Source organism: Chanodichthys erythropterus, chromosome 10, assembly GCF_024489055.1.
Source record: "Chanodichthys erythropterus isolate Z2021 chromosome 10, ASM2448905v1, whole genome shotgun sequence".
Lineage (NCBI taxonomy): Eukaryota > Metazoa > Chordata > Actinopteri > Cypriniformes > Xenocyprididae > Chanodichthys > Chanodichthys erythropterus.
Window position 1 is genome coordinate 41,641,519 of NC_090230.1, and position 71,936 is coordinate 41,713,454.

At 37.2% G+C, this 71,936-nt stretch overlaps 6 protein-coding genes across 7 annotated transcripts in view; 3 read left to right on the forward strand and 3 right to left on the reverse strand.

Moving 5' to 3' along the window:
* Positions 1 to 2,452: 2,452 nt before the first annotated feature.
* On the reverse strand, positions 2,453 to 7,034 carry rad51c (RAD51 paralog C). Its single transcript, XM_067399235.1, has 9 exons — positions 6,598 to 7,034; positions 6,243 to 6,486; positions 5,941 to 6,098; positions 5,630 to 5,763; positions 5,399 to 5,530; positions 4,829 to 4,895; positions 4,686 to 4,746; positions 4,078 to 4,138; positions 2,453 to 2,563 (listed from the first exon to the last, which is right to left on the reverse strand). The coding sequence occupies exons 1-9, from the start codon at positions 6,713 to 6,715 to the stop codon at positions 2,453 to 2,455; spliced, it is 1,086 nt and encodes a 361-aa protein (XP_067255336.1). The 5' UTR covers positions 6,716 to 7,034.
* Positions 7,035 to 7,542: 508 nt separating this feature from the next.
* atg101 (autophagy related 101) lies at positions 7,543 to 9,406 on the forward strand. Of its 2 annotated transcripts, XM_067399236.1 has the most exons (3): positions 7,543 to 8,121; positions 8,404 to 8,442; positions 8,731 to 9,406. In XM_067399236.1, the coding sequence occupies exons 1-3, from the start codon at positions 7,870 to 7,872 to the stop codon at positions 9,133 to 9,135; spliced, it is 696 nt and encodes a 231-aa protein (XP_067255337.1). In that variant the 5' UTR covers positions 7,543 to 7,869; the 3' UTR covers positions 9,136 to 9,406. The 2 variants fall into 2 exon arrangements, with proteins under 2 accessions (XP_067255337.1, XP_067255338.1); XM_067399237.1 differs by lacking the exon at positions 8,404 to 8,442 and having other exon boundaries at positions 8,731 to 9,389.
* Positions 9,407 to 9,895: 489 nt separating this feature from the next.
* Positions 9,896 to 17,761, reverse strand: zbtb21 (zinc finger and BTB domain containing 21). Its single transcript, XM_067397798.1, has 2 exons — positions 17,658 to 17,761; positions 9,896 to 15,149 (listed from the first exon to the last, which is right to left on the reverse strand). Exon 2 carries the CDS (start codon positions 15,142 to 15,144, stop codon positions 12,043 to 12,045), a length of 3,102 nt encoding a protein of 1,033 aa, XP_067253899.1. The 5' UTR covers positions 15,145 to 15,149; positions 17,658 to 17,761; the 3' UTR covers positions 9,896 to 12,042.
* A 2,824-nt stretch (positions 17,762 to 20,585) lies between these two features.
* On the forward strand, positions 20,586 to 39,979 carry umodl1 (uromodulin-like 1). The gene is made up of 16 exons (XM_067399238.1): positions 20,586 to 20,661; positions 21,266 to 21,508; positions 23,626 to 23,814; positions 23,908 to 24,011; positions 24,208 to 24,394; positions 26,246 to 26,371; positions 27,070 to 27,333; positions 27,527 to 27,639; positions 29,492 to 29,705; positions 29,859 to 29,996; positions 31,908 to 32,377; positions 33,980 to 34,122; positions 35,083 to 35,322; positions 37,439 to 37,598; positions 39,599 to 39,683; positions 39,792 to 39,979. Exons 1-16 carry the CDS (start codon positions 20,586 to 20,588, stop codon positions 39,977 to 39,979), a joined length of 2,940 nt encoding a protein of 979 aa, XP_067255339.1.
* A 10,147-nt stretch (positions 39,980 to 50,126) lies between these two features.
* Positions 50,127 to 65,763, reverse strand: map6a (microtubule-associated protein 6a). Its single transcript, XM_067399240.1, has 4 exons — positions 64,735 to 65,763; positions 56,770 to 56,983; positions 54,025 to 54,239; positions 50,127 to 50,868 (listed from the first exon to the last, which is right to left on the reverse strand). Exons 1-4 carry the CDS (start codon positions 65,442 to 65,444, stop codon positions 50,781 to 50,783), a joined length of 1,227 nt encoding a protein of 408 aa, XP_067255341.1. The 5' UTR covers positions 65,445 to 65,763; the 3' UTR covers positions 50,127 to 50,780.
* A 1,716-nt stretch (positions 65,764 to 67,479) lies between these two features.
* mogat2 (monoacylglycerol O-acyltransferase 2) overlaps positions 67,480 to 71,936 on the forward strand; it is a 7,460-nt gene continuing 3,003 nt past the window's right edge. The window contains exons 1-3 of the mRNA XM_067399241.1: positions 67,480 to 67,637; positions 68,205 to 68,383; positions 71,380 to 71,584. Coding sequence (XP_067255342.1) covers positions 67,544 to 67,637; positions 68,205 to 68,383; positions 71,380 to 71,584 — 478 coding nt within the window. The 5' untranslated portion in view covers positions 67,480 to 67,543. The remainder of the gene's footprint in view (positions 67,638 to 68,204; positions 68,384 to 71,379; positions 71,585 to 71,936) is intronic.

Below are 71,936 nucleotides of genomic sequence, written 5' to 3' on the forward strand. Positions count from 1 at the left end.
TGACCTGTGGAGGGCAGTAATACACTTAGCAGCGTCCGTGGCTAACGGCTAATGCTACACTGTTGGAGAGATTTATAGAAAATGAAGTTGTGTTTATGAATTATACAGACTTCAAGTGTTTAAAAATGAAAATAACGACAGTCTTGTCTCCGTGAATACAGTAAGAAACGATGGTAACTTTAACCAAATTTAACAGTACATTAGCAACATGCTAACAAAACATTTAGAAAGACAATTTACAAATATCACTAAAAATATCATGATATCATGGATCATGTCAGTTATTATTGCTCCATCTGCCATTTTTCGCTGTTGTCCTTGCTTGCTTACCTAGTCGGATGATTCAGCTGTGCACAGATCCAGACGTTAATATTGGCTGCCCTTGTCTAATGCCTTTCATAATGTTGGGAACATGGGCTGGCATATGCAAATATTGGGGCGTACACCCCGACTGTTACATAACTAGATAAAACCCTTATTCCTCGTCTGGGATCATGTAGAATACTTTGAAGCTGCAATGAAACTGTAATTTTCTTCAACCGTTTGGGCTCCACTGAAGTACACTATATGGAGAAAAATCCTGGAATATTTTCATCATGGGGGTGGGTAAATTATCAGGAAATTTTAAAAAGTGAACTAATCCTTTAAACGCAAAATTAACCCTTTCCAGAATGTACTAGTGTAAATATTTTCACACAGAATATTATTGACAACTGAAGCTATTAAGAAACTAAATGACAGAAAAACCTTAAAGCATCTTGAACTACTGGAAGAGCCCATATAATTGCGGGTTGCCAGATACTATCATTAACATCTAATCATTAATATGACAGTAATCTAAAAGTCTCTTACCAGTTTAAAGGATATTCCATTTACAACTTGTATTGTTATTGTGTGTGTATATATATATATATTCACACATATTATATTATATTATATTATATTATATTATATTATATTATATTAGACAACAACAGCCATCAATCTCACATTTATAGTTCTAGGGGTTGCCAGATAACATCAAACTCAGTATTAACCTTTTCAAAAAAATGTAGGGTAATCATAATTTCTGGGAAAATATCACAGTTGGCACAGCTATTGCTAGGTAATGAAAATGACAGAACATTTTGATATATTTTATAGCGAGTAATGACTGCAAAGGGCTATTTTGAAATTGGTTACCATGGTGCGTATTTGTAAAGGATGACAAAGTGTAGCCTTGCCTGTATACAGCAATCTGAAATTGTATTCATAATCACCTAGTAACCTGTCATATTCAACTTCAAAATTATAAGTCTTGAGGTAAAGGGATGTCTGATGCAGTGACCCAGGATGACAGTTACACAGCAGTGTAGGAATATTACCCAGCGTGCCTTCCTCACCTGAGAAAGCCTGATAGGACACAACTGAACCGTCACTCGTCTTAAACCAGCCCTGACAAATGATGTAATCCTATTAGTCCAGCACTCTGTCTCAGGCAGTTCTTCATTCATGATCAATCCATGTGTCTAACATGGAGGTTAAAAACATCAAGAACACAATGTTATCTTCCGTCCACATAAGCATAAAGCGTTTAGGTCAGTTCTTCTGCAGGATGTCTAAACTATCCATTGCCAGCCAAGGAAATATGAGGTGAAGTGGTCATAATTTACCTTTGTGCTGATGTAATGCTGGCTTCCCAGTGTACAATTCAATTAAAGTGATGAACCTCACACATACACACTGGGAGTGAGCTGAACGTGGATGATATACTGATATTGAACAGGAACATTCTGCAGCTAAATTATTACTGTTACTTGGAGGTGAATGTGAACAGTAAACTCTTTATCTTCATACGGTCACTCATGCAACAAGCAAGACAGAATGTCATCATGATGTGACCTGTACAACACAATATACACAACAACACCTTCTCACTGGGTTCATTAGAGCCAAATTATTCAATACACTGTTCCAAATTTAGTTAATTGCATATTAAGGCACAAAGTTTTGGCTCATGCAATGTACGTGACATGATTAACGACTAGTGTTTGTCAATTAGTTTGACTAATCGCTAGCACTTGAGGCTGCAGAAAAACAATTTTGCATAAATATTATTAAAAATATTGCATAAAAATGGACAGGAGATTAACTGGGAAAAGTGGTGGGGAACAATAAATGGCAAGAATAGCTTTTAATATATTGATCAATATATGGCCTATAACCTGGTCTGTCATCCAATTTAAGTTGGAAAACTTTGGAATAGCTTTACATTTTCATTATTTCCTCCTGAATTGTAACACTGTCTGATTGGGAAATTTATCTTGGTGAGCCACTAATACCACAATAACACAAATAACTAAAGGCCAACAATCAATATACTATATTTTATTATATTAATAACCCAACAACTAATTGTTATTATTTACATTTTATATACATATATAAATATCTGTACATTCCTGACAGATCCTCAAGACAGATTCTCCAATCGAGGGCGTTTGCTGTAGTTTCCTGAAGGAGATGAGACTGCAGATGAATCTGTGTGTCTGGGTTCATCTGGGGCATCCCTGAAACCCTGGACCTGGGTGAGATCATATACAGTAAGGGAAAAACTATGATATATATTTTCAATATAATAGAGTATCGAACTATATATATAAAGTATAAAGGGGTGTAACGGTACACAAACATGACGGTTCAGTACACACTTCAGTATTGAAGTCACAGTTCCATACAGGTTTGGGATGGGGGGGGGGCTAAACAAAATTGTTTCCTTATACAGTGGTGTATAAAAAGTCTATCTCTGCTAATGCTGTAAACTATATACAGGGAGTCCTTTCTTGCACATTACTATAATATTAAAGGTTACAATTAACAACAGAGCCCAAACTATTAAATTCAGTTGCTATTCATTTTTAGACATGATAATCAACACTCAAATAAAAAACAAGTAAATTGCACATAAGGCAGGTTTTGCATTAACTTCTAAAACTAATTATAAAATGATTACTGAAATTCATTTTTTGTATATGATCATTTACACAGTTACTGTCATAACTTTTTCATGACAAGTTTATTTAAATATTAAATAATTAAGGCATTACTAACAGGTAAAGTAAATATAATGAATATATAAGCTAATATAGTGCATATATTTAGTGAAATGTTCCCCTCTAGAGTTCATTTCTCTAGTGAACCAACCTGCCGTGACACTGAAATGTAATGCTACGTGAGAGATTATTCTCAAGCTGTTTAAGTGAGGTCTTTCCGCAGCTGAAACACTGTTTGAGAGATTACACACATATCTAGGGCTGCGTTGCACTTCGCTTTTAGACACATACTCGCAAACTTCCCTAAGCACTTCCCCTCGGGGTAATCCCTGCTGCCATTTTGAAGTGCGTTCTACTTCGTGAAGTGGACGAGTAAAGTTTACATGGACAGACCCTTGACCCCTTGATTTTGACCGAGGGAGCGAGTCTACTTCATGCAGCTCCATATATCAGTGAAACAAGATTGTGAAGTCACCGCAGAACACGGTTAATTTACCCCACCACAAACAACTCTATGATATATTAATTATCTTTTTTAAATATTTAAAAAAAACAACAACAAAAAAACACACCTACATATATATATTCTTGCATTAAACAATTTTGTAAGGTAAGAAAAAAGGTGTAAATAATAAATCAACTCCATAGCAGATTCCAATTCAGCCCACTGCAAAGGTTCCACCAGTAGTGGGCACTTGTGCAGCATAAGCAATAACGTACATCCGAATCAACGAGACTGAGGGAATTTAGCGAGGAAAGGGCATTAAAAAACTGGAACGCAGCCTTCATCGTCTGTTCTTCTGCGCTTTTTCCTTTTGTGGTGGTTAGCAAATGGCGTTGCATTACTGCGCACGCCCAATTCTGGACTGGAGTGTGGATCACCTGTGACGGACTGTATTCGTTGTCTAACTGCATGAACTAAACTATGACGTCGGTACCGTACAGTTTGGGATGAATACATGTACCGTTACACCTCTAATATGTACATATAAGTATATAATATATTCCCCATTCTTATTAATGTTACTGTTACTATTAAACTTACTGTAATCTGATATTGAATTGTGGCTTCCATTTGACTTGGGGACTTGTACAGGGAGGCAAGCCTAAGCACAAAGTGGACAGGTGAGAAAAACAAATTACTTGTTATATCATTGCACAATGCACATTCTCTTCCACTCTGAGCTTGTCTGTTGGGTTTAAAAAGCAAGAGGGTCTGCGGCTATTCAAATGCATAGAGGCTGAAATGTATAGTCAGAGGGAAGACCTTCAACTTTATAGAAAGAGAGAGCAAGATTGAGATGCTCTCTGTGGCTCTCGGCTGCCTGCTGCTACAAAGTAATAGACTGGCAGGTATGCAGGATGCATTATGAATAAGGTCTGGCTACAAAAGGCAAAGCAAGCTACTTGTTCAAAGTGATTCATTCCATCACCCACGGAGGTGAAGGGTAAAGAGTTTATGCAACATACTCTCGTTCTCTCTCTCGCTCTCTCTCTAGAAGACATATTTGGCTAAGAACACCACAGATGTTGGCTGCTTTTTTTATTTTCTATAGCAGCATTTTGCTGTGTCAGGCTAAATGGACTAAAAGACTAAAAAAGCCACAATAAACACCTTCCCACACAATTAGCAAATTAAAAGTGTATGTTTACCTTCTCAGTCCCTCCCAATGCAGGATGAGCCTCTGCGTCGCGGCATGACCCCAACTCTCACCTAAAGTGTGAATTTTAATTGTTGATGGTGACTATGCAAAGCAAAACAATGCATGAATGCACTCATATCTGTTATGTCTTACCTAATGCAGGAACCAGCTTGGACTGGCCATTTGAAATTCTTGTGGTCATCTGATTGGTCAAAACAACCTAAGAACACATAGTAACTGAATTAAATTAGTTTAATTAAATTTTATATATATTTTAACATTATATATTAATATAGATTATTATAAATGCAAATACATATAATTATATATATATATATATATTATTATATAATTATATATAAATTGGCACAAAATGTGGCACATATTTTGATGATAATATAGCTTTATTTTAATATAACTTTTGATGATAATATAGCAAAGTTTGTGTTTACATAATATATGTGTTTGCTGTGTATATTTATTATGCATCTATAAATACACATGCATGTATATATTTAAAAAAAATAATATTATATTTGCATATACAATATTTATATATATTATACATTTTCTTAAATATACACATGCATGCAATTTATTACATTCAATTTTTATTACATTCAATTTTAACAAGTATGAGTATTCTGCAAAAAATAATTAATTAAATCCTAGATTTGTCTGCTATTCACTATTGTTTGTTTCTTGATATGAGGTGCTGAGTACCGCTACACTGTGTTGTGTTGCTAGTTGGATGAGCTGCTGGGCAAGGCCGTTCAGGAGGCGCGTCCTCTGAGAAAGATCCTCAAAGTCATGGCGAAATGGGAAGGCAATGCTGTCAATCACTATTAACCGCACCTATGATTGGACATGTAATTTATGAGCATCTAAATAGCAGTAATATCACTGTGCTGAGATATGTCCTTAGCAGTGGTCCTGATTTCCATTTTTTTTTACCTCAGAATGCTCAGACAGGAAGTCAGGTAGGAGGTAAACCTCAGCTAACAGCTCTACATAGTCATGGCAACGGACCAAGAAGAGGTTGGACAGGATCTTCTCGATAGTAAGTTCCTCTAAAGCTTGTTTCTGTTCTAAGAGGAAAAGAAAAGACTGATTATTCGACAATTACACGTTTTGTGTCTCATAAATGAATGAAAATTCTCAGGTAAAGCTGATTGGTATTGGGCCTGTAGAGTTCATAAAGGTTTTTCTCTGCGTATACATACACATTTAGACATCCCAACTTAGCTCAGCTACTCAAATCAGACCTGTATCCTCTGCTAAAAGGGTGCAGTGCTGCACAGCTGCCTCCGCCATATCAGCAACCCGCTGCACCAAGAAACTGCCTTCTGTGTCCACATACAGTGCCTTTCCTCCCAGACCTCCGAAACACACAGGAATCTGCACATCAACAGCCAGCTGCATGCTTTAAAACAGGAAAAACCGTCTTTTATGAAAATTACAAATACACTTTTGAAACTATAGTAAGCTACTTTATCAACACAAAAGTGCCACATATTACCAATTTTAAGAGGCACTGATACATTTTGTAATTCGTTTCCTCCCATACCATAGCTGAGTCTTTCCAACACCAGGGGCCCCACAGATCTCTGTGGTCTTTCCCACAGGCACACCACCTCCAAGGGCATCATCCAGGCCTGAGCAGAATGTCACAATGCTCCCCAGAGTCTGCTCCTGGTGCAGAAGATCCAAGGCTGTTAAGCTCTCTGTTGCCGCCCTCTGCTGGTGTGGCTGGGCATCATCCCTCAACATCTGCAACACCTCCACTGCCTCTTCTTGTGATATACCTGCCTCTGCGAACGAAACAAGCATGGATTAAATCAAAAGTTATGAAATTTACTTTTCAAGTGCTATTTTCAAATTCAAAGAAAAAAACAGAGTTGGGTTTTTAGTGATATAAATACCTTTGCAGAGCTGAAGAGGACGCATGTCAATCAAGTCTGACGCCACTTGGAAACCCGCATTGATGAGTTTTACCTTCACTGAGGGCGCCAGGGGGAGGCTTGGCACAGTCCTGTGCATTTTCAATATTAGCGTTGACAATGATTTTTTTTTAAAAAGGGCCGTTTTAGGCTCTTAAGTCGATACTATGTCAGTTTAGAACAGATGACAGCCTCAACAATGTACGCAAGCTTTTAGTTTTAACCGCGTAAAATCTACTCTTTACTCAATGAAAATAAATATAAACATACGAGGACTTATATTTCTTTACACATATTTTTTCTTCCTTTTGATACTCCCTCCAAAACAAGAGACGACACTGTATGGGAAAATGCTCTTCAAAATAAAAGTCCCAAGACGCCATTTATACATTTCTTTACGAGTACACGTTAACAAATGTTAAAATATAAATATAAATTACTCATGTAATTTCTGTAGTACTGAGAAGGATTTGCGTGTATTTTTTCATTGTATTACAGGCAAAGATATGGATTGATTAAATATAATTTTACAACTGAGTGGAAGTAACAAGAAAAAGCACATACATTTGGTGTTTATTATTTTATTTAATTTCATACATACCTTGGAAAAGTATGATTGTATCATGTGATAATGCGATTAAATATAAAAATCGACATTTGTATTATTATTATTCGTTTTATTATATTCTGGCACCTTTTATTTTTACACATTCTTACTTTATTGTTTGCATCATTTAACCAGTTATACTAGTAAAACGTTCACTATATATTGACTGAGCTAAAGTTAAATATTACTTGTACGATGATGTAAGTCCATTTCTTACTACTGAACCTTTTATTTTAACTAGAAAGCAATGTGAACCAAACTTTGTTATTTTTAAACGCCAAAAACTAAAATGTCCCTTATCCCGCCCTGTACATTTTGACGTATGTTTACAAAACAAAAGCACCCCATCGCAAGAAAAATAGAGTGCATCGACGTTTCGTAATGAAGGTAAACATGTTCTATGAACACCCTTTAGAGTCTTAAATTACATTTGAGATTCATAATTATATTGTTAAGTCCATATTTTATTATAACTTCGATTCTTAGGCTGTTCCACTCAGTCTAAAGTGGCGCAACTCGGCGCTTTTTAGAAGCAGAACACTGAAGGTGTTCAGCTCCGTGTCTGTTTGACACATTTGAGCTCAGATCAAAGGATCAAAATAAAGTACTTTTGTTTTAATAGCTGTAGAACCTTGTTATAGACCATCATGAACTGTCGATCAGAGGTCCTGGAGGTGTCAGTGGAGGGCAGGCAGGTGGATGAGGCCATGCTAGCCCTCCTGCACACGATCCTCCTGCACCGCAGCACGGGCAAATTTCACTATAAAAAAGAGGGCACGTACTCCATCGGCACGGTGGGAACTCAAGACGTGGACTGCGACTTCATCGACTTCACATTCGTGCGAGTGTCTTCTGATGAGCTGGACAGGGTTATCAGGAAAGCGGTAGCCGAATTTAAGGTACTTTTGATTTCAGTTCTTAAAGGGTTGGTTTACCTAAAAATGAAATTTCTGTCATTAATTACTCACCCTCATGTCGTTCCACACCCGTAAAACCTTTGTAAATACCGTCATTTAAGGTCCAGAAAATTAGTAAAGACATCGTTAAAATAGTCAACATGACTAAAGTGGTTCAACCTCAATGTTATGAATCGACGAAAATACTTTTTGTGCGCAAAAATAATGACTTTATTCAACAAATTCATCTCTCCCCTGTGATTCTCCTACGCTGTTTACGTTCAGCGCTTCCAGGTTCTACATCAGAACGCCAATGCTGTACACGTGAGCAGCACAACGCATGCTTACTTTATCATGGCACCACTACACATTTTTTAAAAGGGGGTGTGTAGTAAATATTTAGTAAACTCTGTATGTACATAACTTTGCATTATTGGCAAAAAACAAACAAACCAAAAAAAAAAAAAACACATTTTTCCCACCCAGTAAAAGCTATTATATTTGCATAATAATAGGTTGAATAAACTATTCATGTAACAAATTCATATTCCAAAAGTTTCAAAAAGTAGCAGCGTGAACACTTTTTATAACCACAACCTTATTCATACCCAGGATGCTCTTGGCAATTCCGGAAGTGATGGCATGGGTCAGATCTCTTTGGAGTTCTACCAGAAGAAGAAGTCACGCTGGCCCTTTTCCGATGAATGCATTCCTTGGGAGGTCTGGAGCATCAAGGTGAACGTGGTGAACCTGGCCAATGAACAGGAGCGTCAGATCTGCAGGGAAAAAGTTGGCGAGAAGCTCGGCGAGAAAGTCATCAATATCGTGGAGGTGATTAACCGTCATGAGTATCTTCCCAAGATGCCCACACAGTCAGAGGTGGACAATGTGTTTGACACGAGTTTGAAAGACGTCCAGCCGTATCTGTACAAGATCACGTACCAGATCACAGATTCTCTGGGTACGTCAGTGAGCACTACCATGAGGAGGCTGATTAAAGACACGCTGGCATTGTAAAGAATGTGACAGTGAAGCTGCTGGAGCCTGATTGTTCCTTGGACATTTATGATGATCTTGTAAAAAAATAGAAAATCACATTAAATTGGTCTTTAGTGGGATTTAGAATAAATTCTCTACTCTTTTCCTGTAAAATAATGGTATCCACTATCTTTGCATCAGCTAATTCAGAAAAGCATATAATTCAGTTACTTTTGTTGTTGATGTTTTTTAATAAACCTAATTATGCCCCCTAAATTATTTCATATTGTTGTTCTTTTGAATTTGTTTGTCTGGATTCTTTGTTACCCTGATAAACACATACATTTTAGAACAGTGTGTGTGTTAGTGTTCTTGGAAAATGCAATGTGTGAGAACAATTGGAAATTGCATTGTTTTATGAATATCACCATTAGGCTACAAGTAGGTATTTTTCCCCCCATAAATTCACTTCAGTTCCAATGATGTCTTTTAAAGTCTGCTCATAATTTATAAAAAAAAACAAAAAAAAACTATTTTTACTTACCACATTTAAATAATTCTTATTTTGCACAGTTTAAAAATTATATACATACATACTGTATGCACACATGTATAAATACATTATGTGTGTGTGTGTGTGTGTATATATATATATATATATATATATATAATATATATATATATATATACACTACAAAAAATATGTTTATTATCCAATGACAAGGCTTTCTGTAAATTTAGAAACTGAAACAATGTATCAAATTATGGTAGATGAAATAAACACAAGTTCAGTTACACATTATTGATATTTATTTTATAAAGCAAGCACAGAAAACAGTAGAAAATGCTTTAACACGAAAACTGATACAGTTTTTAAAGCCACATTAGGACAATTCAAGTGCTTACAAATATTAGTTATTGCAGTTATACCACGGGAATACCAAAAAGGATGTAATTTTCATAAAACAGAAAATGTTGTACAAACAAAGACTATAAAAATGTGTTTTGAGGATTAAGCGTTCTGTTATGTCATCACTATTCATTCAATGTCATACAATCTTTCAAAGAACCATATTAAGAAATTGATCAATTACTGAAATGATAATTTTATTATTGGGACACATGTTGATCTGCTAATAATATGGTTTAAATCTTAAACAAAAAGCTGATGTTTAATGTCATGTAATACTGGGAACAAAAGTAAATGCAAACTAAATCAGGTATTTCTATCCTGGGTATATAAATAGCCAGCTTATTTATCAATCAATACCTTTTTGGGGATAAGATCAAAAGGAATGTATTACAGTTTTATCCATCAAAATATAGATTAAATGACAGTAGCTGATGGAAAATGCAAAGAGCAAGCAACATATTTAGATTTTGTGCTTAACAAAGGCCACAAGCTTGCTAAGCCAAACATCCCCTAATGTAAGGGAAGAAGACTTCTCCTTAATATTTCTAATACTTGCTAAATATGACAAAAAATATCAAGAAATAAGATTACTGCTTTCCCAGATATCAACATAGTGTTGGCCCAGATCCGGCCCACATCTGGTACATGTGGATTCGACGTGAACCAGTTGTGGGATGGATCTGTGCCAACACTATGATACTGTCTGGGTTTGTGCTTTAATATTTTAGAATAAAGATCTTCTCTGGGTCATACTGTCTCAGAAAAGGTCCACTGAACATTAGGAATGTCCAACCATTCAACATCATTGCATCTAGACTTCATTAATCACTGAGTACTGAGTTCTGGTAAGTTGAGCTTACACTACGGTAGAGCTCACAATGTACTGATACAGTACTGATACAGTGTGAAAATCTACTCAAACTTCATCTCTACACATTAATGAGAAGTAATTTCCACATATACTGCATGTCCTGTACAACAAAAGTATTAGAAGATCCACATTGCAGGCACACACTAAACTGCTTAAAGAACATCAACCCAAACCTGCTAATTGTACACATAAAGCCTTCTATTTGTTCAATACAATCACTGAATATTATCCACAACCTCTAAACAAAAATACCATGAAAGTCTACATAACTGGCAAAACACATTAACAGAATACTCTTAAAATGAAAAATACAACTTAACTAGCAAAGTTGAAATTAAATTATGAACATGTTTTCTTCAATGTTCACAAAGTTTAATGTAAAGTTTGATGCATACCATTTTAGTCTGCTTAAGGTTTGCTTTTTATATGGTTCTTAAATGATCAAAGTAACAATTCAATATTAATAGCTTTAACAACATAGGCAGGGCTGGATTGTGCATGTAGCAGAAAAGTCTAAATAGTTTTATTCTGAAATACTTTTTCTTATTTTTCCTTAACTTAAATGGGGCAAAATAAACTTAAAGCTATCATTTTAGGGTATAAAAAGGGAATACATTTTTTAACAAAGTTTTGGATGTGACAAATCCATCTTTTCTAACTAAAAAGCCATGTCAACACCAGCATGTGCTTTTAATAGAGAACAATGTTTATTTGGAATTGCTTGAAAGTGCTAAATAACAGCGTAAAGGCCACTAAAAGAAGAGAGGTGTACATCTTCTGTGTAACATCCCAAAAAATTAATCACACGTTTGTTTGCAATAATTCATAGAAATTCATTTAGAAGAGTTCTTAAGGTGAAAGAAATCAGTTCATTATAACAGTCTTTCTTGATCACTGAACAATAAACTTAAAATAAAAAAAAAATATACAGGGAAATACTTTAGAAAACAAATTTGTTTTAAGCAACCCTTGGCATGCAATCCAAGATGCATTCTGAATACTGTTTATAGAAATAAGATAAGTATGATCAAATGCTATTAATAAATCCCTGGGTTTAGGCTGCAAGTGTGTACCAAAGTAAATCATGTTTAAAGGAGAAATGGTCCAAGTTATTTGATTCCAATTGTTAAGGGCTACAAATGTGCAACTACGTTTAGCACTCTTACGTATGGCTCTGCTCATGACTCCACAGACTAAAGGCGGTCTTAAATGTCCGGTGACAGAATTTGCACATGTACTGGCGTTTAAAGGTGAGTGCAGAGAGGGTTGGTGCATGGTAAAATAGTGTGTCAGATTCCTGAGGGGTGATAGTTTTGTCTGTGCTGTCGGACTTGGCTTGTGAATGTTCCCCAGGCTCATCGTCACCAGTCTTGTCTTGCTCTGGCTTCTTGAGTTTGGTTGACGGTGACGTGGAGCCTCTGGGTTCCTCCTCTGAGGCGTCCACCCCAGAACAGGTCGCTTTGAGTGGAGGTTTTTGAGAAGTTGGAGGTTCAGGGATGGAAATTGTAAGAGGTGGAGAAGGAGATGGAGAAGACGGAAGCCTGTCTATCTCTCTCATCCCTGGCTCTTCAGGTGTGGACATATGGGATTGGTAGTGGCTCCAGAGGCGGAAGTTGGTCCTGAACGCTTTGTGACATATGTGGCAGATGAAGGGTTTTATATGGCAGAGGAGTTCCTGATGTCTTTCCAGGTCTTTGTGGCTGCTGAAAAGCTTTCCACACTTCTCACAAGGCCAAACGCCCGGTTCCTCGGATCCGGTGCTCAGGTTATCCTTGGCTGATACTGCTTCCTCTTGAGGTTCCTCTTTGACCTGCAGCTCCCCTTGACCATGAGCGCTCAAGTCCTCTGGGACATAAGATGATGAGTCTTCAGAATCATACATGGGTGGAACCGATGAGTCGCTGTACACTGCTTCCTCTCTAGGGTCACGTATCAACTCCTGAGAAGAGGGAGCATCTCCGAGAATACTTGATGATTCGTCGTGATTGCTCTCCTGGAGACCAAGAGTCAACTGTTCCTTTACACTCATCATATTGTGATTGTGAACTTCCACCTGATGACGCCATATGCTGAAAGATGACTTAAAGGTACGCATACATTCAAGGCAGGTCAGCTTTTTGTACTTGCAGTGAGCTTCGTGGTCTTTCTTGACAACCGTGTTGGAGAATCGAAGTCCACAGTATGGGCAGACAGTAGCATACCTGCAAGCTCTCTCATGGTCTTCTAATTCAGTCAAAGAGGGCAGTTTCTCATTGCAGAGTCGGCAAGAAAATACGTCCTTATCTTGGTTTTCTTTAAGATGTGCCAACTGCTGCTGCTGTTGTTGCTGCTGTTGCTTGTATTGAAGGTCTCTCTCAGCATCTGTGTCAAGGTTAGCCGGCTCAGCGGAGTGTCCCTTCATGTGTAGTTTTAAGTGTGACTGGAAAAAAAACATTTTGCCACAGTAGGGACATCCGTACGACCTCGATCGCCTGCTTTTCCTGCCAAAGGGTTGTGACTGCAGGCCTTGCTTGGTTCTCCTGAGCTTCATAATCAAGGCCTTCTTTATCTCCCGCTCTCGGACGATATCAATTAGCTTCCTCTGAAACTTCTCATCCAGGACCGAATAGGAACTGGAGGAAGGTGCGGGATTTTGCACTACGCCGTGCTGGGTTTGGCAGTGAGTCCAGACCTTGAAGTTTGTGTGAAAGCGCTTATGGCAAATGTCGCAAGCGTACGGCTTCTCTGGGTTGTGGTACATGTTCACGTGGCGATACAGACCCGCATTGGACCTGAAAACCTTCAGGCAGTTCCAGCACTTAAACATTTTGTTTGGCCGAAGTTCTCCAGGTTCCTCGTTACTATTGTCCATGTTGGAATTGTAAGGTACCTCATCAAACGTGCTTTCCTGATGCAACAAATGATGCTCATTAACAGGCCTGGATCTCTTAAAGGGCATATAACTACCATCTATCTTACTCTTCCTCTTCATCGAGGGAGTGAAATACCCTCTTGGACCTTCATCGTAATTTGCCTGAAAGTCTTTGAAATTTACTGGAAGGTTGTCTCCAACAGTAATGCGAACGATTTCAGAAGGGTCGGCAAGGGGACTGCTGGGCTCTGCTTTAATTCTGAGTTGAGTTGTTTGAGTGCCGACCATCTCATATGCATTTCGTTGTCTCGACCTGAGAAGAAGTGGAATATCTTTTGACACCTGATCCTCACTTTCAGGGGATGGCGACCTTGCTGTTGTGGCCATTAACTTGACCACAGACTGTTCTCGACTTTGTGAGTCCTTTAGCTCCAGAGCTGGAGAAAAAACGGGAACTGGACTATCCATAGACAATGATCTGCGTAGCAGACTTTTGATAAGTGGCCCACTTCGGTCTACAGTTTGGTTGCGTGGACCATGATGCTCACCCGCTGGTCTGGAATCATCCGATGCATCCATTTTTCCATCGATGGTGGCGTCAGTTTGATCTGATTGTAGGCTAGCATGCTGTACAGACTCGCTGAATGACACTGAGGATGTTAGTTGCGGCCTCGTAGTTGGCGATCGGTATTCAGTTCGACGTCTCAGTATGGATGTTGGAGAGGAGATGATAGATCTGCAGTCACCATCAACTGTTTTTTTGTTTAAATTTCTGCTGTTGGAGGTACTTTTTGTCTCTTTTTCATTTGGTCTGATGTGTCCTGAGGATTGGCTCTGATCACTGAAATTGTGTGTGAGTGAGGGTTGCTCTGTGACCTGTTTAAACGGTTTTCCCTGAAGACTTGAACTTTTCCTTGGAAACATATCCACGCTAGGCTGCTCACCCTGACCTTGATGTACAATTACACTTCTCTTTTGATAAGCGCCATCCTCCTCCTCCTCCTCAGAGAGCAACATTCGTTTTCTCGACACACGGTATGATGCCTGAGGTCTTATAGACATGATGTTGGTTAGAAAGGGAATGCCGAGGCTATAGCCCAGCTCCTGTATTGCTGCCAGACTGCATTTCTCCACGAACAGAGATGATGAGTAGATGTAGTTTAGCACAATCTCAAAAGCATCAGGCTCACAAAAGTCAAGTTGAACAATGGAGCGGTTCTCCGAGTCCCTTCTGGAAAACAGAGACTGGAAATACTCACTGCAGGCTGCAAGGACGCTTTTATGGGCCTGGTACTGCTGATCACCCACTAACAACACGACATCACAGAGCTGACCCTTCAACCGCTGCTCATTGAGGGCACCCAGCAGTGAAATACCATGGGCAGGGTTACAGTAGTGCCCCAGGCTCTCCATTTTGGCTTTGAAGGGGAGTAAAAGAAAATACAAATTTAGTGACATTGCAAATTCGTTATAACAGTGACTTAAAATTATTTACATTAAAGGGATAGTTCACCCAAAAAATGAAATTTCTGTGATTAGTTACTCACCCTCATGTCATTCCACACCTGTAAGACCTTCGTTCATCTTTGGAACACAAATTAAGATATTTTTGATGAAATCCAAGAGTTTTTTTATCCCTCATAGAAAGCAACGTAATTACCGTCATTCATTTGCGCACAAAAAGTATTCTGGTCGCTTTATAACATTAAGGTTGAACCACTGTAATCACGTTGACTATTTTAACAATGTCTTTATTACCTTTCTGGACATTGAATGATGGTTGCTTTCTATGGTGGATTTAAAAAAAAAAAACTTGGATTTTTATCAAAAATATCTTAATTTCTGTTCCGAAGATGAAAAAAGGTCTTACGGGTGTGGAACAACATAAGGGTGAGTAATTAATGATAGAAATTTCATTTTTGGGTGAACTAACCCTTTAAAATAATCTTGTTAACACTTTAAAATAATGTAAAATCATTAACAGTAAAATTCATTAATGCACAAGGTATCAAAAACTACAAATGAACAAAATGTTTTTATATGTTCATTTATAAATACACTGTTTGTCCATTGTTCATTTATGTTCATACATAATACAGTAATGTTCACTTATAAAACTTTTAAAAAATATTTTTAAAAAATTTTAAAAATACGTTTAACATCAGTGTAGATTAATAAATGCTTTGATAATGACACTCAATTTATTAACAATTAACAAATCAAATCTAATTGTAAAGTATCACCATAATCTTATATATAAATAATAACCTAAACATTAAAATGCTTGGAATTGCTAACATAGGCACACAACGTGTAAACTGACATTAAATTTGTCACCTTTTTTTCCCTCAACAAGTTTGTTTCACTGAAAAACATACAGTTATTGAAACATCTGGAATCACAAAATAAATTGCAGTTTTTTCTTTTAATATTCTTAATATTTAGCCTTGGAGTTCAAAAGGTTGAGAACCACTGCATTACAGTCCACACTCCTGGGTCCAAAAAAATGGGCCAAACCAAAATGGCTAAACACTAAGCTTTTAATTTTCTTAATCACAAATTAATTATTGGTCAGGAAATTAGCTAAATGTTAGCAAATGTGCTACTTAAAAAGCCATTGCAGTCTCAGAAAAACATAGTTGGTAGAATATGGGAAGTTCTGTGTGGAGTGATGAATTGCAATGAAACACGAGTTGCATGGTGATGCTTCAGAGCGGTGTCTTTGAAAATCTGCTGAGACATATAATAACAGAATATCATCTCTGCCACAGTAAATCATGGAAGAAGAGATGCCATTGTGTGAGGAGCCTTTTAGCTGCTGCATGTGCTACTTCACTGTGAAATGTCATTTAACGCTTTGGAGTACAGGAGAATATTGCAGAACGTCTTGCTTCCCACAAATGAAAAGTTGTTGTGCATGTGTTCATAATTTCTTTGTGTGACAAATTATGTCCGCATAATTTGATGTTTCATTGCATTATCACAAAGAAAACAATTGACTACAAGCACAACTACGCAACATGCTTTTGAATTAAAGGTAAAGATGTCAAATTCCCTAGGCCGGACATCAGTTTTGGCCACTACTGTACTGTAATGTAATGTAAAAAATAAAAAGCATGCAACATATACACCGTGCAACAATTTTCCTCATTTGAAACATTAATTTATTAATACATTTTTAAATAGAACACTGTTACATAAAATAAATGTAAAAACAAATCATGGCTGCAAAACACAACCAGAAGGAAAAAAAATGCATATTTATCTAATCTGCACAAGATAAACAATAGTTTATTATTGAAAATAGTAATCTATTAAACAACCTGTCATTGTATAATAACAATAAGAAAATAAAAGTCAAAAAATGCAGTAATCGGGCTTGCCCAGTTTCTGCGCATGCGCATATCGACCGCTGATTACATCATGTCTAACGTTAGTTACAGTTGGTTTTACAGTCTCTGCCTAAAGGGACCATTCGCTCATGAAAACGAGGAGTATGTTTACATTAAATGAATTCGCTAGATAGTCCTTCCTCTTAATCTCGAGTTCCATAAAACCATTTGTTGATTCAACGTTGCCAAACTGTGACCATATTTACCAAACACGTCACAAAATACAGGCAACTGGTTGCGTTTCTTCACTCTACTATTCGCGCAAGATAGGAAATGAAACGATTAGAACACGCGTCTGTGCGCGCGCACACACACTCTCACACACACACACACTCTCACACACACCCTCTCCTGTCACCGACTGCGCAGACGTCGCATCCTGCACAACAGGCTGAGAGCAGCCGCTTATGTCAGGGAAGAGAGAGAGCGAGAAAATTTCCTCGGCGTTACGTCAGGAAACACTGATTTTACCAAAACAACATCCAACTACTTCAGTTAGACGATGGAATAAAGTTGTTCAGGATTTCAACTCACCCTAGTTTGGTGGCTTTGAATGCCGCGGAGCTCCGACACTGGACTTTGTTTCAGAGTTGCGTTGAGCATGAAGCAGTCGTGATTCCATCCATCTTGTATTTGACGTCATCCCACTCTAGGGATGAGGTCATCGCTAAGAACGCTCGTCACGTGTGCCGCTCTCTGATTGGCTGCTGTATAAGCTGTGGGCGTTCACGGAGGAAATGAGCGGAGGATGACGGACTGATAAACAGTTGAGATGAGTTAGCACGTATGCGCACGCTCGTTAAGGAAACAAGCAGCAGTTTGACATTAAGTAGACATATAGAAATCAGCACTTCCAAAGAAACATGTTGTCATTCCCCTGGAAGTGATCATTTAACCAACATGTATTTGTTATTTAATCCACAGTTTAATAGCCTAATAACAGGGTTGCAAAAACCTGAAAGTGTTTTATAGGCTATTTTCATTGCACAATTTGTTTTGTACATTTTATTTGTAAAAATGAGAGCTGTAATTGCATTGTATTGGAAAATAATTTTGATCTGATTAATAGAAATGATCAAAATATATTATTAAAATATTAATAAGTTATCAAAATAGCCTAATAGTTGCAGCACTAATAATCATATTTTGCCATTTTAAGCTGTAGCATATCTAGGGTTGCAAAGGGGCGGAAGGTTTCCAGTAAATTTCCAGAAACTTTCCATAGGAACTTAACCTGGGGAATTTTGTAAATATTCCAATTTGGAAACTTAAAGGGTTAGTTCACCCAAAAATGAAAATTGTGTCATTAATGACTCACCCTCATGCCGTTCCAAACCCGTAAGACCTCTGTTCATCTTCGGAACACAGTTTAAGATATTTTAAAATTTATTCAAAATATAAATCTTTTCTAACAATATCACTTTAAAATCACTTTTTATCAATTTCACACATCCTTGCTGAATAAAAGTATTAATTAAATTTTTTTTTTTTTTTAAATTACTGACCCCAAAATTTTGAACGGTAGTGTATATTGTTACAAAATATTTATATTTTAAATAAATGCTGTTCTTTAATTTTTTATTCATCAAAGAATCCTGAAAAAAAGTATCACAGGTTATAAAAATATAAAGCAGCACATTTGTTTCCAACATTGATAATTATCAAATTAGCAGAATGATTTCTGAAGGATCATGTGACACTGAAGACTGGAGAAATGATGCTGAAAATTCAGCTTTGCATCACAGAAATAAATTATATTTTTATGTATGTCAAAACAGAAAACCATTATTTTAAATTGTAGATATGTTTCACAATATTACAGTTTTTTCTGTATTTTTGATCAAATGTGCATGTTATGAAGTGTGCTGTGTGAATGTGATTGTGGAATGCAGGGTAAAAATTCAACTAAAATTGCATTAAATATGTTTTTTTTATGCAAAATTATGCTGCAAGATGTTTTTTCGACTACATTTAAGAACCCTGTTATTGGCTAACCTGTAATTTTGCAGATTCCCTGTTTGTTCCCATTAATTCCCGTTAATTTCCATACATTCCTGCTAATTCCCATTGAAAGTTTCCAGTTTTGAAAATTCCCAGAATTTTGTAACCCTAAGCATATCTAACTAAACAAACTGCTTAAAATTGCTTACGATGTAATTTTGTGCTACAAAATTCTGTATATGTGCACACTTATAAAGGTGAATAGCTAATAATTGCACATAATTCTAGAAGATCTGGGTTCTTTTCCCTTTGCAACCAATTAAAATGACATCATTAATAAAGTCTGTCAAAGAATCACGTCGTGCTCATTATATCTTCCTAAGGGAGAGTTAAATTGTGTTTACCTGTACAGAAGCCAAGTTAACAGATATTAAAGTCAAACTGCATGAGGCAAGTTCAAAATTATCACATGGGTTTTTGATGATTTCTCATAGAAATTCATTGTTGGAATTTTTGGAAACTCTCTATATCACTTTTAATTTTTATAATTGTTTGAAATCAGTGTATTGTTCTCTGACTCAACACAGCAGGACAATATATTTTCTACTGAAATTTTATATATTTAAGCTCAATTTCTTTTCCTCAGTCTATTACTTTTGATAAATAAAGTGTTGAATTATGATCTTCTCAGTAGTTTTTCAAGCACACGGTACATTCTGCTCTCTGCATGAGAACACATTAGTCACTCAGTGAGCACATAACACTGACATTCTTTAATTAGGCTATTTTTCACACCACATTAATTAGTTGCTATCCAAATGCCAGGCTGGCTGCTGTCCGTATGTGTCTGTGTATCTGTGTATTTATGACTTGTATGTTCTCATAGGCTAAGCTTTATGTGCACTGCTAATTATAACTAAGCTGGTTCAGTCACTGCATAATTTTCACCAGGAAGAAAATATATTGAAACAAAAAGCATTTTGCAGTTCAACAAGTGTGAGCTTAGAGGTTTGCAAAGGGGTGTAAAAGGCACCATGGTGACATTAGGGACTCATTAGGGACTTTTCTCACTGTTAACTGAAATAAAGCCTATTGTTATGACTAAAATGATTGACAAGACACAAAATCAAACCACATTTGATCATTCTTGTTTGTAATGAGCAGCGTTTTACTCTACTTTTTATTCTCAAAACCCTTTCAAAATTCATTTTAATTCCCACTACCAGCCCAACACTGGCTTAAAGGTAAATTGTCAATACCGCATATTACACCATACAGTATAGCTGAAAGTGAAATGCTTTTAAAAATGCCATTGATTTTCCACTGTTGTTACAGGAGTCATCTGTGCAGAGCAGTTAATACAGACTCATGGGAGTTGATGGGCGTCTGTTTAGAGGGTAAAGGAGCAGGGTTTGCTTCCAGCAGTGTACATGGAGCTCAAAGAGTAACCTGTTCAGTTCACAATGGCTTGGTATGGTTTTTAAAAACAAGAAGCAAGTATTTGGCGAATCAATATTCAAAATGCATTGGGTTGTTGGTACCTGGTTAATCACATCTCTCCTTGGCCTTGGAATGGGGCATAACACTTTATCTGAAGGTAGGAAAAATCTGCTTATGTTTGTATTTCATTTCAGTATCAAAACTGTATAAAAATAAAAATATATATAGATAACAGTAAGTTTTGATGAGAAATCTCAGACATTTGATTTCATCAATTGTAGGGTATCTTGTCGAACCTGAGCAAAAAGAGATTCTTAAAGAGATTTCTTTCTGACAAACAATAAACAAATAAATGAAGTATCAATGCAAGTCTCCATTTCCACTTCCATTAATCTCATTGATTTTTCTTTCTGGTGAGATGTTGTCTATAAATATGAATCTCTTTTGAATGTTATATAATTTTATATTTATAGCAAACAAGTAAGAAATATTATTAAAATTGTGAAATAAATGCTCTTTTGAACTTTCTATTCATCAAACAACCCCCCAAAAATGTATTAGCTATGATTTCCACAAAACTATTAAACATCACAACACAACATTATTCAACATTATTAATAAAAAGAAATATTTATTGAGCACCAAATCAGCATATTTGAGTGATTTCTTAAGGATCATGTGACACTGAAGACTGGAGTGATGGCTATAAGTTTGTAGAATTTGTCTATTCCAGACAATTTTGAATTTCTTTCATTTTTCAGGATATGACCGGACTCTGTCAGGTTATCATCTGTGTAATGAGACTGAGCTTGTTTCGGTGACCAATGTGATCTCCTATCCAACTTCGTACATCCAGAGGAGACCGTGTGGTGGGTGGCTGCCATGGACAATGTGTGATGTCACGGTTTATAAAACAGAATACCAAACACAGGTGTATGACATGCTCAAACAGGTTAAGAAATGTTGCCACGGCTACGAACAAGTTGGGAGTTACTGTGCCTTGTGTGAGTATTTTCAAACAAATTATTTTGAAATAGATTGTAAAAGTGTCCTAGGAAAGTGAAAAGATGCTGCAGATTGTCTTAAAGCTGCTGTACAAAACTTTTTTCACATTCAAAATATACAAAAATGATATAATGAGCGAGTACATCATGAATCCATTTTTCAAACCATGTTTTTGTCGTATGCTGAATCACTAAGGTACACCTATAATAAGTGTTTATATTAGGACTATTTTAGACAGGTTCGTAGTAGCAAGCGGCAACCTCCCTCCATTTCTCTTGAAGCCAATACGGAAGTGACTTAAACTGCAATTCATCGACTGGCCGCTAGGGGCTCCAAAAGAATCTCATTGAGCCCCATGTTAAAATGCCCAACTTTACAGCAGAAAGAAACATGTTTACAACCTGGTACAAATTGTGGTTTTGGTCTATATAGCTAATTTTGCCCTTCATAACAACCGTGAAGGGGGTGAATTTTTTTATAACTCATCCGTTTAAATTTTATTAAGCCTTAAGTTCTGCATATTTAAGGGCACGGCCACTTGAGTGACAGGTGGATTGCTGCTGCTGTCACCACTAGCCGTTTGTCTGCTGCCGTCACGTCACCTCAGCTCCACACACGTCCTGCCTCTTTTCCCATTTTCTGTTATCCGGGAGTGACGCGCGTTGACGCACTGCCAAGATGAGTGATGTGACGTCACGGACACTACGTCCATATTTTTTTTACAGTCTATGGGTAGTAGGCTAAAACTGCGGAGTAGCACAGTACACAGTAAAATTCCCAGAGTTAAATCAACTCTGCTCAGAGTACATTTGGTCCCTTTCTAAATAGTGTTAAAGTAACACTAAAACAAAGTTAAAGTTAATGAGATAAGCAATTAATAAGACTGTTCTTGTTTTTCTCTTTTCTTCAGTGATTCTGCTTGTTAACAGCAGGTGTTCATCACTAATGCACAATCATCACTTAATTATCTCATTAACTTTAACTCTGCTTCAGTGTTATTTTAACACTATTTAGAGAGGGACCATATGTACTCTGAGCAGAGTTGATTTAAAGGATTAGTCCACTTTTAAATAAACTTTTCCAGATAATTTACTCACCCCCATGTCATCCAAGATGTCCATGTCTTTCTTTCTTCAGTCGAAAAGAAATTAAAGTTTAATGAAAACATTCCAGGATTTTTCTCCTTATAGTGGACTTGAATGGGCACCAAACGATTGAAGGTCAAAATTAGTTTAAATGCAGCTTCAAATTGTTCTACATGATCCCAGATGAGAAATAAGGGTCTTATCTAATGAAACCATCGCTCATTTTCTTAAAAAAAAAAAAGTTTTAACCTTAAATGCTCATCTTGAACTAGCTCCCTTCTTCTTTATTTGAATTCCAGCAGTGTAGAAACTGCTAAGTGTATTACTGCCCTCCACAGGTCAAAGTTTGAACTAATTGTTATATACTATTGAACTAGCATATTGCATATAAAAATTAGTTCATACTTTGACCTGTGGAGGGCAGTAATACACTTAGCAGTGTCTACACTGCTGGAATTCAAATAGAGAAGAAGAAGAGGAGAGCTAGTTCAAGATGAGCATTTAAGGTTAAAACTTATATAATTTTCAATTCTTTTAAGAAAATGAGCGATGGTTTCACTAGATAAGACCCTTATTTCTCATCTGGGATCATGTAGAACAATTTGAAGCTGCAGTGAAACTAATTTTGACCTTCAATCGTTTGGTGCCCATTCAAGTCCACTATAGGGAGAATAATCCTGGAATGTTTTCATCAAAAACTTTCATTTCTTTTCAACTGAAGAAACAAAGACATGGACATCTTGGATGACATGGGGGTGAGTAAAATATCAGGAAAAGTTTATTTAAAAGTGAACTATTTCTTTAACTCTGGAGATTTTGCTGTGTACCTGCGTGACCCATAGACATAAATGAGAAGTAGTTCTGGCTACAATGTTCTTCCGCAAGACGCATACAGTTCTGTTTTTTAACCACTAGAGCACCAAGCGTTATGGACTGCAGCTTTAATCAACATTTAAAGTGACATTATTGTTGGTCACTGTAGACTTTTTTGACCATTAAAGTCTTTTTTATTGATATTGTCATTATCTCAGCCTTGAACAGAAGTGCAGAATTCACATCTAAGCCAGGACTGTGTCCCTCAGCAAGTGGGTCTCTGAGGAATAATTCAAACTCCTCTGGCTCCATGTGCATGTGGGACATAGATTGTCCTCAGTGGCAAAAATGCTGTCAGACCGAAAATATCTCCAACATCTATCAGTGCTCATACCCAGTACCACCAGGTATACTCAATCCCATACACTGCATCCCAGAATTCTCATAGGCACATTGTTAAATAACATTCAATGTGTTTAAAATGTCAATTTGTCCTCAAGCCAACAGAACCTGCTTCAATGCGACAATAACAGTTAAGACAAACTTTGAGCTACTAACTATGGACAAAGGACTCTTCAACCACACCAGACTACTGCACTCTGTGGTTTGTAATCATAGACATTATGTACTTTATAAGCTATAAGATGCTAACACTGTGGCTGTGTTTTAAAACAACGTGATTTTGCTACCTAGGCCGCATACTTGGGCCAAACACTACACTTTGAAACAGCCCATATATGCTCTGTCTCTGTAGTGGCTATGTTGATCTGCAGTGATATATCTATTGGTTCTTTCCTTAGATAACTGGCGCTCTGGGAACTGCTGAGATTTCTGTGCATCATGTCTGGTCATGGTCAGCAGGGCCCTTTACAACCTCTTCATCACTGCTGGTTTGTTCTTCTAAAGACTTCTTTCTAGAAGAAATCATTTCTACAAGACTGTATCGGTTGGAAAACATTGAGGAGGTGACTAATGTCGTGGTTCAAGGTAAGACAAGTAGAGTCATTGTGATTGGTCCGATTGTGAAATCAAAGCATTTCATGTGATTCATTTTGTCAAGAATGAAAAAAATTGTGCTATGACTGTGAATAGTAGCATATTTCAATGTTTGATATTTTTGTTTAAATTTGAATTGTGTTGAGTTGCCAGTTCATGTCTAAAGTACAATCCAGTTGCATAAACATAGCCATTATGTTAAAGGTAGGGTAGGCAATTTTTTTCATAAACACTTTTTGTTATTCTGGTTGAAACTCTCTTCACATCATGATAGTAATCAATAATATAGAAGTGGTCTAATTATTTAAAAATGTACATATATTGTCTGTGGAAGTCTCAGGACCAAAAATGTTCGTCCGATGATTGCATTCGGTCCAATGTCTTACATGCCTGTCAGAGGAATTATATCCATACCTTCGCGCACCCTGCTCGCGTGGACATCACATGTCATCAGCGCGGCTATGTAGAGTTGTGGACATTCACAAAGTGCTGCAAACGAACAGTAGCCGCCTTTTACAGTTCCAAAACAAAACAAAACAACGCGCTTATGCTGATCGGTGTGTAACATCAACGTAGCGCGAGAGCGATTGGAGAGTTAGATGCATAAAGAGTCGTCTGACTCTTTATGCATTTGAATCGCTTTCGCGGTAGTTTGATGGCATAATCCGATCGGACTGTGCAGCGCCAAAGCATCTTGAACAAGCCTAGTGTCTCAATGCTGCCCTCACGGGCTATCGATTTTGTACTTCCCACTGCTGAAGTCGAGAATACAAGCTTATTGCATTCAAGTTTCGACATGAGAGGGCGTTCATGTGCAATTGTTTTACCTAGGAAACTCATATTTACGATAATTCCTAGAGCATGTGAAGGCAGCATAAGATCTAGAATGACCCACTAGCACGAAGCAAACTGAGGCCTGTTGCATAAACTCCTAAGACTAGTTTCACAAGTCTTTCTTTAAGACTGTTCATAACTTTTTTAAGTCAGTTACATAAAAATGTAGACTGGTCTAATGAGTAAGACTGATTACCTCTGACTAACTGCTAGTTGGTCATACTAGTTCTTAAGACACAGTCTTAACATAATGGCTATGTTTATGCAACTGGCCCCTGAAGCTAAACCACTTGGAAACAACTGATCTGTATTAACGTTTATTGAATAAAATCATTCCAGCTTGTCCATTACCTTGATGAATCCACATCCTACAAACACACTCATTCATTCATTCATTCATTCATTATCATTTCCTACACAGATGTGGATGAATGTGCAGTTCCGGAATTGAACAGTTGTTCTCCACATGCACACTGCATGAATACAGTAGGGTCTTATTCATGTGCCTGTCATCATGGGTATCATGACCTCAATTCTTCACAGCCAGGAACAGTTTGTATGGGTAAGAAAGGACAATCATGACATAACTATGCTGTTTTAACCACATGAAACTACCTGAATTTTTTATTTATTTTTTTTTCACAAAAAAAGAAAAACAAAACTGTGGCAGTGTCCTTCTTTTGTTCTTTTTTGAAGGCCCTCTTGGATGTTTTTGGTCACAAACCTGCTATTACGTTTTTCTTAGAGCTGCACACACCATATTGTTTTGCTTATGAAACCCCATAAATCTGAAAGGACCAAAATCCTGTTATGTGTTTTCTATTTCTGACGCAGCCCCCAGTGTCACTACTCAATCTTTCATGAACAACACTGTCTCTGTCCCGCCAGGTACACTGTAACAGGTTTTGCTCATCTCCATTCTAACTCTGTCAAAAATGATCAGTTATGATGCACATTTATTAGGAATTTTTGAATCTAATTTGTGCTGCTTTCCCTTCTTTTTTTAAGGTAACAGAACATACACTGATGGAGAACAAATGAGTACCACCCCATCTGGACCATTCTGGACATCCACTGTTGATCCTTCTTCACATTCAAATAATCCTTCCATCAGCCTACCACCTTCTACATGCGGTGTGTTATGCAAAAATGCCAAGTACACATACAGGCAGAGGACATTTTTGTTAATAAATTTTAAGTGGCACAGTATATGTGATTTTTGGATCAAGTAAATAATTCCTTTCCTGATAATTTACTCACCCCCATGTCATCCAAGATGTTCATGTCTTTCTTTCTTCAGTCGAAAAGAAATAAAGGTTTTTGATGAAAACATTCCAGGACATTTTCTCCATATAGTTGACTTCAGTGGCCTCCAAACGGTTGAAGGTCAAAATTACAGTTTCATTTCAGCTTCAAAGTGTTCTATGCGATACCAGACATGAATAAGGGTCTTATCTAGAGAAACAATCGCTCATTTTCTAAAAAAAAAAAAAAAAAAAAAAATTATATAAGTTTTAACGGGCTCATCTTGAACTAGCTCTCTTCTTCTCTATTTGAATTCCGGCAGTGTACAAACTGCTAAGTGTATTACTGCCCTCCACAGGTCAAATTGTTATATACTTGCACTAGCATATTGTACATGACAATTTAGTTCAAACTTTGACCTGACTCTTTAAGTGAATTTGACTGATAAAAACCTATGAAAACTTTTTTCTTTATTAACTTTGTTCTATGAACGCCTCATTTTGCCTGTGTAGCATTTGTATTGAAAATAGTGTTATGGCTTGTATATATCTAACCACATTCTAACTACTTTTTCTTTCTTTGTTAAGACTACATACCTGAGATCACCAGTCTGTTCTCTTATGACGTCAATGCATCAACCTTTCATGTGGCATGGACCACCAACAACCAAACTGGGGTCACTTTCAACCTAGTTCTGCTTCATGGGACCACTGAGCTGGAAAACATGTTGCATGTAAGGAACTTTAACTGGACGTTCAGGAACCTGGATCCTGCAGTTCTTTATATTGTACGTGTCACTCCATTTGCCTGTGGTATCCAGGGAAACTCCACAGAGATCAAAGTTAGAACAGGCAAGTATAGCATTGGTTTAATAAGTATTAAGTGCTTAATGTATAATTTATGTATAATTTTAGACATTCTTTATTACAAATTCAGTCTATAATAATACTACATATTATAGATTCCAGACGTTGTTTTATATTACAGTGTCAGCATGATAAAATGTATTCACATTTAGGTAACTAAATACTGTGCTTTCTTTAGATGGACATTTGCTTCTAGCTGCAGTCCGCTTGACAAATGTGGAGTATACAGTGGCCTTGAGTGACCCATACAGTGATGCATATAAGGAGTTCTGTAGAAATGTCACAAATGAGGTTTGATGGATTCCATATTCATCTAAATGATTAAAAATGTATTAACATGATACTTTAAGACTGACATAAAATAAACTCTCCAATCATCCAGTAAAAAAAATGAGCAACATCCACCTTGGTGTACTAAAAACATTTTAAGTGTTTTGTACAGAAGAGGATTAGGGCCAAGCAATAATAAAAAAATAAAATCATCTCGAGATTAAAGTTGTTCAATTTTGAGAAAAAAACTCGAAATAAAATGTTGAGAATAAACTCGTTAAATTACGAATTTGTTCTCATAATCTAACAACTTTTTTTCTCGTAATTTAATGACTTTATTCTCAACATTTTATCTCGACTTTTTTCTCGTAATTTAATGACTTTATTCTCAACATTTTATCTCGACTTTTTTCTCGTAATTTAATGACTTTATTCTCAACATTTTATCTCGACTTTTTTCTTGAAATTTAATTTTTTTTCTCGTAATTTTAACAAGTTTATTCTCAACATTTTATCTCGACTTTTTTCTTGAAATTTAATGACTTTATTCTCAACATTTTATCTCGACTTTTTTCTCGTAATTTAATGACTTTTTTCTTGAAATTTAACAACTTTAATCTCGAGATGGTTTTATTTTTTTTATTATTGCTTGGCCCTAATCCTCTTCCGTAGTTTTGGCCGTTCATTTACATGACAACAGCGTTTTGGGGTCTGAAAATGCAAACTTTTGAAAATAAGTTTTAAAGTGCATGTTTTTGAAAACGATACCGTTATCATCTCCATGTAAACAACAAAAACACAGATCTGTGAAAACAATGACGGCATGCACGCATATGATGTGTTTAGTCTACAGGCATGCGCGTTTGGTGCAAGTGCTCTTTAAAGTAATGCGTATGTCTTTCTTTACAAAGTGACATCACCAACTACTGACCTGGCATGCGTAATACAACGTTTTTAGTCGTTTTCATGGATCCTTTTGGGGATCATTTTGAAAGCTTTGTCATCTATACAAAGAAAAAACATTTCCTTTTTTTTTTTTAATTGTTGTCATGTAAACATATCCTTAGACATGAATGCAGCCTCATGCAATTTGTGGAGGAAAGTTTTTAAAAGTTTTTACCTGGCACTGGTAAACAGTAAAATCCTACATACTGTATTTACATTGAAGACAGTAGGGCTACAGACTAAGTTTACAAGTAATTGTGATTATGATTACTGCTCCTGCAATTTGTGAAAAGTGTCAATTTACATAATTCTATGTATCATTCTATTGCCTCAAAGGTTTCTGTTTACTTTTTTTTTTTCAGTGATGAGCGCTGCAACCAATCACAGACTAGCTCATAAAATCAATGTTTAGAGGTGTGGAAGAACAAGAGTTGTCCAACCACACCCTAACTCTACCCATAACCCTATAGCTAAACATAACTCCACTCATTAGGGTCACAGAGGGGGCGCTGGATGCCATTTGGCTCTGATGTGAGCACCTAAATGTGACTTTGAAATCATTATGACTTGGTGGTGGGCTCAGTCAGCAAACATCTGTAACAACCACCTTAAACACCATAGAAACACACTAAAACCCATTCAAACACCTTAGCAACTACATAGCAACACCCTGGCAACCACTAGCAACACCCTAGTGTTTTGCATGGGCAAGCACTCACATTTTTTCAAAAAAAGTCCAAAAAGCAGTTTGCTTTATATGATTCATAATTACCTGAAGAAAGAAAGTGAAGTGTAGCCAAATATGGTGTCCCATTGTGCTCTGCATTTCACCCATCCAAGTGCACACACACAAAGTGTACACACATTCGGAGCAGTGTGCTAGATCACTTTCAAAAATGTGTTGATTCTCTTTCAAATGTGTCCCCAGATTCTTTTGTCTCCAGAGATCCATGCACTAGTCAGCTCTGGACAAGTCATCATCCGGATAACATCCCTCTCAGTTGGCAGCGTAATCGTGAACTTTTCCATCATATTTCAACCTAACAGCAACATGAACATGACTAGCGTGTCCAGAGATCTTATTGTGTCTCTACAGAACAGCTCCATATACGTAATAGACAGTAGCAGTATATACATAGGAGGTACTGGTTATTCTTTCATGCATTATTTGATGACAATGAATTAAAGAAGTTATTACTAAACATTAAGTGAAGTTTGATGTTGGAACAGTTTCCACGCTTGTTAATGATGTGACATGTTGACTTGAGATGTGATTGGTCTCTTGTTATTTATAGATTTAAATGAGTGTTTGGTGTATGAGGCGGACTGCTCTCCATGGGCTTTCTGTGAAAACACTATTGGCTCATACATCTGTGCCTGTTGGTCTGGATACGACGATAAGAACCCCAGTAGATCAGGACGCATCTGTGCAGGTACATGCTGTAGATAATGCTCCTGTTGAGAGATTGCATTAGAATGTCACACACCTTTAATTGAGACAAACAGAAGTCTATCAGGCACAGTTACTTGTGACTAAAAATGCCAGTATAGATTTGGTCTTCTGCCACAATAGAGTGCTACAGTGATGACATATTTTTGTAGGCCAACACAGAATTTAGCATCACCCTGGTTCCCTTGACAAAAAGCCTTGAAAAATAGGATTTTTCCATTGGCTTTTGGATTTTTGCAAAAACAAAGTCCCAGCAAAGGTTTATGATACTTATACATTTTATTCGTCATGATAATCTTTACAACTGAAAACAACTTTTATCAATTTTGAAGCCTAATTACTATTGCCAGAATTAAAAAGCTAAATGTAGGCTTTAAACAAACTACACCACAGTCACATGACTTCAACGTCACCACCATTATAGGGATAGTTCACCAAAAAATGAAAATTATCCCATGATTTACTCCTCTAAGCTTTATAATGGTTGTAAATGGGGGAACCACATTTTGAAGGAAAAAAAATGCATCCACTCATAATCAAAGTAATCCATATGTCTCTAGGGCCTTTTGAAGCGATGCAATAAAATATCCATATTTAAAACTTAATAAATTCAAATAACTAGCTTCTGGCAGACGACCGTATGCATATTGCACAAGTCCCAAAACTCGTGTTTACTACCGGAATTCGCTGTGTTGTCGTGTTCGTGGATTCATTATGTCGGACTCACCGCAGGTAACTCATAATCTGCAGTTGTTACTCCTGTCTCCTGACAAAAACATTGCATGCGGCGCCTGTGGAGTGTGGAAAGTTACTGGAGAGCGCAGCCGCGCTCGTCTCTCACAAGGAACGTCACGGCAGTGATTGACAAGCCAGAGGGCCAATCGTTTATGTGATGGTCGTGTAAACGATTGGCTGATGTTTTTAAAGCCCTACCTCGTGCACAGATGATGTATATTAATATTATTCCTTTCAGTGCACCTAATAAATAGTGTTTTATCAGTTAGTAAAGGCAGTTTCAAGTAATATTGCAAAAATGTATAAAACAAAACATCCTCTTTAGCACCGTTAAGCTTAGATGCCTCTCTATGTTCAAAAAGGTAGGGCTGGGCAACAAACTCGAGCTCCTTATATTAATATCCTCCGACATTTTTCTTTAAAAATTCTTGTTTTAGACTTCTAATCGTGACCGGTGTTTTGTTTTGCTCTATCCTCTGCGCTTCCACGTTCATCATTGCATCATGCGTCGGGTCAGAGGTTACTCTCTGCCACAAATCGATGCGTACGGTCGTCTGTCGGAAACTAGGTATTATAGTTAATAAATACAGATATTTTTCTTACAAAAACCCATTGCTTGAATTCAAAAGGCCTTTATTAACCTAATGTAGCTGTATGGATTACTTTTATTATGGATGGATGCACTTTTTTTTCTTCAAAATGCCCCCCACCCCAATTCACAACCATTATAAAGCATGGAGGAGCAAGGATATTTTTAAATATATCTCAGATTGTGTTTGTCTGAAAGAAGATAGTCATACACAGTCATATGACCCTAATCACCGACCTTATTTCAGGCATTTAACCAAAAACCCATTTAAATAAAAACACTGACTTCAGGACAGTAGAACCAGAAGTGGTAAAATGCTGACTTGTTTCTGGGTTTTGGCCTACAAAATACGTAATCCCTGAAGCAAGCGATAATAATCCAATCTATTATATAATATAGGAATCAATTACATGATATACACTATATTGCCAAAAGTATTTGGACACCCCTCGTGTCATTAAAGTTCCTGTGCACGTAAAGGCAGGCGAAAAACTTTTGGCAATATAGTGTATAATAATATGGCCTCTCTGTTATTATATTCTTATCTGTGTTTCTTCCTGTTCATGACAGCATCACCTAACGCCACAACATCGACTGTTAATCCCACGACAAACTATCCTGGAGTATCTTCAAATTCCACTGCCACAAGCACTACAACATCTTCTATTACAATAACTATGATTGGAAACCCATCTATGAGCAGTACAGTGAGCACAGCTCATGTTCAGAGCAACAACAAAACAACAGAGTCTTCGACATTGGCAAACATTCCTACAACAATACTCGCACCCATAACACAGGACACAGTCAGGATTACATCTTTCAGTCAACATATTATTGGCCATTTGACCTCATATGTTACTGTTGAGTGCAGCCCAGGGTATATATCAGTCGTCATAAGGCGAGACGTTTTGCAGTTCAATAGCATCAACGAGAGTGCCCTGTTCCTCGGTAAACCAGAATGTCGTCTCAGTGGAATAAATGCATCCCATGTGTGGCTCACTACAGCTTGGGATAAGTGTGGTACTACACTAGAGCATGTAAGTCCTCCATTATCATTTAACTTTATAATTGAGTTTATATCAGTGCTATTTTAGTACAATTGAGATAATATTGTAGTTTTTAATAATATTTTTAAAAAATCATATTCATTTTAATATTAGTAAAAGTTTTTTGTAGATTTGTTTTTTTCTATTTTTAGTTTTTTTAGTATATCAAGTTAAGCTAGTTAAAGTTTTTTATTTTGATGATCCCCAACAGACATTCTTATGACGTTAAGTAACTTTGCAAGTGCATGTCAAGTTTTTCCACTAACCCTAACAGTCTACTAACTCAAATGAGAGTTGTAGAGCTGCATGATTGTTAAAGGATCACTGTCTTGATTCAAACACCAACGCAATCTCATTCCTAAATGACAATGATTCGCCTGTGTCTGTTAAAGGGTTAGTTCACCCAAAAATTTTACTTCGGTCATTAAGTACTCACCCTCATGTTGTTCCAAACCCTTCAGTTCTTCATTCATCTTCAGAACACAAATTATTTTTGATGAAATTCGAGAGGTATCTGAACCACATATAGGCGGCAAGAAAGGTAGCAAAGACATCATTAAAACAGTCCATGTGACTACAGTTGTTCAACCTTAATGTTATGAAGGGACGAGAATACTTTTTGTGCGAAAAAACAAAACTTTATTCAATTTTATTTTATAACTTTATTCAACAATTTCTTCTCTTCCCTGTCATTCTGCTTTGCTGTTTACATTGATGACGCAGTGCAGCGCTTCCAGGTTCTACATCCGAACACCGACTTAGTATTGGCCGACGCTGTTCATGTGAGCAGCATGACACATGCGTGTGATGCTCACACAGGTGCCGGACAATAATGAGCCGGCCTTCTGAAATAGAACCCGGAAGCGCTGCACTGTGTTTACTACGCAGGAGAACAAAGGTATTATGGGTTTGGAATGACATGACAGAAATTTCATTTCAGGGTGAACTAACCCTTTAAACCTTTGACAAAATCACAGCGGAACATTCACATCTGCGTTAGTGCTGCCGCTGCCAGAGAGAGATATCATGTATAGGTATGAAACCGCTTAACATCTTTTCAGTCTTTTTAGCCGTACCGTATGGTTATTTCTGTGTTACAAATATTTACATTATCACAGAAGTACTGGGATAAAAGTTTATAGTTCAGATATACACACTGATGTCTATGGAAATTTTAAAAAAAAGAGTACGCTTCAAATAATGACTGTATCGATTACATTGTTGCGCCACCAGGCAGGGTTGCCAGGCAACAGTGTAAAAGTAGCCCACTTCTGCGGGAAAACTGGCGACAAGTGGCTGTTAAAAATGTATTTGTCATTGAAACAAGTGAAGTCATTATTCAGGTTAAACATTTTAAATAGACTGCAGAAATTAACATTTTGTCAGAACTTCTGGTAAATTACATTATTTTGTTTAGTAGTCAGTTCAGAATCGTAGGTGATCTTTGACATGTAGGTGCAATGTTACTTATAGTAAACAGAATGTTTAAAGAGAACCATCAAAATGAAGTGTTACCAGGGTGTGTTATAGTTTTAGTTATCTATAAAAACCTTGTATGATAACATATGTTTTTTTTTTTTTTTGGTCTTTCAGAACAACACGCACAATTCATTTAATGTGACTCTATTCAACAATGTGAGCAGTTCACAGATGGGTTCTGTTGTGCATTTGGAAGTTCCCATCATCTGCACTTACCCCAGTCGCATAATCATCTCCACGGGATACCCCCCCTCAGGGTACAGTGCTTCCATAGCAACTGTCACTATGGAGCTTGTTTTTCTCGCTTTTCCAGCTCAATACCTATCTCTTGTCACGTCAAGAACTTCTAGACTCAATTAAAGGTGTTAATTATGTCAGCATATGTTAAACAAAACATTTTTCCTAAACTCAGAGATCAGACTGAGACCAAATGCACGTCCTGATATTGCTGAATTTGATGCGTTGCTGGGTCAACATATTTTGTTGATCCTGGAACAACATTCTAGTCTGAAAATTTAGTCTTAACCATATTCCTACCCCTAAACCTAACCCTACCCATAAGTTATCCCAAAAATCAGAGGGAAATTATAGATGGATAACACTGATGTAGAAGATAATGTAGAATTCATGATTTTAAGCCTAAACTTGACATAATCTGTAAATTTGTCCCTCAAATCTGATTGGTTGATTTGAATGTTGTTCCAGGATCAACAAAAATGTTGACCCAGGAACATGTTGAACTCAGCAATGTAAGGTTATGCGAGATGCAATACCTAAATCAGGAGTGTAAACTCCCGTAATTTAGTGTCTGTTGTTTTCAGTGGGTGAATCTCATGTGCCCAGGTCACATTTTACACCAAAATCAAAAGAAAAAGCAAGAAATTATATTTTCAAAAAGAAATTAAGACATTAAACATTTATTATTATTTTTTTACATTGTGACATTATCTTTATGCCAATTCCAACCCGGTTTTTATTATGTGTCCAGTTCTTGCTATTTTATTATATTTTAGCCATTGTTTTCAATGGCTATTTATATTTAGAAATGCTATAAAACAGTATTTGTTCCTTTATTTAAAAAAAAAAAATGTATTTGGTCCCAAAAGCAGGCTTACTTTTCTTTAAGACAAACCTTTGTATTTCTTTCTTATGATTTGTTTCTTTGTGAAACTCATTTGTCACTTTGATCGCTACTAACAAACCCTGTTTTTTTAAAGGTATTTTAATATGATCAACGACCCAGTGGCAGGATTGGGTAGCTTCCAGGTTACAGTGCGGCTGCTGAACGGGACGTCTCCTTTACCTGAGAATTACGCCTTCTCCCCTGATGAGGAGGTCATTGTGGAGGTTGGAGTCAACACTACCATCTCCCAAATCAAAGTGGTCATCAACAAGTGCTGGGCCACTTCAAGCAATGACTCATCAAAGTCACCCATCTACTTGTTTCTGCAGGATGGGTGGGTGCAGCTGAATAATATCTTTCAATATTGGAATGTAAATTTTGCAATAGCTATTTTCATTTGACTATAACTTGCGGCTTTTAAAGGTACACTATATAACTTTTGACAAAATTGCGGAAGAACATTGTTTTGGTTGTGCTTCGGCTCTGTGTGGATGAATATGACTATCATGCGGCTCATAAAACATTCACTACTAGGCTTAAAAGGTACACTATATTGCCAAAAGTTTTGGGACGCCTGCCTTTACGTGCACATGAACTTTAATGCCATTCCATTCTTAATCCGTAGGGTTTAATATGGAGTTGGCCCACCCTTTGCTGCTATAACAGCCTCAACTCTTCTGGGAAGGCTTTCCACAAGGTTTAGGAGTGTGTTGATGGGAATTTTTTAACAATTCTTCTAGAAGCGCATTTGTGAGGTCAGGCACTGATGTTGGCGAGAAGGCCTGGCTCACACTCTCCGCTCTAATTAATCTCAAAGGTGTTCTATCAGGTTGAGGTCAGGACTCTGCAGGCCAGTCAAGTTCCTCCACACCAAACTCGCTCACCCATGTCTTTATGGACATGTTGGTACAGTCATGTTGGAACAGGAAGGGGCCATCCCCAAACTGTTTCCACAAAGTTGGGAGCATGAAACTGTCCAAAATGTCTTAGTATGCTGAAGCATTAAGAGTTCCTTTCACTGGAACTAAGGGGCCAAGCCCAACCCCTGAAAAACAACCCCACACCATAATCAAAAACACCCCCCCCCCCTCCCCCCCTGCACCAAACTTTACACTTGGCACAAAGCAGTCAGGCAAGTACCGTTCTCCTGTCAACCGTCAAACCCAGACTCATCCATCGGATTGCCAGACAGAGAAGCGTGATTCTTCACTCCAGAGAACACGTCTCCACTGCTCTAGAGTCCAGTGCCGGCGTGCTTTACACCACTGCATCCGACGCTTTGCATTGCACTTGGTGATGTAAGGCTTGGATGCAGCTGCTCAGCCATGGAAACCCATTCCATGAAGCTCTCTACACACTTTTCTTGAGCTAATCTGAAGGCCACACGAAGTTTGGAGGTCTGTAGCTATTGACTCTGCAGAAAGTTGGCAACTTCTGCGCGCTGTGTGCTCAGCATTCACTTACCCCGCTCTGTGATTTCACATGGCCTACCACTTCATGGCTGAGTTGCAGTTGTTCCCAATTGCTTCCACTTTATGATATCACTAACAGTTGACCATGGAATATTTAGTAGTGAGGAAATGTCACGAATGGACTTATTGCACAGGTGGCAACCTATCACGGTACCACGCTTGAATTCACTGAGATCCTGAGAGCGACCCATTCTTTCACAAATGTTTGTAGAAACAGCGTGCATGTCTACGTGCTTGATTTTATACACCTGTGGCCATGGAAGTGATTGGAACACCTGAATTCAATGATTTGGGGGGGTTTCCCAATACTTTTGGCAATATAATGTGTAACCTGTTTATATGGATTTCAAGCTGAGGATGTTACAGTAGCTATACTCATTAATAGTCAAGGTACTTCCTTGAAAATAAATTTCAGCACAAAGCTACAACAACCCATCACCTTCACAATAGATAAAGCTTTACGATGAACTCTGTTATAAATATACCTTACTCACCTGTTGAGTAATAAAAACATCATCTCCGCATTGCTTTTACAACATCACAAATCCCTCGCCTTCTCCGAAAAGCCAAGCCTTGTTTATTCTCGTTTTATTAGAGCTTTGTTGCATTCTTTTTTTGCCAGCAGATTCTCCTCTATTTGGCATTTTTTTAAACTAGTGATCCCCGGAGGTAAGAGATTTAGTGTGTCCATGTCATGCTTTCTCGCTCGTTGTGACAACTAACATATGCCACTCTGAGCAACTTTTCTCAACTCGCACAGGCAAGTGACGCATGTACTACATTCGTCACTTGCCTGTGGACTGATGATATATTGACTCTTAATTTAAATGTTGTTAATTCTGAACAAAAAAGTTACATTGTGTACGTTTAAAATGAGGCTTTACCATGATACATCATCACAGGTGTTCAACTGTCCCCATTTAACTGTGCTGTTATTAGACATGCTGAGTAATGCCAGTGTCTCTCACTGTTCCTCAGATGTGCATTGCCAAATTCGTACACAACTGTTCTTCAGAACGGAAACAACACTGTGTCTTTGCTGTCAGTGCGGGTCTTCTCATTCGTGAATCTGGACGTCATCTACCTGCACTGCCAGGTCCAGATCTGTGTCGAACTTCAGGACAACACCTGCAGACCTGTGGGTTGAAGAGCTTACATTTCATGCAATTCATATACAGTGGCTGTACAAAGCATTTGGACACTTAGGTCACACTTAACACAGACAACAAAGAATTGAAAGGGGCACCAATTATAATTAGGGGCCAAGCACCGAAGGTGCGGAGGCACCTATTGTTATTGTTGCCGTTCTTTTTTTTTTTCTTTTTTTCTTCTTCTTCTTCTTCTTCCGCTCTTGAAGTCTATGACAGCCCATAGAACCGCTTGCGGGAAAGTTATGAAATTTGGCACACAGTTAGAGGACAGTCTGAGCTATGTCCATAGCAAATTTGGAGTCTCTAACTCAATCCCTCTAGCGCCACCAGCTGTCCAAATTTGCACTTATGTTTATGTTAATAACTTTTGAACCATAAGGGCTAGAAACAAAATTTTTCTTTTTTCCTCCGATTCCTTAGATCAAGTCGATTCGATTGCGCCCTATGACGTCATTTTCCGTCACGAAAATTTTTCCGCCATTTTGAATTTTCTGAAAAACCTACTTTTTCGAACTCCTCCTAGGCCGTTACTCTGATTTTCACAAAAATTGAACCAGATCATCTTCAGACCACGCTGACAAAAAGTTCAAGTTGATTCCTCAAACCGTTTTCGAAAAACACGCGAACGAATTGTACGTAGTGCTTGCGAAAATAGACATAAGGCTGTATCTCCGTAACGCTTTATTGTATTCAGACCAACCTTGGTACATGTCATCACAAGCATGACCTGAGGCAACATGCAGCGTTTCGGCGCAGTGCCACCTAGTGGTGCGGAGATATGAAAAATGCATATTTTTGCTTATAACTTCTGATGGGTTTGTCCAAAAATCATAAATCTGGACTCGTTGGATTCGGGGCATCATGCAGAGTCGAATGATACCCAATTTTCCCATATCAGAGATTTTGGCCGTCGGCCATTTTGAATATTGTGCTTAAATGCTGTATTTTACGAAGGCATTAACGTACCTTACAAAACTTGGTATGGGTCATCAGGACAATGCCCTGAAGGAGCCTGACAAGTTTCGGCACGGCGCCACCTTGTTCAAAAGTTATAAGAAAATTTACAAAAATGCTAATAACTTTTGACTATGTTAACCGATTGGAATGAAACTGGTCTCTCTCAGTAGATTCTGTGGGTCATGCTGAGAAAATAGATATCAAATTTGCCATAGTTAGCTGAACTTCCTGTCCGCTGTATTGTTTTTCTTTAAAAAGTTACTTTTTCGAACTCCTCCTAGACCGTTGCTCCGATTTTCACCAAAATCGAACCGTATCATCTTCGATATGTGGATATGTCAAAACGTTTTCGTATACCAGAGCAACGAAGTTGAGGCATGATGCAAAAATGACTATTGAAGCTTTATCTCTGCAATGCTTTATCATATTCAGACCAAACTTGGTACGTGTCATCACAAGCATGACCTGAGGCATCATACAGTGTTTCGGTGCAGCGCCACCTACTGGAGTGGAGATATGAAAAATGGCTATTTTTGCTTATAATTTCTGATGGGTTTGACCCAAAATTCATAAATTTGGTATGGGTCATCAGGACAATGCCCTGAAGGAGCCTGAGAAGTTTCGGACCAGCGCCACCTTGTGGTCAAAAGTTATAACAAAATTGACAAAAATGCTAATAACTTTTTTTTTAATTGCTCACTGCTGCTGTTGGTCTGATGCTCACGGCCATGTTGGCTCGCTTCTTGTGCCGTTTTTGTGCTTGGCCCCGTAATTGCTGCTTGCAGCTATATTTTTATTTATAATTGGTCTACTGATACTATACATATTATTTTATTTATTTTAAGTTTTATTTATTTTAAGTGCTATATAAATTAAAGTTGTGCTATTACAATTAAGCTATTTTATAATTTTTTGTTTTTATTTCTTTCACACTTTGTTTATTTTAACTTTTCTGCATAAATGAAAAGATCAGCATGTGAACTGGAATGTGAGAAAGTTTAATATATATAATCTTTTTGCAATCCATTAGGACTGTATGGGGAGGTCATACAGGGCTTCCAACTTAATTGGAGCGACAAAGGCTTCCATTGGACCCTTAAACAGATTACATAAAGGTAAATACTTCTTATCTAATGAGTATGAATGCTTATATAATATCTATATTCCCTGTATATAAGGACCTAATATTAATTGACAAAATCACTACTTTTTTTTTTTTAAAGCAACGCCCCAAAATGATACATCAAATACTCTGCAGACTGTTGGATTTGTTCTACTTGGCGTTGGTGTGTTTCTGTTTTCCCTGGCTGCCATCGCAGGATTGGTGTATCACAAAAGGAAAATCGGGAACTACAACTTTAATTTCAAACCACAGCAGGAGAACTTCAGCTATCATGTTTTTAGCACGTAACTGCTCCCGGATAGTTAACTGTAACAGTAAACTGGGTATAATTTTATTATTGGATATTACTAATAGGCCTATGACTAAATATTACCCATTACTATTAATATTACTAATATTGGGTACTCCTAATAATTTTCCATAGAACATTAAAATTAAAATTAATGGTTTAAAAAACATACAAACAATCTACTATAAAAGTCAATCTGTTTTGTTTTAATTTATTTTTTATTATTTGTCAGCACTTTAACACTTAAAGGACTAGTTCACTTTAAAATTAAAATTACTCCAAGTTTTACTCACCCTCAAGCCATCCTAGCTGTATATGACTTTCTTCTTTCTGATGAACACTCTCAGAGATATTTTAATAAATATGAGCTAAAGAAAGTGCTTCCTTCCACATCCATCCATCATAACCGTGACAGACCGCCTTCCGTTTTGAAGTTGCGATGAAAGTGTAAACTGGCGTCATGTCAGTTACACTTTTTCCTTAAGTTGAATAGGGAAGGCGTAGGATGTAGCGTAAGCTTTTTGAACTGTGCGAGTTTTACACTTTCTTCGTAACTTGAATGCGGAAGGCAGTCTGGCGGAAGCTAGATATTTGACTTCATAACTTGTTAAATATGGATTTTATTTTTTATTTTTTTTACACAAACGCATCACTTCGCTTCAGAAGGCCTTTATTAATCCCCAGAGCTGTGTGGAGTATGTTTATGATGGATGGAGCCACTTCAGCTTCATACTCATTTGGTAACGCTTACTGCCATTATAAAGCTTGGATGCATCAGGATATTTATTAATATTTCTCCTAATGTGTTCATCAGAAAGAAGAAAGTCATATACACCTAGGATGGCTTGAGGGTGAGTAAAGCTTGGAGTAATTTTCATTTGAAAGTGAACTAAACCTATAAAACTACCAAAATACACAGCTTTGTCAGTGCTGGTACTCTCTTAAATGCTCCACTAGAGGACGCTGTTGTATTAGCTGTACATTTTGATACCAGCTTTGGTCTGTTGTCTGTATGTGCTGCACATTTAGTGGCAGATAAAAATGTGATTTCTTTTTTTTTTTTTCAAATTAGAGATATTTTATTAAATGTATACTTTACCTGTCTATTAAATGGTCTATTAAATTAGTGTGGCAGACTGTTCATTTCTTTATTTAAAAAAAAAAAAAAAAAAGGTTTATGGTTTGCATGTAATATGAGTAGGCCATACGAAAGCCTGTCATCAGAATATGTTCCAAACTTCCGATCATTCTTCATTAAATTATTATTATTATTTTTTGATAACCCTATCGTATACAATCAGAAGTGGAATGTATAACAAATGGGACCATTTCATGATACTTTACTAAAAAATAAAATAAAAACAAAAACAAAACCTTGATGCTGGTCGCTTTTCACTGCCATTATATGAACAATCCCGGGCGGGACATTATTATTATTTTTTTTAATTCTTCTTTTTTTGGTACGAAAAAGAAAGAAGGAAAACACCATTGTGAGTAAATGATGACTTCATTTTTATTTTAGTGTGAACTAACCCTCTAACATTTTCTGAAAATAATGTGAGTATCCGAGACTTTGAGTTCATGGAGTCTGTGGGAGAGATCAAAACCTCCTCGATCTTTTGTAAGTAGAAGGGTCTTGTGAATTCCCCACAGACTTGAAGGTGCATTTCGGAGATGAGGAGTCACATCTTCAACTCACCAATTAGTATTATTCATCTGTGCTAAAAGTAAAGTAAGGCATCTCCGTGGCAACGTGCCTCCTGGAGCTGAATAACTGTGTGTATTTTCATAGATAAGTGAGTGGGTGGATCTGTGAGCATGTTTATGTTTGCATGTGAATTCATATACGTTTTAAAGGAAACAAGCATGTCATGTCTTGCACACTGGATTTCTCCGTCTATATGGTCATATGTAAGATGCAAACATTTCAGTTCTTCGAAATCTGGATTTGAAAATTGCATCAGGATCAAGATACACCAACAGATTTGAAATATACCCTCCAGCTATTAATCTACAGTCACAGAAGCATAAGATCTAGTGAATGAAATTAGCTTATTTGGAAAATATTTTTTATTTTTATTTATTCTTTATATTCTACTTCATTATTCTATTTATCATCTATAAAAGAGGATGTGTAATTTAATAAGCCCATGTCATGATATACTCATCAGTGTTTATTAAAAAGAGCAATGGCTGTAGAAAGGACGGGCACAAAGTTAATGTCTTTTATTCAAGTAAATGCAATTATAAGGATGCAGCTGAAGCATTAGTAGTTAATGTACAATTCCATCTATTCTGCATCCTTGAGTCTCTAAAGATGAGATCATCTCATTTAGAATTTCAAGAGTCTCCTTAATAACCCAAGGGTTGTTCTTCTTAAATGCATCCCTGCAGAAATGGCCACTTAAGTCGCGTTTCCACTAAAATTACCAAAATTACGGAACAATTTGTCCCAGGAACTTTAAGTACTAAAGTACCCTGAAAATAGTCCGGTGACGTAGGACTGCACAACTTTCCAGTTCCCTTGGATTTTGTCCTCTGCATATAAGCTTAATAAAGCCTGAACCTCATGGTCAGTCCGTCAGTCATATTTTTTAAACTCCATTGTTGATTCAAATAGCAAAAAACTCTTACTGCACGGACCGCAACAGACTTTAAATAACGATGGTTGAAATAAAATGCTGCATGGAGTCAACCAATCAAAATGCTGCATGAACTCAACCAATCAGCATGTTCAGTGCCCAAGTCCCATCCCCGAAAGTTCCGGAACTTTGGAAAAGTACTACCTAGCGAGCAGATACTTTCAGAGGGGGAATTTTTTACCCGGAACTTCATTTACTCCCTGGTTCCTGCGGTCGAAACTCACCGAGTACCACCCCAAAGTTCCTAGTTCCTGGGGAAAGTTCCTGCGGTGGAAATGCAACTTTTAGATTACTTGGTTTGGTACTGATTAGCTGGTGGTGGATACAATATGTTCATATAAAAGTGTGGTCTTGGTCTCTAACTTTCTCACTGTCTGTATAATATCTGCTTTTTCAAACCAGAAAAATGCCCTCATAATCAGTGATGCTGTTGTAACGGAGGCCAGCTGGTAAAGAGCTGTGCAAGTAAACCTCACTCCCCTATCGCCTCAAGAGGCACCCTATTGACTAATGCTAGAGGCTGCAGTTTTTAGCATCCTTGTCAGTGCGCCTGTCTCCCATGCTGGTGACGCTGATTCTAATCCCGCTAGAAGTGGGTGTGAGTAGGAGCAGTCACATTGGTGCAGTGACCTGGACGGGAGTGAGGTTTAGGGGGGGTGAGTGTAACGAAGGCCAGCTGGTAAAGAGCTGTGCAAGTAAACCTCACTCCCCTATAGCCTCAAGAGACGCACTATGGATTAATGCTAGAGGCTGAAGTTTTTAGCATCCTTGTTAGTGTGCCTGTCTCCCATGCTGATGATGCTGATTCTAATCCCACTAGGAGCGGGAGTGAGCAGGAGCAGTCACATTGGTTCTGTGACCCGGATGGGACTGAGGTCTAGGGGGTGAGTGTAATGTAGGCCAGCTAGTAAAGGGCTGTGCAAGTAAACCTCACACCCCTATAGCCTCAAGAGGCAACCTTTGGACTAACGCTATAAGCTGCCATTTTTAGCATCCTCGTTAATGCGCCTGTCTCCCATGCCGGTGATGCTGATTCTAATCCTGTTAGGAGCAGGTGTGAGCAGGAGCAGTCACATTGGTGCCGTGACCCGGATGGGAGTGAGGTTTAGGGGGGTGAGTGTAACGGAGGCCAGCTGGTAAAGAGCTGTGCAAGTAAACCTCACTCCCCTATAGCCTCAAGATTAGTGCGCCCACCTCCCATGCCAGTAATGCTAGTTCGAATCCTGCTAGAAGCGGGTGCGAGTAGGACCAGTTACAGTGTCTGCAGTGGATGTGGAGCGGTACCTGAAACGACTCAAATTCCCAACAGTAAACTGATGCCTTGGTCCATTTCTGACGTACTCCAAGCACTCACGCTACTTCTGATACGAAGGACAAATGGATTTGCAATGAACGCTTTGTCGCGTCCAGTGTATACAGCTTCTAGCTGTTGAGGCGTCAACGGCCACGTACGACAGACAAGACAATCAGACAATCCCACAATTCACACCATACAGGAATACCTATGGATCCCTGTGCAAATGCCTCTTAAGTTGTTAATTTTTCATTAGATCTCTGTCCAAAGTTCCCTTTAAACTTTGAATTATTCAAAGGATTGGTATAAAGACAGCTGACTTAGAAAATGGGAAATGGCAGCTCACCCATTTCCATCATGATGGGGACTTTCCGTTGACGACTTCTGTTTTCATAATGAGCTGAAATCAAATTTGTTAAATGTATAAAATATATCACTTGGTGAATAGCATAAGACAGCTTTCAGGATGGTATAATTAAATCTAAATGATTAAATAAAATCTATAACATTTAAAGACATGTAGGGGACAATGGTGCTAGTGGTCACAGAGGCTTAACCTCATTATTAACCTCAATATCATGGATATTGCAATGAATACAAAGTAGGAGGAGGCGAGGAAAGAAATTTATTAGATGTTTATCACATTTATTAATGTTATACTATAGGAAGCACTTAATGACAGGTGATATTTGCTACTCTAAATGATCATCATGGCAACATTGTATGTTTTGAGAAAGAGCATGAAACAAAATACATATATAGCACCATTTCAGTTGTTGCAAACAGTCTGGGAGCGCAAGTACTTTTTGTTCATGTTTTTCTCATTGGGAAGCTCATAATTTAGTCTTAATCTATAACATACAATATATACATACAGTACTTTAAATCCACATATCTCTCTGTCTGCAAAAATATTTCCTAAAATATTTCTCATTACTTCATTGTTCTGTCTATAGCTGCCTGCCTTTCTCTTAGTCATGTGCTTTGTGTCAATACTTGACATCCGGAGCGAACCGGACTACTCCCCGACTCCGTGGTTCTGGTCGTTCCACCAGTGGTTCTCCTCCAGAGGTACCCGGGGAATAATAATCGCTGACTCGTCCGAGGCCAGACTCAGATTCACTAGGAAGCAGCACAGTGTTATTGCCAAAGGAGGAGCGGAAGGGCGACAGAGGGAGAGAAAGAAAGAGAGAGACACAGAGACACAACATGAGGTGTTTTATCTGGTAGATAGCATTGTGCACTAGAAGAAATGAGTCTTTGAGCATTCTGAGACCACTTTTTATTCATTATTTCTATTTATAGAGATTTCTATTTGTAGCAAGACCGATGTAAGTGATAACAGATCAAGCAAATGTTTGAATGTTCACAATACAGCACAACTTATTGCTTTCATTATGTGGTTGTTACATATTTGAATAATTAAGGATGCAAATGTTCATTAAAACCTATTTGTATTAAGCTGATTACTTAAGTGTAATCCGAAGATATAGTCCCCAATATAACAGAACGTTGCAATGCAACAAACACACAGGCTATACATTCACACTGTCAGTTTTTGGGATTGACAACCACATTTACTTACAGGTATGGTCTCGAAATATCTATTTCACACAGCATTACAGTAGTGTCTCTGTATGCAGGGTTGCCAGGTTTTCACAACAAAACCCGCCCAATTACTACTCAAAACTAGCCCAATCGCGTTTCAGGGGTTCCCCTGGTAAAAATTGCATTCCGGGGGGAAAAATCAGAGTTTTTTGGCTGGGTTCCCCTGGTAAAATTCGCATTCCAGGGGATAATATTATGTTATTTGGGGTCGCTTCAACCTGGGGACATGAAAATCAACCCGCGGCAACAGTGGTAAAGTAGCCCAATTCCACAGGAAAACAATGGACTTGGCAACACTGTCTGTATGTAAAGTGCAAAAGTAAGTGCACTCGTCTTCTGTGAACGGTAAGCCCCGCATTCTTTTATCTGATTGGTCATCACAGTCATTTTGAACTTACAGGTTACGTTCAGACTGTCATTCCAAATTCGATTTTTGTGGATATCTGATTGAAATTTGTGAATGGCAAAAAAGTTTTTTTTTTTTTTTACAAATCAGTTTCAAGCTACATTCATAGGTTGTTTGAAATTTCTGGAAATCCGTTTTAGTCTAACAGCTCTGATTGGATTTTGCGTGGTTTATGTGACTTTCTCACACCATGTCAACATGTATTGACCAATCAGCAGTGGGGATTAAAACAATGTGTTTTATAAAGACTGGTGCAAAAATCTGAGACCACACACGTATCCTAAATGAAACTATGATTAAATAAACATATGTATTTATAATATTTCTTAGTTAAATGTTGTACTGTATGTCTAGGTAATGACCTAGAATTAAAAGCAAATTTGTCACACTTTTTTGCTTTTAAACCAAACCATTTTCACTAGTGGTCTCAGATGTTTGGACCCCACTGTATATAGATGAATATGACTGTGATCTCAGGTTGTTCAAAGGAAAAGTCCAGATATAAAAGCCAGCATGAAAACAACAAGACAGACACCACTAAACAAGAATACTATGTGCTTTGTGTTTCTAATACTAAAGAAGATTTAAATATCATCAAGTTCAATTTCATTCATCTTTTGAATAAAAAAGAAAAGAAATTAATCTATGAGTGACATTTAAAGTTCACTGTAAATGGATTGTTCCGGCGTTAAGGAGAAGAGATTGATGATACATCAAAGTACCACAAAAAGATATTGCACCTCAAACTCTTCTATAGGGAGCAATACATTACGAAAAAATGCTTATTCCTTGACCTTTTTTTCTACAAGAACACAGTAACAAGCTTGTATGTGATGTTAGTCCACATTAAAACAAAACATGCATGTATAAAAATAAAACACTGTAACACTGCAAAGTTTTCAACATCCTCCAAAAACACCGGGAAAACAACATACAGTACATGAGCAAGTCAAACTGTCCTATTCAACCTCCTTTGGCCCAACACTTTCCATATGGAAGAGAATACGCATGGGAGCAAATCAAAAGGTGAAGAACACTGAGCAGTTATGGTGTACTCAATTCTCAATGTAAACACTAGAGCACGAAGCACTAACAACACTACAGTTTCCCCCAGTGAGTAATAATTGTGCTGCTGAAGTACGGATGGAGGCGGAAGAAGCTTTTTCTATTCTCAGGCGAGTATTACCTTGGGTCGGGCAGTGCACAGCGCCACAGGTGTTGCTTTAGTGTCTGCACCCAACCAATATCTCGGATGGGCTGACAGAGCTGAATGTAGTGGTACTGTTTTAGCATAACCCTTCAAACGAACGACAAGATCACTCGTTAGCTGAACATTAAAGTAATTAAAGGGATGGGTTGCCCCAAGATGAAAATTCTGTCATTTTTTAAGGCTCGTTCACAACAAGGACAATAACTATAATGATAAAGGTCTCAAAAAAGTTCTAAAAATCGTTCTAAATGTAAAAGAATAGCAGAGTCCACACGATAACTATAACAATAACGGCACAGAGAAACAATATCTTTGGTGTCATTTTTTCAGAACGATTTTTTTTCCAGATGATGTACGATAAAAACATTGACAGCCAATCAGAATCCATCCTGCTTAAGAGCTCGACCATTTAAAGCAGAAGACGACAAAGTGCGCGCTTAGAATTAATATAACGATATATTCTCCACTGGTGTGGTCGCTAATATATATATATTGTTATAGTTATATTTATGGTTATTGTTCTTTGTGTGAACGGGCCTTTACTCAACCTCATGTCATTCCAAACTTGACTTTCTTTCTTCCATTGAACAAAAAATGAAATGCTGCAGCTGAATGCTCTTTTCCATACAACTATCACTACAGAGACAGAGCACATTTAGGCCACGCCCACACCGTGGAGGAAAAAAATCCAACCCTCTTCATTGACTTTGTATTGCATGACGCCGATACGTTTCTTGCTTCTAACAAAAGACAGAACAATGCCTAAAAGCTGCTGTGTGACAGGGTGTACAGCAAACAAGCTACCGAACCGTAAAAGCCAGCCTTTAAAGGTGCCATCGAATGTAAAATTGAATTTACCTTGGCATAGTTGAATAACAAGTTGAGTCCAGTACATGGAAATGACATACAGTGAGTTTCAAACTCCATTGTTTCCTCCTTCTTATATAAATCTCATTTGTTTAAAAGACCTCCGAAGAACAGGTGAATCTCAACATAAAACCGACTGTTACGTAATAGTCGGGATCATTAATATGTACGCCCCCAATATTTGCATATGCCAGCCCATGTTCAAGGCATACACAGGGTCAAAACATCTGGATGTGCAGAGCTGAATCATCAGACTAGGTAAGCAAGCAAGGACAATAGCGAAAAATGGCAAATGGACCAATAATAATTGACATGATTCATGATATCATGATATTTTTAGTGATATTTGTAAATTGTCTTTCTAAATGTTTTGTTAGCATGTTGCTAATGTACTGTTAAATGTGGTTAAAGTGACCATCGTTTCTTACTGTATTCACAGAGACAAGAGCCATCACTATTTTCATTTTAAATGCTTGCAGTCTGTATAATTCATAAACACAACTTCATTCTTTATAAATCTCTCCAACAGTCAAACTCATTCAGAATCAAATGTAAACATCCAAATAAACACTGTACTTTACGCGATTAGACATGCTTCATGACGAACACTTCGTAAAGATGCATTTTGAGGGTTATATTAGCTGTGTGAACTTTGTTTGCATTGTATTATAGTCGAGAGCTCGGGGGGAGCGCGCAATTTAAAGGGGCCGCAGCCTGAATCGGTTCATATTTAATGATGCCCCAAAATAGGCAGTTAAAAAAATTAATAAAAAAAAAAAATCAATGGGGTATTTTGACCTGAAACTTAACAGACACATTCAGGGGGACACCTTAGACTTATTACATCTTGTAAAAAAACGTTCAATGGCACCTTTAAGGAGACAAAAATGGATACAGGCAATGAGATGTGAAGCATGGGTAAACTGTGGGATCCTGACACTCAGTATGCCTCAGTATGCGTGCGTGTGCAATAAACATTTTGTCACTGGTAAGTCAAATTTCCAAATATCAGTTTTAAATATTATATTTCCTGTCGCCGATTACATTCCCCTCCAATGGGTGTAGTTCTCGGAGTAATATGACACATTGCGCTCTGTCTCAATTGCCTGTATCCAATTTGGGGTGGGGTGGGGGTCAACAGTTGTTGTTTTTTTTTAGCTTGTTTGCTGTACACCTTTGTCACATAGCACCTTTTAGACATTGTTCTGTTTTTTGTTAAAAGTCAGAAATGACAATGAGGCAGCTTCACCTAATACAAATTCAATGGAGAGGGTTGGATTGTTTTTACCCCTGGTGGGTGTGGTTTTCAAATTTTGAAGCGTTTCTCTATATGTCAAACTTTTGTATTCAACAGAAGAAAGAAAGTCATACAGGTTTGGAATGACACAAGGGTGAGTAAATGATAACATAATTTTTGTTTTAGGGTGATCTATTCCTTTAACTCCCAAAGCACAATATCATTATATAGAATCAACCAGACTTCAATCAATCAATCAATAAATCACATCATTAAAGCCAATCATTATAGACTGACACATACTGATCTTTCAAGGACTATTTCAGTCTATTCAGGATGGGATATCAATCGTTTCTCATTTTTACGTACATCTATGATACTTGGTCCTGGAATAGGAGACTGCATCTTTTACTACTTTGCACATATGAGACACTGAAAGCTGCAATATATCAGATTCACTCAAGATGCAAACATATATTTCTCAACTCTCAGCTGACAGCAATATGCACAACCATAAAGATGCCAGTACCTATTCCAGAGCCTGACACATAAAATATGAGAGTCGAAAAACCAAACATAAACCATAAACATCAGAATAGTTCTCTTCCATGTGGATTCGACATCTATGACAGCGACAGAGAGACAGACAGAAGGACAGAGGAGAAATGATACAGATGCACCTACCATCGTGTCCCCAAACCCTCCCACATCTCAACAAAATGAACCACGACACCTCTGTTTCTGCGTTTGCATTTATTAATTTCAATAAATATGAGCAAGCAAGAGAGAAATCACAATTCACATCATCACAGTTAAATCTGAGGCCCTTTCATATAACATTGTTTTTTTTTTCTCTCTCCTTTTTCAGGATGCATGGACTATAGATAGCACCTGTGCTAAGCACACACACACACACACACGCACACACTCACTGGACATGTACAACCCCGCTAGCTTTTCCTCCTCTGTCTCCCCAGGATACCATCCCTTAATTCCCACATTATATTAGCACAGTAATTGAGTCACCAAAGGCTGCAAAATACAAGAAAAGGCCCTCACCCTGTGGCGTAGTCAGCTTCAGAGCACAGCACTGAAGAGAATGGGCTACATGAGGCTGTATGCTATAGCCAGACTGAAGAAATGAATACTTTCATTTATTAAATTCTGGAACTTTGTGTTAATTTCCACATCAATTGACTGGATTTGAAGCCTGTATATAATATATTTCAGGTTTTAATAATGCCTTATAATATGTAATATTTTCATAAATAATGGTAAACAGTTTTAATACATTTCAACTGCCTTTATTTTACATGGTATGTGGCAACTGTGAGTTCACAGTTCATTATCAATGAGATGTAACAGAACCACTGCGTCACTTGTCAAGCTTGTTTATTATAGTCGGCATGAAATGGAAGTTGTGATAGTCTTTTCTTCTTTGACGTATATCCGAGTAAAACAGCATCTCGAACAAGAACAAATGTAGGGCGGGACTTGAGTTTGTCCATCGGGAACTGTTTGGATGGTTGTTGTTTGCTATTGCTGTGATCTCATGTGATTGACAGGTTGTCCTGTCTTCATGCCAGTAAAAACGTCATCAGAGAAGAGAAGAGATGAGATGACGCTGCAGGAGGGAGGGGAAGTTTTGATTAAAGATTATAAGGTCACATGAATTTAAAAAAAAATTATTGTGCATGTTATAATAAATACGGCAATATTCCATAACAAAGTAAGAATTGTCCATTTTGATTTCATGGTGACTTTAAGAAGAATACCACCACTTTGTTGTGCATTACTGATAGCGCCACACACCGCAAAAGATAAAAAGATCCTAGCTGAATTTGGAATAGCATACTACCCTTACTATTCCTGTCATATAAAGATAATTACTCTTATAAAAATAGTATGATTAGTATACTATTCTGAATTCAGCTTCTATCTTTTGTCTTTGCCTATGTAATTGACCAATCTAGATGACTGTATTTGCAAACAGTCAAAAAGCATTTTTTAAAGGCCCACTTAAGTGCTTCGGAAACCGGAAATGTGCTGACGTAATTTCCACTAAAAGAGGAAGACAGGACGGGACATATCGAACAGCTCCTCTCCTTTTTTGAAATAACCGAAAGCGTTTAATTTATATCACAGCTCAGCCAGAGCTATTGAGCTTGGTAAAACCTCAGTTTCTTTCTAATCTCTAACCATTTATCCCCCAATCTCCTCTATATCGCTTTAAAATATAGCATTCTGTGAAGAATGCAAATGTGTCCGTTACGTCTGTGCTGACTCGTGCATGTGACCCGCTCTGTGATATCGTGTCTCAGACCGGGTGTACTGTGGCTGCTCGCACGACACTAACGTGAAACCAAACTTCATTCGGCTACATGGAAAGCATATTTAAACGGTCTTAAACGTTCCCTAACCCCTATATAGTGCACTATGTGCCATTCACCATTTAGAAATTAGTTAACGTGTAAACAAGTGACCGATTTTAGCCGCGGCTTCAGCGTCTATTTATAATGTAGGGGGCGGGACGCTTTAGATTATAGAGAGCATTTGATTGGTTTTATTTATACAGGCTTCAAGTAAATTTCATCAATCTGGCAATAGTTCACAGACTTACTGTGCACTGATAGGGCAAACAGGACAATGAGATCACATACTTGACATACTGAAAATGGAGAAGACCTCAACGGATGAAACCAGAGACAGAGAGAGGATTTGCAGAGGGGAGGTCCATGATAAAAACAAAACAACTATGCAAAGCATGATCTTACAAAATGCACTTCCATAATGCCAGCAAATAAAGACATTAAGATACCAAAATGAATGTCATTCAGTCCCATGATCTACAACATCTTTAGTTCTTCCATCACAAACTGACATGAATCTACGTCACTGTCATGTCACATGCAAGGAAAATGAAAGCCATGATTATGTGCTGTAACATCAGGCCTGATCAGATTATAAATATAAAAAGGTTTTACTGCCACCACAAAATCATCTCTGAATGAATCAGCATTAAAATTTAAAGGGAGAGTTCACCCAAAAATGACAATTCTGTCATTATATACTCATCCTCGTGTCATTCCAATCTTACAAAGTGTTTGTTCTTCTGTGATGTAAATATTTTTGTCCAGAGTAAATGATGACAGAATTTCTTCCCTTTAAGTTTGCATGAAATTTCCTCTTATACATGTGCATCTTGGGAAAAGGCCTTTTTGGGGCCAACGTTTGAATAAAACAAACAAACATACATAAAGAAATATGACAATGATCATGCAGTCGAGAGTAAACGAACAGCATTCCGAACAGACTGCATTCGACTTACCAATACATCAAGGGACACGTGATAATAAACAGAACAATTAGTTGAGAATACAGGTCATGTCAGTCATTGAACAACAGGAGGGATGCAGGAGCAAACAAAGCAGGAGAAACTCTGGGAAAAGTCATTAATAATTAATATGTTGAATCTGCATTCACAAAAAAGGGGCTTTGATTTTAAAGCTGGCTAATCTATTGACCTTTTGAGTTCCCTTTACTTTTGGGATCCCCCATCTGTCTACCTCGGGGGCTCCCTTAAGGGGGATGGGAAGTGTGATGAAGTGTGAGAAAGAGAAACCGTTGGAGGATAGTGTTAAGGGTTGTGGTCCTTACATTTTTCATGGTGCATAATGGAATATAAGCCCACTAAAACCTCAAAACCAAACAATACAAAAACATGTTTTAGTTTATCTTAGATTTTCTACAGTTTTGTTTTGCACATAAAATCACAGTGGACATCCTATTCTATCCAAAGACAAATTTACAGTACATCTCATAAAGCAATACCATGTTACAGTAATCCAGTTTGTTGTTGGCAACAAAGTGGTCCAAAACAAGGCCTAATTTTAATATGACCTTGACAGATGCCTTTTTGAAGATACTGATATTCCCTTTAAGCTATTTGGAGATATTCTGTTCCTGTTATGATTCAACAACAATTTCATGATGGAATGGTTCTAAAAAATGAGCAAGAAAACAAATAAAATAGTTAAAATAATCAAAGGATCAAAGTGATTTGACATCACTTGGGAGCTTTAGGGTGTTTGACTACATAAAACAGGCAAGGCAAGCAGGAAATAGATCAATATCGTTTTAAAATCAAAGATGCACATTTATCAAAGATTTTTTGACTGAGATATGGCTTTTATATGTTGCCTAATTTATATAAACATAATTTCAAAAGGTTTAGCGGATACAAATCAGCTTGATTGTAAAACCCTTGATAAATGAAAACCACCAGTCTGTGCATCTGATGGGAAGTAAAACATACTGTGCGTCTAGCCAATGGCTCCATGCAAGATAAGAGCATCCACTAGCCAACCAGTAGAGTGGTTGCCATGGAAACCTCGTCGTGGAGATGAGGAGAGTGGGTGGAGCTATAGTAAATGCAAACGCTTTGATATTACTGGCGAGATTACGAGGCAAAATGGAAGAAAAAAATCAAATTCCAACCCTGCAAATGTTGTAAAAACAGCCCACTGATCTCTCATAGAGAAAGAAAGAGAGAGTAAGACAGAGAGAGAGGTGGCGGGTATTGGAAATACACAGTATAGAATAAAACGAGGTGCATCAGAGAGATAGAGAGAGAGAGAGAGACAGAGAAAGAGAGAAGGGGAAGCAATGGATAGAACAGTAAAGGAATGAGAACCTCTTATTAAATAATTTTGCAGCCTTCGTTCAGCTTTCACCCTTTCAGGAAGAGATTAAATAAGAGAAGAAGTGCAATGGTTTTTACTCTTTCGCCTCAGCCAGTTTGTTGTTGATCTCTTTACTTTTCTCCTTGTCGCCCTGCGCCGCTCTGCTCTCCGGCTGGTTCTCGGAGCTCTTCTTCTTTGAACCGCGCACAGACGTCGCCTGCTTCTCCTTGGACTTCTTCAGCGGTTTGCCAGGTGTGGCAGATGTGGTGGTGCCCTTTTTCGGTTTAGAGCGAGGAAGACTGGTTTTCTCTACCTGTACAAGAAATGAAAAAGCACAAAAATGGTGCATTTACCACCAAAGTATTTTGTTATTCAATGGGAAATAATGTAGGACAGGACTGGGACTGAATGGAAATGTTAGACTACGTTATTTCTGGCTAACATTAAAGGGTTAGTTCACCCAAAAATGAAAATTATGTCATTAATTACTCACCCTCATGTTGTGTCATACCTGTAAGACCTTGTTTGTATTTGGAAGACAAATTAAGATATTTTTTAATAAAATCTGATGGCTCAGTGAGGCCTCCATTGTCAGCAAGATAATTAACACTTTCAGATGCCCAGAAAGGTACTAAAAACATATTTTAAACAGTTCATGTGACTACTGTGGTTCAACCTTAATATTATAAAGCGACGAGAATACTTTTTGTGCGCCAAAAAACAAAATACTGACTTTTCAACAATATCAAGTGATGGCTGATTTCAAAACACTGGTTCATGAAGCTTCGAAGCTTTACTTAAGCTTTTGTTTTGAATCAGTGGTTCAGAGCGCCAAAGTCATGTGATTTCAGTAAACGAGGCTTCGTTACATCATAAGTGTTTCGAAAAAAAGTATTCTTGTCGCGTTATAATATTAAGGTTGAACCACTGTAGTCACTTGAACAGTTTTAAATATGTCTTTAGTAGCTTTCTGGGCATCAGAATGTGTTAATTATCTTTCTGGCAATGCAGGCCTCACTGAGCCATCAGATTTTAAGAAAAATATCTTAATTTGTGTTCTGAAGATGAACAAAGGTCTTGCGGGTGTGGAATGACATGAGGGTAAGTAATAAATTACATAATTTTCATTTTTGGGTGAACTAACCCTTTAATCGTCCCACCCATTTAGCCCTGGGTGTGTTAGCCGAAAAGATATATTATAGGCAGGGAAAGTTAATACATTTGAACCTATGTCCATTTTCCTTCTGTACTGTAACGTACATCTGAGTGAAACGAACTAGTGAAAAAAAAAGGAAAAAAAAAATGTAGGGGAGGGACTTGGATTTATCCATAGGTTGTTGATTGGATGGAGGCAGATCTGGTCAACAGTAAGAAATGGGCAGGGTTTATGTGGACTGATTGACTGGAGAAATTCATCATATGTCACCAGAGAGAAGTTGGTCGTTTCACCAGAAGATTGAGTTATGACATTCTAAGAATTATGAGGTCAAAAATGTTTTGAAAATGAAACATATGCATGGTTGAATTGTTAACAAAAATATTAATAACATGCATTTAGAAAATAGACATCGTGAAATTTCATTTCATGCCGACTTTAAAATAGTCAATTTTAAAGGGATAGTTCACCCAAAAACGAATATTCTGTCATTAATTACTCACCCTCATGTTGTTCCAAATCTGTTAGACTTTCATTCATCTTCAGAGCGCAAATGAAGATAATTTTAATGAAATCTGAGAGCTTTCGGTCCCTCAATAGACAGCTACACAACTGACACTTTGACGCTTCAAAAAGTTCATAAGGAGATTGTAAAATTAATCCATATGAATTGAGCAGTTTAGTCCAAATTTTCTATGGAGACTCAATTGCTTTATATTATGAACAGATTTAATTTTAGGTTTTTATTCACATATAAACACTGATCGTGAACATAAACAGAAGCTCAGTCGAACCTGCTTGACACGTGAGAACAAACCTCTTGCTGAAGCTCAAATGTGCTGCATAACATGAGAATGAACCTCATTGGTTCTCACACGTTAAGCAAACATGGTTGAGCTTCCGTTTATCACAAATGATGAGCTGATGAATGTTTATATGTGAATAAAAGCCTAAATTAAATCTCTTCATCATATAAAGCGTCTCTTCAGAAAATATGGGCTAAACCCCTCAAATCATATGGATTATTTTTACGATCTCTTTATGAACTCTTTGAAGTGTCGAAGTGGTAGTTGCATAGCTGTCTATGGAGGGATAGAAAGCTCTAATTTTGATTTCTTCAAAAAGATCTTCATTTGTGTTACGAAGATGAATGAAAGTCTTACGGGTTTGAATAGGGTGAATAATTAATGACAGAATTTTCATTTCTGGGTGAGCTAACCCTTTAAAATTTTGATTTCACATTGTTAAGACCACACATAGATTTTTATGATTAAAAAAAAATCACTTTTGATCATACAGTTTTGGACACATACTGACCTTAAAACATGCACTGTTAGCAAAGATCCTAATTAGCCAGAACTGACTCTGATGCTAATATAAAGCAAGTCAGAACAGTTCAACATAATGAAAGAAAGCGCTGATGCTGATTCGATGCCAAGAAAAGACACTCAATGCCTGAGGCCAAAGTTATGTCAAACTACTTTGAAAAAGTACTGCTGAGAAAAAAAAACTGTTGTTCAGTTATTTTCCAGCCATTGAGCACATAAATTGCTGACATAAAGTTACTGAACCCAATAATTGATTTCCAACCTTCTGCACCAAGAACAACAAGAAAGTAACCCATAGTGCTCAACCCCTAATCTGAATATTGTGTAGTTTTTCTTAACTTCTACACACAGGCTCTTACCTTACTGCTCTCTCTATAAGGTTCATGGTACAGTGTGCGTATCCTCCTCCTCTCCAGGGCCTTGTTGTCATCAGGCTGCAGATTGCCCTGGTAGCCCCTGTAGGTGGCGCTGTAGCTAGTCTCCAGAGCAGTTCTCTCATCGGGAATCTTATACTGAGACTGGGCCCTGGTGACCTTCACAGATTTGACATCTGTGTAGGCTTTGAACTCATTCCTAACATTAGGAAACAGATAACATCACAAATTATTGGAAAATTGAGTGTAGTGGGTGATTCATACCACACATATCGAATTTCAAGACCACACTGTGAATCCAGAAAGGTATAACACTGAAATATTATACTTAAAATGAGTAGTTTATTGGCAAAAGATTTTTTTTTTCTTTCAGGCTTGAGTTTCACAGCCGTGAACTATGATTTGCCACTTGCTAGTCCACAGAAGGTGGGGGGTGGACATTCTCATTCTAGAGAGCATTTGATTGGATTAACAATACAAGTCCAAGATGAGTCATCGATATTTTTGATCCATTTTTTCTCCTGTACAGAAATGTATATTTTAAATTCTTATATCTGCTACAAGTTACATTGTCAAAGTTTAGAAGTACACTAGCATATAGTAGATTACCTCAAATCTAATCTACATAGATTAGAAACAAAACTTTAAAGGTTTAGTTCACCCAAAATTAATTACTCATCCTCATGTTGTTCTACACATATTTAAAACTACAGTGATTCAACATTAATGTTATGAAGCGGCGAGAATACTTTTTGTGCGCCAAAAAACAAATTAACAACTTTATGACAATATCTAGTGATGGGCGATTTCAAAACACTGCTTCATGAAGCTTCGAAGCTTTACAAATCTTTTGTTTCGAATCAGTGGTTCGGAGCGTGTATCAAACTGCCAAAGTCATGCCCCCCCAGTGGTGAACAATTGAAATTTCGAAACACTTATGACGTAACAAAGCCTCATTTACACAAGACACAACAATGACTGTATACAGAACAATTATTTGGTAAGGCTATATATAGACACTGCAGTATAGATCTACATTGATATACAGCCTCCATAATGCAGAGATTTCCCTCCATCTGCATCACAGCAGAAGAGAGATTTTCTTGAGGCAGTGGGCACTTCTTTTGGATGAGTAATGAGTCTTTATTCACGGAGATGACAAAGACAAATGGTATATACTTCACGGGTATGTGCATTGCAGATTACCCAACATGCAACTTATCCGCAGTACATCAAACACACATGCACACATACAGACAGAAATCACTGAGAGCAGCACAAAACAGAAGTCTAAGAGTAACTCTGTTCACCTAAAATCATTTAAAAATAGAATGATTCGCAAATGAATCACTTCAGATCGATTTGTGAACTGGTTTTAATGATTTAATGATCTTATGTTACAAAAAAATTTTAGCTAAAGAAGTATGGAACATTGGATATTATCCACTAAATACATTTACATGACTTTAAAAGATTTCTATTAATTTTCATTACTTTTCCAGGCCTGGAAAACATAATTTCAAAATGCCCTTATTTTTGACCATGGGAACCCCGCCTCTCTCTTTCTGTTTGATTCTGTAACATTACAACCTCAGAGAGGCAGACTGATTGAGTAGGTTTGATAGAACAGAAAAGTGATGGGAATGTCAGGCAGGGTGAACCATTATCATACCATTAGATCAATTAGTTGCTTAGCTTGCATGAACAAGAATCAAATCAATACCTCTTTGTATGAGACAGAATCAACCATTCTGACATATTAAGATTAGGTTTAAAAAAGAACTGAGCACATTTGATATCACAGACTGTTCTACTGGAGATAAGATTAGATAAGATTACTGGATCAAACTCCTTTACAGTCAGAATGAGGAAAAATTCTAAACAGAAAAGGCCTTTTATTATGTGAACACCAAGCTGATGAACAAAGTCATGGGACAGCATGTGGGGGAACATTATTAACCCCCTCCAAGAAAATAAGAGATGTGAAAATCACATCTCATGTCTCATGCCATGAATTATAAAGGAATATTTTGGGTACTATACAAGGGACTCTCTATCAACAGCACTAATAGCAGAAAAAAAGACAGCGGTGATCCTAGAGGAAAAGTTGCTCAGAATGAGGAGTTCTACCATGTGGTATGAATGTCGTGGGCATGCGCGAAAAATCATGCGATACACCATGTTTTACGCATGTGAAAAACACAAAGGCATTGTTTGATAGCCTTGCCTGATAGCCGCTCAAAATTCAGTGGCTGATGGCGGACATGTTTTTCAAGATGCGTCAATGTCCACATTAGGGCTGACCGATATATCGCATGCGATTATCACGCGCATTTCGTCAGTAAAGCCGGTTCCCTGATTGCCGCTAAATCGCCATCACCTGCTTTCAAATGGAGCGGCATTTAATAGACAGAACCGCAATATCGCGTTCATTATCGATGGCGATTCATCTGCGATATAAACGCGATATTGCGTGGCTTGTCAGTGAACTACTTCTCTGTCTATTGAATGCCGCTCCATTTGAAAGCAGGTGATGGCGATTTAGCGATCCACCCACCTCGAAAGTTTTGGCGGACTTTAGGGATTGTGATTTGAAATTTCAACTTTTTTTTTAATAACTATTGACAATCAGACTTCAGAGAATCTCGCTGCACTGGTTTGGTTCAGGAGTAATGAGCCATTTCATACTTTTGACCGCTGTAGCGCCCCCGTCAGGCCAATCGGGGTGAGCCTTGGTGAACCCATAATAAAAAATAAAATAAAAGTAATTTCTACAACAGAATTTTATTAACAGTGTTATTTTAGTATACTTAATATACTATTATAGTATTTCTTAAAATTTTTAGCTTTATTTTTATATTTTCAGTTATTTTAATTTTTAGTTTAAGTTTTAGTACTTAAGCTTATTTTAATTATAGTTAAGGCAACATTTCTCTTTCTTACTTACGTTTTTTATCTAATATTTATATTTTATTTGATTTCAGATTTATTTCAATTAACAAAACAATAAACAACAACAACAACTCTGGCTATTATTAAACATACATGTTGTTTTGAACTTTTAGATACATGCATTGAGAGTTTGACTATAATATTGTGTCTAGTGTTTTGATTTAATGTGAGGCCTCCCTTCTCTCCCTGTTGAGAACACAGGGGAAAAGAAAGCGAAAAGAAAGAAGTGAAAGTTGTTACATAAGACAAATGAAGTCCAGTCAGAATGCTAGAAAAGGCAGCACAAAGGCAGCTTATAGAAGTCCAAGGCCACAGGCAGCAAACACTCACAGGACAAACATGAAAGAAGAAGGGGGAGGAGTCAGAGTTTATACAGCATAAATAAAGCAACACACACATATAAAATGAGACTGAATGAGAAAGACATGAAGACAGAGAGAGAAGGTTTTACACACATACAATTGGACTGCCAACAATGAGCTTAGTGTGCTTATTGTAAATCAGTGCTTGGTACCAGCTGTCAAATCATTCATTTGATAAATGACATCAACACTGTGCTACAATGTTGTTTTACACCTACTTATCTTCTTATTAATCTAGCAGAATTAATTTAATGGAAAATCACAATATTTATTTAAATGAGCTCACACATTAAATTAACTGTTGACATCAAAAGTCATCTGTATATTTGAGCATACAGTGAGGTTGATGCCTCTTCTTCTCCCCAGGCATTGAGCTTTTGTGAACAGCCGTCACTATGGTGATATGCTGGCACTAGAGAATTGTGTGGTGGGGCGCCAGAGCAGCGCATCATGGGTAGGGCTTGGCACATTGGAGTAATGTGGTGTTTAACAGAAGCATGTAAAGCTGTTTTGCTTTTTACTTGGATCCAAAAACAACATCCTGATTATTTTAATGCAGTCTAGACCTGTCAGATGTCAACACAGTGCCTGATGCTACCAAACATAGACAGTGTATTTGAATGAATCAAAACTGATTCCTTCTATTTAATCCTCAAGCACTGAAAACAATTAGTGCAATTGCTAAGTTTGATTTTCAATGTAAGTTCTTATTCTAGCAACAGACTTGCTCTCAAATAGGTCCAGATCAATAGGTTTCCTCCACCATGTGCATTATCTTTCTGCTGTTCCTCCAGCATGACATATTTCTTCTGACATTCACTTTGGACTCCAAGTGAATCCCAATGAGATTAGCCGTGTAATACTGCCCTGTAAGGCAAAACTCTCTCTTATTTTTCTCTCTCGCTCTCTCTCTCTCTCTCTGTCTTTGCTGCTTCTTCTGTTATTGATTCTAGTGTTTGAATGGTTACAGTGCCTTCAATTACTGCACAAGGAAGGAAAAGCATAAAAAGTATGTTTATTAACTGCATTATTCTGTACAATGTTTATTGCACAAATGTACTTTAATTGACTAAGAAATCACTGATGGAATACAGGAAAGGCAAATAATTTATTTAATTATTTAATTAATTATTAATTCATTAAAATACTTTTTTTATACCCTATACTAAATATGATCAGCGGAGTGTTATTTTAGTAATTGTTTGTGATTTTTTTTATTATTTCTATTTAGCTTTAGTTCAAAGGCGCAATTATAAAAAAAAAAAAAAAAGTCCATTACATTATTCTGCGTGCTTAAGAAGATGTGCAAATTTCATTTAATAATACTAAACTTTTTTTAATCTAATATTTATATTTTATTTCATTTCAGATTTATTTCAATTAATAAAAATATTTTTGAATAATTTTATGGTACGTTTACACAACAACGTTGTACTAAAATTGGAAATTTTTGCGTTTTCGAAAAGTTTGTGTATAGACTAAAATTGCTGCATTATGAATGCCAGGCCAGTAGTTGGCGATGTCACTTTGTAAAAAACACTACATCCCTTTAGACTGAACACATAATAGCTGTGTTTCTTTTCATAGGCTGCGTCCTCCGAGGGTCACATTTGTCGGCCGAATACGTCTCATTTAAGAAAAGTGACCATTAGATTGCTAAGTTAGAAAGAAATTACAGTATTGTACACTTCACGAGGAATAACAGTCAATTTTATTATGGTTACTTTTCTTAAATAAGACATTCTTGATGCAGCCTCCTAATGAGACGGAGCTACTATATATGCGCATGAAGTCACCATTTTCACAAATTTGTGTTTGTGTAGTTTACATGGAGATAATAACAGTATTGTTTTCAAAAACGTGCACTTAAAAAAAGTTTTCAGGCCTCTAAAATGCTGTTGTCATGTAAATTAACAGCAAAAATGCATAAAAGGTTTTCCATTTTTGTCATGCAAAAGACCTCTTAGTCTTAGTTATTTATAACAACACTGTATCAGAGGTATGGTGTGCTATTTTAAAGTCAACAATAAAAAAAATAAGAAACAAATACCAACCCTAAAATAATGAAAAAATAAAAAATAACTGCTAAACACTTAAACTGCAAAAATCTCTCAGCATTTCCAAGATTTTGTGCACAACTAATATATCGTACAGAGATAAATTGCAGACCAAAGCATATTGATCTGCAGGGAGTGAAAGAGAAGATAAATGAAGGAAGCAACTTCTTCTCCACTGCATCCTGTCAAGGCACACCTGTGATTTCTCTGACTCAAAATAAAACACCACAGAATTATTTTGCAGGCTTCTTACAGTAACATGACCATTTTTTTTATATATCCGGTTTCATCATCTTAAGCCCTGTCACTGCTTTGTAGCATGACAAGGCAAAAAAGCAAAACTCAGGACTAAGATTAAGTCAAAGTAATCCTGAGCTTTTCAGTTTAAAGAATCACACTATAACAATTCATGCATGCACTCACACAAACTCAACTGATGACTTGTGTATTTTCCTCCTAGTCAAGAAGAAAAAAGCCTGCCCTGATGCACCACAAGGCATTTTTTAGATTAAAATTCTCACTCAACAACTAACCAGCCTAATATATTCATATATTCTTAATGCAGAGTAAATTCAACACATATACATTGTTTCCATTTCCATTTAAAAAGCTCAATCTTGTTCAGATGCACAAATTAGAAATTTGCAAGCGCACATGAATGAGGGGGCGAATTATGGACAAATTGCCACCTGTCAGTTAAACACAACTACTCAACAATGACAATGACAGACTTTTGAATTGAGATCCAGATCCCAAATCTGAGAACTTTCTTTCTTTACACATTTATTGTTCACTGTTTGCAATAAAAAAAAATGATTGAAAGGGAACTGAATACCATGCAGAACCAGGAACAGCACAGCACTATACAAACTTCAGCTCCATCTGTTTTAGACAAAGACAGGCAAATAAAAGCAAATGAAAAAGCAGTTTTATATTCTAGCTGGGAAACAAAAGCTTATTTTAGGGTGCTCTCTGAATCCCACAAACCCCACAATTTAACACCACGTTCACAACAAATGGAACAACTCGAATTTCTACAATTCACTCACTGCCCTCGCTTTGCCCTAAAGCTAACCCTGAAGAAAATGAAAGCCTTTTCCAAAAACAGCTTCTGTTCCAGTGCTCTCCTGCCCCCTGCATGTCCTGCCATCTGTAGGTGTTGTTAATACAGCATACGCAAGATTTAACCCACAGCTGACCTCCATTTTATGACCTTTTTCACTCCACAACATTTTTTCTGCAATGGTACTGATGTCTATTGCTTTTATACTAAACTAATTATCTTTAATATCCCCTAACCCTTAACACATTGTCCAATAAGACATCATTTAGTATTATTTAGATAGCCTAGTCCAAAGTGTCTTTGTATTTAGTATCATTGAGAGGGGATTTGGTCCCCCTCACACATATATTCATGTATAGATTCAATGCCAGGTATAACATAACCCCTACATGTGCCAGTTGTTGGTATGCTGTTTGGCTCTGCCTTTCCTTTTTGCCAGAAGTTTCCTCCCTAAATCTGCCTCAGAATCCCTGTACAGCTGCAGTTCTCAACCTTGAACACCACTGTAAAGATAAGATACCCATGGTGCTTCTGCTGTACGTTGCTAGTTTCCAAGCTTTTTTATTTACAGTAACTTGGTACAGTATGTAAATATATTAAAATTATTATATAACATAAACCATTATAATTATTATATAATAATATTATTAATTATATATAAAAATTATTTTAGTTATACATAATAGTTATATATACTTTTATATAATTATTACAATTATTATAAATCATGTAGATTAAATTCCAAAGGACTTTTTTTTTTTTTTTTACTGGCAAACAGCAGTTTCTACCCAATAAAATATTTTGGAGCTTGGCATAATTAGAAAATTACATTCATTATCAAAATGTCCATGTCTTAAAGGGTTAGTTCACCCAAAAATGAAATTCTGTCATTAATTACTCACCCTCATGTCGTCCCTAATTTTTAAGACTTTGTTTATCTTTGGAACAGAAAAGAAGATCTTTTTGATTTATCCGAGAGCTTTTTGGACTAAATCGATGGATCCATTTGGATTCGTTTTACGATCTTTTTATGAACTTTTTGAAGCGTCAAAGTGTCAGTTGCGTAGCTGTCAACAGAGGGACAGAAAGCTCTCAGATTTCATTAAATAGATCTTCATTTGTGCTCCAAAGATGAACGAAAGTCTTACAGGTCTGGAATGACATGAAGATGAGTAATTAATGACAGAATTCTTATTTTGGGGTGAACTATCCCTCTAAGACTTTATTCATTTACATGACCATTCCAGGTTTAGAAATCACATTTTTAAAATTAGACTACATCATATATCCAGGTTTTCCAAAACTTGGGAATTCTAGTTCTTCAAAGAAAAAAAGAAAGAAAAACAGCTGTAAATGGGGTGAATTCAAATAAAAATATCATGATTTTTTAACTTATTTTAAAATTTGTTTTATCTTATTTTATATCATTTTAAGTCATCCCAAGGGCCTCCTTGGAAGTTTGAGGGCCCTTAGTGGAAAATCACAACTGTACATTAATAATCAGCCATGGGCCTACCTGTAGGAGCTGCCAGAGGTGACTTCTTTTTTGATCTGCCGGTTGAGGGCATCCACAGCTGCCCTCCCTTTTCCCTCTGTAGTGGTGGCATCCCCTACGCTCTGCCCATCCAACTTCATGTCAGCTTTGCTTTCAGAAGCCATGGTCACTTTCTTGGCTTGCCTCTTTTTCCTTCCACTAGACAGGATCTCCTTCTCTTGCACCTTGTCAGCAATCTGACTCTTTTCCACCCCAGTGTCCATCATCTCTGTGTGTTTGGATCTATCAGGGATGCGCTCATTGCCCACTGAGATGGTCGGAGAGGGCTTGGGGATCCAAGGATGATCTCCCCTCTTTGGGATAGGCCAGGCTTTGTAGTCCTTCTGATACTGGGTCTCGTTGTTAAAAGGGATCTCAGGGCCATGATACTCGTTCTTGGGCTTGCAGCTGGGCTCCGGGCGAACATTCCAGTGTTTAAAGTCCTGGCGCATCACAGATCCGCTGATGTTCTCATCCCGGGCTGGAGGTCCTTTGGTCACCGCGTCGTGGTCGTTGTGAAGCGGCTGCGTTTCTATGGCGACCTTCTGCGCGGGCTGCTGCAGGTGAAGATGCTGCATTTCGGACACGTCCGAGTACTTGGTGAAAACCAACGGCACCGCAATGTCGGCCTTGTCCAGCTGGTTCCAGAACCGAGCCATACAGCAGGCTCTGGAGATACAGGGCCATGCCATGATGGTTTGCCAACGTCTTACCTTCTGTTATGCCAATCTCTTCCTTTCCCCGAAGCTGTTTTGTATTCAGTTTGTGGAACTAAACGCGCTCGCGAGCCTCGCGGGAGATACGCTACACAAAATGTCTGATTCGCAATGTTTTTCCTTAAAACGATGTTGTCAAAGATGACAGGACACAAATACACTCTAAAAGATGCATTACGGGTTATTGAGGGGTTTAATCTGTGGAATATTCTGGTTTAGCTCCGTCCTGATCCCCTTGCGCTCGTTACAATACGAGAATTTGTGAAGACACAGCAGCCCCTCCTTCCCGCGCGCCTCCTCCGCTCAGCATCCATCGAGAGGAGCTGAATCACCTGCCACTGTCATCATCACGCAACGTCTGCAATGGGCGGGACCGCGCTCAATTCCCCGCCCACTAAAGTAGAGTCCTGAAGACATAATAGCTGTTGGAAATGATGTAAGAGATGCTCAAAAATAGTTAAAACATGTTATATTATTATTATTATTATCATCATCATCATATATAGGCTATAAGTTTGTGGTCGGTAAAAATTTTAAATGTTTTTGAAAGAAGGCTTTTATGCTCAGAAAGGCTGCATTTATTTGTGCAAATATACAATAAAACAGTAATATTGTAACTATTATTGCAATTTAAAATAACTGTTTTCTATTTTAGTTTATTCCTGTGATGGCAAAACTGAATGAATTTTCAGCAGCCATTACTCCAGTGTTCAGTGTCACGTGATCCTTCAGAAATCATTCTAATTGCTCAAGAAACATTTCTTATTAATGTTGAAAATGATTATGCGGCTTAATATTTTTGAGAAAACGTATACTTTTCAAATTCATTTGAAATATAAATCTTTTGTAACATTATCAGTGTCTTTTCTATCACTTTAATCAATTTAATGCATCTTTGCTTGAATGACACTTAAAGGGTTAGTTCACTCAAAAATGAAAATAATGTAATGAATTCCTCACCCTCATGTCGTTCCACACCCGTAAGACCTTCGTTCATCTTCGGAACACAAATTAAGATATTTTTTTATTAAATCCGATGACTCAGCGAGGCCTGCACAGACAGCAATGGTACTTCCTCTCTCAAGATCCATAAAGGTACTAAAAACATATTTAAATCAGCTCCTGTGAGTACATTGGTTCTACCTTAATACTATAAAGCGACGAGAATATTTTTTGTGCACCAAAAAAACAAAATAACTACTTTTTAACAATATCTAGTGATGGCTGATTTCATAACACTGCTTCTTGAAACGCCAAAGTCACGTGATTTCAGCAGTTTGGCGGTTTGATACGCGATCCGAATCACTGATTAGACTCAAAAGATTCATAACGCTCTGAAGCAGTGTTTTGAAATCGGCCATCACTAGATATTGTTAAAAAGTCGGGGTTTTTTTGGCACACAAAAAATATTCTCGTCGCTTTATAATATTAAGATAGAACCACTGTAGTCACATGAACTGATTTAAATATGTTTTTAGTACCTTTATGGATCTTGAGAGATGAAGTATTATTGCTGTCTATGCAGGTCTTGCTGAGCCATCAGATTTCATCAAAAATATCTTATTTTGCGTTCCGAAGATGAAAAAAGGTCTTACGCGTGTAGAACGACATGAGGGTGAGTAATAAATGACATTATCTTAATTTTCGGGTGAACTAACCCTTTCAAATCAGTAGTTCAGCTACATTCTAATATGTGAGTAAAGGTTTTATGGCATTTCATAAGTATTTAATTGTATTGTAAAGTATTTAAATGAAGATTATTACTTAGGCCTAATATAAAATGACATCATGAGCATGTCAGGACTCACTCAAAAGCTACTTTTTTTTGCATTAATCAATTCTTTTCATGCACATATTGTAAGGCCTAATTTTGCACAGCTCTTTGCCTCTGGGGTCAAAAGTCTCACTGGTGTAATATCAAGGTATTCTTGGGTGATAATCCTATCACTTGCAGTGTATGATCAGATAAGGTGGTAGTAGATGAAAGGACAAGCCAAGACATGGTGTCAGACTTTGACCTCCGAGTGGAAGATCTCTCAGCCTTGCGCCGGCTCTTGCCGTCTTCTGGTTTAGACATGAAGATTTGTTTTGCTCCGGCTGATGTGCCTTTGGTTAGGAGGATCCAGACTGCTGTCGTATTGCAGTGGGTCTTCTCTTTCCTGGCCCTCGGTAAGTGCACGCTTTCATTACTTTTATTTTTAGTGTCATTAATTTTTAAAGCCATTAATTGTTGACCTTGATTGAGATCTAATCACAGATCTGTATTCTGTATTCTTACACATATTGCAATAGGTAAATTATTTTATTTTTTAAAGTAATTATATATACTTAAATTATCAGTTTTAAAGTTAAACATTCAAAAAGTGCTGCTCCTTTAAGAAATTAGATGCATTTAGATACAGTTCTATAAATTGTGCAGTTTCATGCTGATTTGTGATTTATCCATTGGCTCTCATGTTTAAAAGGAATAAAAGCTGATATCAAGAACATAACCTCACACAAAAGCCTCTTTCTTGAAAACACATCACTAGGTTTGGAAAAAGTGGGGAAAAGGTATTTAAGCAAATGTATTTTGTTGTATGTGACTGTGCAGGCCTTGATCAAAGCACCAACATACTGTAGTTCAAAACCTCCAGGTCAAAGTCTTAAGTTGGAAAGATCCTGATTGTAAAGGTATTTGTGCTGATGTCTGTGCATTTGTGCATCCTGTATGTTTATTTTCTGTCATTTTTGCAGCCCCCTGCTGTATTGTGTTGTTCCTCTTCCTGCTCTTCACTCGTTTCTGGCTCATCAGTGTGCTCTATGCCACCTGGTGGTACATCGATTGGGACACGCCTTCACGAGGAGGTAGAAAAGTGCCCTTTCTGTGCCGTATGCGTGTGTGGGAGTACATGAGAGACTATTTCCCCATAAAGGTGAGTGGGCAGACTTACTGAAGCATGCATAGCAACATTATGTCTTTTGGTTGTTTTGAATTTAAATAGGATCAGAAACAGATATGATACTGTCATATAAGCTACCTTTACTTGACCAGTCTGTTCTGAGATTTAAGGTTTAAACTGTAACCTATTTACATAGGTTACAGAATGGCATTATATATCAACAGTGTCTTCTTTGCTGTCAATCTTTTTGCTGTCTTTGCATCAGTATAATAGGGCTTTTACCAACTGAAACCAACACATTGTTATTACTCCAGGGAGAAAAACAAGGCAAAACCATTTAAATGTACAGATAAACAGTGATTTGCAGGCCCACAGAATGAGTTTTCAGTCTAGTACTGCCATCTAGTGTCTATTCATTGTCTGGAAAAAAGGCACAGCCTACCCACACAAACATGTGTATATACAGATACACATATCATTTTATATATATGTACACTGACTGACCCTAAACTTTACATATATTGTATTTTTTTTAAAGAAATATATACTTTTATTAAATATATTTTAGTATTAAACTGATCATATAATAATAATAATAAGAAGAAGAAATGTTTTTTGAGCACAGAATCAGTATATTAGAATAATTTCTGAAGGATCATGTTACACTGAAGACTGGAATAATGAAAATTCAGCTTTAACATCACAGGAATAAATTGCATTTTAAAATATATTACAATGGAAAATGTATACTGCAGATTTTGTCTGTAAATTTTTTTTTTATTTTAAGTTCTATTTTAGTGGCCAATATCGCTATACTTTGTATTCTCATCATTATTGTTAAAAAAAAAAATTGTCTTAACAGTGAGTGCATCGGCTACATCAAAACAGCACTGATTTGATTAGGATTTCAGGGAAATGTTATCACTCTGGTAATTAAACCGTTGATACACTAATGTCTCTTATCTGTATGTATCTGTCCATAATGACTTTTCACCTTTTGAACAACAGAGAAGGCATGTGGCCTCAGAAGACACCCTGTGTTCAGAGTAAATCGGTAACTGTTAATAATATGGGGGGCTTAAACTCATTCAATAAAAGGGTCATGGCCATGATCTTGAAGAAAGACAAAAATACCCATTTATACCCATCAAAACAACTTAACGTTGAAGGTTAATGATTTAATGTGATTGTAATTATTTTGATTTTGCTTAAAAGGCTATCCATTTCCTTTCATGATTGTTTCAGTTGTTGTATCATGGAAAAAGTGCTCAAACCATTTACTAACAATTGCATTTTTTTCTAAGAAAATTTCCTTTTTGTCAATTCACCATACAATCTTGGTTTGTCCCAGGATTCTGAAGGAGACACAACATCTGACTAAATGCGTCATTAGTATTAAAGAGCCCTTGCTGAAGCTAAACAGAGCATTTGTATTCAGAGTGAATAATTGATTAAGATGAAACCTTGCTTCAACCACCGGTACAAATTTTCCTTATTCAACTTCTTGATTTGAAAGGAGAGCTCGGAGGTCTTGGAATAAGCAGACTTTTGCTTATGCACGTGGATATTGAAGCTGGCATGGTGGAAATTTTGTTACCTTAAAGAAAATGGTGTCTTAGTTTTCAAGAACCTACCTCCACAAGTGCAGTGTTGTTTCATTTCGGTGTGATAGGAATAAATTTGGTCTCTTTTCTTGAGGAACACCCTATGGTGAAAAAACAGCATGTGATTAATTGGGCATTATCAAACTAGGATTTAGAGACATCAATGTTTTACACTCCTAACCTGATAAGACAGTAAATGTCAGCTGTGCAATAAGACCTCTACTTTTTTAATGACCATCCATGCAGCTTTCTTCTGGTTAGTCTCTGGTAGCAATAGAAATGTACATGGTTGTCAGAAAAACACATCTCCGGTGTTAGTAAACAGTAGTTAGTCGAACAGTAGTTCCTTAATAATTAACCCACCCACAGTAGATAGAATACTTATCACTAAACAAAATGGCAGATCCTGGTATATTGAGTGTGGCATAGGCATTCATTCTATGGGTATTATTTTGCCAATAATGACCAGCTGGCTGTACATTATCCTGCTTAGGCCTATTACATGGCTACACTGAATAAGAAGAAGAAAAAATGGTGTAGGATTTACTTGAAAAAAGCTAAAACAATTTCATTCAAAAATTGTTTAATTTTTTAATTTTTTTTTTTTTCAAAGAAGTAACACATTGAATTAAACTTGTGATTTTCAAGTAGATAATGTTGTTTTATATTAATGTTGTATTTTAAATGTATGTGAACATGAAATATTGAGGCTAAGAAAAAAAAAAAAAAAAAAAAACTAACATAGGCTATACAACAAATCGCCAAGAATGCAGCAATTGTTTTCGCGTGCAGCTATGAAGAGCGCCATTGATGGAAAACGTCGAAGGAATAAGTATACCGCTGTGATAAAGTAGGCTACTTATATTTTTCATATTCATTAAATTACTTAAATTCACCACCATTCTCACGGTCGGAGCTCTTGCTTTTGGTGGATGTTGAGGGCAGAATGGATATTGATCACTCAAAGTCTATGAAAACATGTTTCACACTGCAGTGTGCACTTCCGCTTTTCCTTAGAGAGGAAAATTTGTTTTTCTTGGAAAAAGTGTGTTGGTGATTCTGATTCTGGTTCTTAGAACTTCTTAGAACTTTAAAAGCTACAATAATCTACCTCAAACACAAACCAATTCAGTCTGTTTTGACTGTTAATGTTCTGTGTTGTTGGTATAGTTTTAGTATTGTGCTGAAGATTTCAAGTTGGTGATTGGTAATAGTTGGGTATTAGCAGATCCTAGATCAGCGTGAAAGATCATAATAGAACCACATACAGGACTGCACTGCACATGATCAGCACATGATCACTGACCTTTATCAGCTGCCCTTTTAAGAAATGAATGAAACATTATCAAACTTGTTCACATTCTTTCAAATCCTTAAATTATTTTAATTTCTTTACTTTTTTTTTTTTTTTTTTATCTCTATTAGCTGGTGAAGACAGCTGATCTGGACCCTAGGAAGAATTATGTGCTGGGCTTCCATCCTCATGGTATTCTTGTGGCTGGTGCATTTACAAATTTCTGCACAGAGGCAACAGGTTTCAGACAACTCTTCCCTGGGCTGAAAAGCAACCTTCTTATGCTGCCTCTCTGGTTCAGAGCCCCCTTCTTCAGAGACTACATTATGTCTGCAGGTAGAATGGATAGAATACTGTTAATATGTATATTTATTAACATGTGATAAACAAACTTTGTCACACTCTTAGAAAAAAGCCAAGGTGGGTTTTAATGAGGTTCCCGTCCTTCGGATGAGACGTTTATAAAACATCCCAGGGCGAAAAAAAGTATGGGCTTGCATCTGTCCATCTTAGCCTTCTAATCATCCCTGGCATATACTGATTGTCTTTATCACTGTCTCCTCTCCACCAATAAGCTAGTGTGTGGTGGGCGTTCTGGCACAATATGGCTGCTGATGCATCAAGTGCTTTGAGTACCCAGAAAAATGCTAAATAAATGTAACAAATTATTATTATTATTTTTATTTTA

Coding starts and splice junctions, on each gene's coding strand:
- rad51c (XM_067399235.1), bottom strand. CDS start 6,715: ATGCACAGGACTGTGCCAAGCCTCCCCCTGGCGCCCTCAGTGAAGGTA. Junction 6,487..6,597: donor TCCTCTTCAGCTCTGCAAAG/GTATTTATATCA, acceptor TTTCGTTCGCAG/AGGCAGGTATATCACAAGAA. Junction 5,531..5,629: donor TCCTGTCTGAGCATTCTGAG/GTAAAAAAAAAT, acceptor GTCCAATCATAG/GTGCGGTTAATAGTGATTGA.
- atg101 (XM_067399236.1), top strand. CDS start 7,870: ATGAACTGTCGATCAGAGGTCCTGGAGGTGTCAGTGGAGGGCAGGCAG. Junction 8,122..8,403: donor AAGCGGTAGCCGAATTTAAG/GTACTTTTGATT, acceptor GTTTACGTTCAG/CGCTTCCAGGTTCTACATCA. Junction 8,443..8,730: donor AGAACGCCAATGCTGTACAC/GTGAGCAGCACA, acceptor ATTCATACCCAG/GATGCTCTTGGCAATTCCGG.
- zbtb21 (XM_067397798.1), bottom strand. CDS start 15,144: ATGGAGAGCCTGGGGCACTACTGTAACCCTGCCCATGGTATTTCACTG.
- umodl1 (XM_067399238.1), top strand. CDS start 20,586: ATGCATTGGGTTGTTGGTACCTGGTTAATCACATCTCTCCTTGGCCTT. Junction 23,815..23,907: donor CTCATACCCAGTACCACCAG/GTATACTCAATC, acceptor TTTGTCCTCAAG/CCAACAGAACCTGCTTCAAT. Junction 32,378..33,979: donor GTGGTACTACACTAGAGCAT/GTAAGTCCTCCA, acceptor TTGGTCTTTCAG/AACAACACGCACAATTCATT.
- map6a (XM_067399240.1), bottom strand. CDS start 65,444: ATGGCATGGCCCTGTATCTCCAGAGCCTGCTGTATGGCTCGGTTCTGG. Junction 54,240..56,769: donor CTTATAGAGAGAGCAGTAAG/GTAAGAGCCTGT, acceptor TTTCTTGTACAG/GTAGAGAAAACCAGTCTTCC. Junction 50,869..54,024: donor AAACTGGCTGAGGCGAAAGA/GTAAAAACCATT, acceptor TCCCTCCTGCAG/CGTCATCTCATCTCTTCTCT.